Source organism: Ictidomys tridecemlineatus, chromosome 9 (assembly GCF_052094955.1).
Source record: "Ictidomys tridecemlineatus isolate mIctTri1 chromosome 9, mIctTri1.hap1, whole genome shotgun sequence".
NCBI lineage: Eukaryota > Metazoa > Chordata > Mammalia > Rodentia > Sciuridae > Ictidomys > Ictidomys tridecemlineatus.
In genome coordinates, this window is record NC_135485.1 from 42862502 (window position 1) to 42934590 (window position 72089).

The window sequence follows — 72089 nt, forward strand, 5'->3', positions numbered from 1 at the left end:
TTGCATTTTAAAATTTCACTGTAAGCATCCTCTAGTTTTAAAGAGTAATATTCCTGAAGACATTCAAGGCAGATTGCATCAGAAAATGTTTCTTCTCACCCAAAGTTGTATGGAGAACAAATAAGGCACACACAGATTTCAAAATAAATGAGGAAGATGCCTTGTCTCAAGAGTACGCCATATGGATTGACCCACTGTATAACACAAACACTGATCCTCCATCCAGTGATAAAGCAGCTGGGCTTTTTCTTTTTTTTAATTAATGGTACAAGGCTGAATAGAGAGCAAGGTGGTAGAAAAATATATTAGAGACTACATTGTGGGTAAAAGGGTAGAAAAAAGAGAAGAAAATATTAAATGTTTAATATAAAAAGTAAAAAAATGTGAAAAATTAAGGAAATATTACTGCTCTTGTGTCAAATCATTGATATAAGACTTCTTACCTTATTTATTTAACCACAGATTTTTAAAATTGTGTTTTCTTAGGATACATTTTTGAGATAGGAGGTATTTTTCCTCAACAATTAGAACTAATTTTGTAAAAGTTGAAGAGCATTAAAATCAAATTATCTATCAAAATTTTAATTATTATAAACATAATCATACTAATACTTAATACTTGCTTGTTATAATTGTGAGGCTTGAATTAAAACTATTATAGTGCCCAAATTTAAAAAAAAAAAAAACTTGAGGAATGCTGTTGAAATCATTTGTGATTTCTCTTTTTCTTCATTTTAATTTGTATATCTAAAAAGACTTAAAAAATTGTTAGGGATCATACTTTGAATGCGTCATGATATTAAGCAGCGAATGCTAGAAACAATGGTATCAGAACATTACACATATAAACTGAAAAATTATTTTCTTTTTTTGCTTTCTCTCTTTTCTCAGTATGATTTCTTTCTTCCTTCCATCCTTCCTTCCTTCTCTTTCCAATTCTTAAAACTTAGAATATGAACAATGGCTTAATTAATAGAAAATTGTGCTGTTCAATGTAAGTTGCATTGATAATAATTCCAAAGGATATAAAGAATCAACAATAGCAGTTCTTTCAGCTATGAAGTTTTAATTGTTATCCTGTAAAATAATATATAACTAAATACATAGATATATTATTCATATTCATAAAGTGTAGTTTTAAAAAATAAATAATGATTCATAAAAATGTTCTTTTAAAAGAAGAAAATATATAATTTTGTATCTATATAGATATATGTAGATGAGACTTGGGAAAAACTGCAAACTGAGTAAGGTTTTCTTGGAGAAGCCATGCTCTTTTATTATATCTGCTTCATTTTCAGTTCTAGTATTGTCACCAACTAAGACCTGGCTTCTTTTGTCTTACAGGGATTTATTTTGCTATAGAATGTTCTGAACCTCAGCTTGAAATTCAGCTATCACATTTTAACAATTCTTAAGATCATAATGTGATAATAGTTGATATATTATTGGCATAAGGATAAAAAGTGAAATAATTGAAATGCTAATTTCACCTGTTAATGTAGCCCCCTCTCCCTTTGGTAAAATAATGTCTTCAGGATCCATGTTTTCTCCTCCTGAGGTCTCCAGAAGGCTCTCTATCATGCCATTGCCTGCTTTTCCATATTGACCATCAAGATACTCTTCTTTATGCTCAACTGAATACATCATTTTATTTATTTTTTTTTAGTTTGTTCTTCTGAAGAGAGACCATTAAATGGCAGTTCCTTAAAGACTGCTAAAGAAAGTATTTTTCTTTTTTGAAAATTGATAAAAATTAGGCAAATTCCCTTAGATGAAAGAATTTGAATCATAGGCTCGAGAATGAATATCATCAAATGGAGGGGTCCCAAGCATTAAAAGGTAAACTTGATTTTAGCACACAGATGTCTTTTCTTATACAAAACCAGACAATTGCAGGTTTCAGCAGCTTATTATATAGTCATCGCTGCCTCTTCAATAACTCATTTTGATATTTTGTAATTTGCCAAAATGTGCCTTTGTGATCCCACAGGCTCTTAACTACTTTGTAATGAGTGTGTGTGAACAGATGGAAAATGTTTTCAATTTCAGAGAAAACCACTAATGGATGTCACCAGCTATTAGAAAGCTCAGGTGGCTCCATTTTCCAAGGAAAGGTATTGTCATAAAACTCTTCATTTTTTAATGAAATGTTTGCTCATTTATACCTAGATGGTAATTTAAGACTTCACAAGTTTAAACAGATTAGAACTAGAGTTGGAAATTATTCAGTGTTAAATAGCCTGGAAATCCAATCTCAAGAATCTCACCTGAAAACAGTAATGCCAATCCAGGTCATTTTATTAGAACAACACAAACTACTATAAAAACAATTTCTCTAAGGAAGTATATAAAGGATTTAACTGAAAAGTTAAATGTGTGTTTGAGCTTTTGTGACGATCCCTTTTTTAAAGTAAAAAGGAATATGTCTTTTGTTCTCAAGTGGCACCCCAAGCAAATACATCTTCTCAGAGAAAAACACATCAAAAGAATGATTACAACAGAGGTTGTTCGCAAAGCACAGTCTGTCCCATATTCAAAAAATATTTACGAATTCTTCAAAATGTAGAGATCCATTAGTCTGTTAACCATTTTTAGGTCTAATACCAGCTTCTTCTTTACAATGCTCTTAGTCTAATATACAGTGAAAGAAACCAATGTGTCTGGTTTAATTAGTTGATCTTAGACAATTGTTACCTTTTTTTTAACCTAATAAAAACTTGGTTCAATAAATGCAATACCATCTGTGAAAAGATTGACCTAGCATATGTTTATTTAGGGATCCATCAACAGGAATTATTTATATGTGTTGAGAAAGAACATTTATTTTCCAAATCAAATTCTTATTGATTTTAGAATGACTGCATGATTCCATGTCTTCCTTAAATGTATATACATATTTAATATATTTTTTTGAATAAACTCTTTCCTCTTATCATACAAAATATGTGGCTAACCACCATCTAAAATGTTGACACTATATACATCACTTTTAATGTCATGAACTTCATGTAACTGTAATTACATCAAAACCAAAATTACTGAAAAATACAAGTCTATTTTACTTAAGTGTTTTAAAGCAGAAATGAATCTTAAAATCAATGTGTTTCAGGGAAATTTCAAAGCACACTGGAGATTCATTATATATTATTTCTCATTGGAAGAAACCACCAGGCAGTGGTACTTCTGGTGTCACACTATAGTCCTAGAAATGTGGCAAGGTTGTGGTAGCAGTGTGTTTGAAAAGAATCCCTGCTTTGAAAAATAAGACTATTCTTAGGGCATTGGTTTTGTTCTCAATTATGTTTATGTCGTTTATTGAGTATAATTCCCTAAACAAGACAAATGACATTCACCTCATTTAGTTTCCTAATTTTTCTTTCTAACAGACACCAGATAGCTCTTATTCAAGTTTGCATTCCTAATCCAGGTATTATGGAGCTAATATTTTTTTAATCGTCTCCCTCTACCTTTTATAAATTGGTTTTAGTTGTCTTTATTTTGTACTATAAATTTCACATCACATTTCAATAATTTGTTTCTATGGATATTATTTTAAGTATAAATGAATTTATCGTTTGTGATAACGTGACTTTATTCTTCTCATAGTATTTTAAATCCAGCTTTAAATAGTATATAAAATAGAAAATATAGCTATAGAGACTACCCAAAATAAAATCTAGAAAAAATGTGGGCCACTTTTAGGTTGCCCAATGTATATTCAACTGGTGTCCTTGAAAGTTGGGGGACAGAGGAACAAAACTATTTGAAATAATAATCCCTGAAATATTTCCAAATGAAATTTTTTAAAAAAAATTCATAGATTTAAGAATATCAAAAAACTACAAGCAAAGAAACATGAAGAATACTACCATAAGTCACATCCTAATCATATTGTTCTAACACGTCATGTAAAGAGAAGCCAGCACAAGAATGACAGCAGATCTCTTATCCAAAACAATGTGAGAAGTCATTGGGGCAGAATTCCGTATCCTTTTTTAATTATTACCCTTGGTTGGGGGGGGGGAATGATAGGCTTTGTTGAGGACCACAAGCTATTGTAATGTGATTTTTGACCTTTTCCTTTTGTCAAAAAGAATGTTCACTTCCTTAAAGGTGATATTGCTTTCAATGAGGAGGCATGCAGTAGCACCTTAATTATAAATAAGGGGGTGCTGTTACTTGGATCCTGTACACAGAAAAAAACTATGTTGGAAAGATGTCATCACTAACAGAGTTATTATATAGAAATATTAAAGGAAGAAAAGAAATAAGATAATATCAGATCAAAATGTGGCTCTACACAAAGGAATGAGACATGGAAGAAATGGCAATTAAAAGAAAAAATTCCTTATTGTTCACATTTCTTTGAAAGATAGTTAACTTTTTAAGAAAAATAAATAACAATACTTGTGAAATTTATGGCATTGCAATAGAAGGAGGTGGAAAATAAACATTAAAGGCACACAAAATAATGCCCATAAAAATGACATAATGGTTTAATAGTGGACCCCAGTGGGTGAAGGAATGCACTGTGTTGAAATGAGGAAGCCCTCCTTGGGGAACTGCAGAAGTTACCACCAGAAAATTCTGAGCTCAGAGCATCCAGGCAAAAGAAATAGCTAGCACAAAGGCCCATAACTTAAAGAGTCTAATAGAAAGAGTCACATCATAGTGTAGTGGAGTAATAACATTGGAGTTAAAAATATAAGAAGAAGTCTACAGAACTTGTAGCCAGAAGAAGGTATTTGGGTTTTATTTTAACTGCAGTGGTCAGTAATTACAGGATTCTAGTCAGAGTAATTGTGTGGTCTAGTTTATATAATTAAAATTGACTAGCACTTCCATGCATCAGATTCTGAAAACACCGAAATGTGCCAAGATTTCTTCACCTTATTGTCGAAGTCCTCTTAAGGCCCCTGCACCTAAGAAGAGAGAAAGACAGGATTATGTACTGAATTCCCTCATGTTTCCAGGCAGTGCTCCTAGGAGAGAGTGCTAACGAGGTCTGAACTCTCCCTTGGGAGAACATGATGATTTCTCAGAAAACATAGTAATTGAACAAAAACCAGAATACTGATTCAGTATCAACTATAGAGAAAGAATAGAGGTTGTGGGGACTTTCAAACAAGCATGATAATGTACATGAAGTCTCTGGGGTGAGAAGGACCTTTATGTTGGAGACAGAAAAAGAAAAAAAAAAGGAGGAGGTGCAAGATAGGTAAGGATTATAACCTGAGAATAAAATATTTACATATTTCATATCTATGTAAGATATGATGCTCTTGACAGAAAGGTGTTGTAATAGCATGGTTTAAGTCTTCATTAGAACATCTACAAAGTTCATTCTCTTATTTTCCTGTTGATTATCACACATGTTAATCACCTGGTTGAGTGTGATTGTTGAATATGACTGTCACCTTTCATCATTTTGACTCTAGTATTTGGTTATATATAAATTCAAATAGCCCATAGGACACTATGCCACAGTCTTATGATCAAAGTTGACCACTTTGATTCTGTTTAAACAGCTTGTCAGTTGAACACAGTTAGTTATGTAGCATGAACACACATTTTTAGCTATCCATGCATAGCACAAGCATGCTTTAGTAGTTATCTAATAGACACAGCAAAGATAATCTAATATGCTTATTTGTATTTTTGTTCAGGTCTTTATACCTCCTTAGTTAAAATCAGCATAATATCATGTCACACATTTTTCTTCCATGTGCCTTATTCATTATTTTCTATCTGCATGTACTTCTCTGCTCTTATAACTTTTGTCCCAAAAACTTAGCCTCTGAAGTTTATTTAAGAAGATTTCACAATGTAAAGTTTTATTCATCAGAGAAATCTGGTATTGCTTAAAGTTCACTTGGAAATAATTTATTAAATTGTGATATATGTATGATTACATGGCAAGACACAATTTCAAAATAATAATACATTCCTATTTTCTCCCTGTGATTTTTATATGGCCTGATTACCTGTATTAAAGAAAAGTTAATACAGATAAGAGAATTCTGTGGTTAAACACTGCCTTTTGTTTTTCAAAAGTCTTAATAATTGGAGGAAAATAGAAAGAATTCACATCATGGAATAAATATATGTATGTTGGTAGTATAAAAGCCATTGGTGACCTGTCATCAGTCAATATCAACAACGGGAAAAAAAAGGCATTAGAGTAGAAACAGGCAGAGCTCAGATGTGGGAGAGTCCTTTTGAAAAATGCTTTAAGCCCCAGATAGAGTGTATCTCCATTGGAGTGTGTAATGCAAGAGAAAAAAAAAAGTGTGTGTTTCAGATTCTTCATAGACTTTGGGAAGTTAGCAAGATTTCATATGTGAATTGTGCATAAACAAGCTTCCTTGTCTCTTCCTTGCGTCAGTTTATCATGAGTATAGCTGAATGATCATGAAAACTAAAGAGTGGGCATTAAAACTAGATTTCATCTGACAATGTCAGATATCCTCATGTACTACTATGGTATGGACACAGTAAAATGAATGCACACAAGAAGTGCTGCTAAGATTAAGGCAACTATTCAAACATTAACATGAGGTATTGCAGAGGCATTGAAATGGACCCACAAGAGGATCAAAGAGAATGATGAACATGTGGATGTCAACAGGGATTAAGGTATTAAATGTGACCTAATTATTACATATCATTTAAGGGCAATAACAAATATTACAATTGATTACAATTAAGTTTTGCCCTCTCTTCTGATTGGATGCTTGAAATGGAAATAGTATTGGATTAAACAAGTAAATAAAACCACATTTCTTCATATCTTATGTTTGTGGAGTGAGAATTGTATTTGCTTCTATTATGCTCAAATTTCCCTTTGAGGCACATCTTGCACTGCTTTGGAATAATTGCCCTTAGGTGTGTCTGTGTTTGCTTTTCCTCATATTCTTTTAAAAAGGCAACAAAACTCAAAACATTTTTCCTAGCTTGGTTTTTCTTGATATGTTTCAGCTATCAGATGTATTATTTAAGTTTTAACATAGAACAATAAACATCTTATTTCTTGATAAAAGACACATTTTTCTAAAATTTTAATGATAGTTTGGATCTTTTTCACTTTCTACCTTCATCTCAAGGAACAGGATCATATTGAGGGATCCTGACGTGACTCCCCATGCCTTCAGACTATATGCCAAATGTTATTTATATATGCTTATACCTATTTCTTTACTTAAATGAGAAGTTCTAAGTAGACATTCTGTCTAAATAGAGTATTCACGAAAACACTAAATTGAAAACTTAATAGGAAAAATGCTGGGTGGTAACATGCTTTTATAATTTATGTTTAGATTTTTATCATTTTATATCAAGTTATTTAAATTTGCTTAGGTTACTATATCTGATCCATGTCTGAACTTTCAGGATCAAAGACACCTCTCTCTGACTATATTCTAATCTTCCAGTCTATTTGTTAAACAACTTTTCTTATGGTGATTCTTTTTTTTACTTTTTTTGGTACCAGAGATTGAACTCAGGGGCACTAGACCACTGAGCCATATCCCCAGCCCTATTTTGTATTTCTTATTTAGATAAGGGGTCTTACTGAGTTGCTTAGTGCCTCACCCTTGCTGAGGCTGGCTTTAAACCCACAATTCTCCTGTCTCAGCCTCCCAGGCCGCTTGGGATTATAGGTGTGAGTACTGTACCTGGCTCTTATGGTAATTGTTTGATTTCAAGACCTCTAATCTGCTGCTCTTATTATTAGTTAGCTAGTGTTTATTTTTCTTCAGCCTACAATTCATAATCCATCATATACTGTGGTGAGCCGCCTCTGCCGTTTATGCAGATTATGGTCGCCATTACAAGATGGCGCTGGCTCCGCTGTGGTATGTGACAAACAACTCCTTATTTGGGAGAGTTGGCGCATGGCTTTTCAGCACCCTATGAGAAAGTTCCACGTGGCAGCTTCGCATTGGGGCTTGAGAAGGCTGGGAGGGGCATCCGAGGGATGAGTAGAAGAAATATCAAGGGCCTGAATAAACCGCTGAAAGAAGATTCCCGAGTTGTGTCTTCCTTGCGGGCAAGGGGTCGCGACAATATACCTATTTCTCTGCAAATCCTATGAAATCAATTACTTTTCTTTCACATTTAAAATACTTACCTCCCAAATATTAAAGTGTCTCAAACCCCCAATATTCATTCGCTTTTCTTGAGTTTTATTATAGAATTCACTGCTCTATAGACCTGAGTTATTTGATACTCCACATTTTCAACACTTCCTCGTAACTACCTACTCCTCTTTGGTGCTCTTTTGTTGAGATCATTTACTCATGGTACAAAGTATGCTTTTTCCTCTCTGATAACCTAGTTTTCTTTTAATCTGAGCTGAATATTCACCTCTAAAGTCATTGGAAAAGTAGAAGCCACTGGAAGTGACTTTCCGTAGCATCCATGTTAGTCTGCATTCTATCACTGACAAAATACCTGAGTTTAACATTTTAAAAAGAAAAGAGCTTTCATTTGGCTCCCATTCTCCAAGGTTTCATCTCATGGCCATGTGGCTCCATTGTTTCTGGGGCTTTGGTGAGAGACAGAACCTCATGGCATATAGTGTGTAGTTAAACAGAGATGTTCACCTCAAGTTCATGTCTAGGCACTGCACATTCCTCCAGGTACGATTACATTTGTCTGCTTTTCTGATAGATTTCTTAAAACGATTTGTTTGCATAAGGAGCTTCCAGTTCCTCATATCCAGATCTCACCTTTTTGCCTTGAAGTCTGCCTCCATCCTTCATCATCCCACTGAATCTTCTCTTGTCAGAAGAAGATTCTTTTGGTTGGCTTTTTTCACTGCTGTGACTAAAAGATCTGACGAGAATAATTTTAGAGGAGGAAAAGTTTATTTTGGAACTCATAGTCTCAGAGGTCTCAGTCCACAGTCAGCAGGCTACATTCCTCAGGGCTAGAGGTGAGGCAGAGCATCATGGCAGAAGAAAGCAATAGAGGGAAGTTGCCCACATGACGAGCAGAGAGAGACACTTTGCTTGCCAGATAAAAAATATATATCCCAAAGCCACGCCCCGAAAAACCACCTCTTCCAGTCATACCCTACTACCTACAGTCACGACTCAGTTAATCTCATCAGAGGATTAATTCACTGATTGGGTTAAGTCTCTCATAACTCAATCATTTCTTCTCTAAATGTTTGTGTTGTCTCTCACATGAGCATTTTGGGGACACTTAATATCTAAATCATAACTGTTATCAATGGTATTTTTGCTACAGGACTCAATGAATGCCATTTTTCTTCCTAAAATATTTTTTTTTTACTTCTACAAAAAATAAATTGTCTTCAGTGTTTTCTTTTATTACTTATCTAAACTTCTTTACAGATAAACCTCCTGAGCTAAATCATATATATATTTTTTTTTTGGTTGGGGGATGGCGTAGCAGCAATTGAACCAAGGTGTGCTTAACCATTGAACTACATCACCATCCCTTTCTTTTTCTATTTTTTTATTTTTTTTTATTTTGAGACAGAGTCTTTCAGAGTTGCTTAGGGCCTTGTTAAATTGCTGAGGTTGGCTTTGAACTTGCAATCACTCTACCTCAGCCTCCTGAGTCACAGGGATTACAGGCATTCACCACCAAATTTGGCTGGTAAAGTAAATCTTTGTTGACATACTCAGGTTTCCATCTTGTGCCACTCACTTATTTGTCTCTCTTTGTTTCTTCCTAGTAATTTCATTTATTTCAGTGTGATCTTTATGCTGATGACTCAGAATTTCTACCAATTTTCTCTGCACAAGTTTTCTCTTTGGATTACCCATTTGTTTCTAATTGCATATCTCACAGATAATGAACTACTTCTTTAAAAAATCTCAAATTGTTATTATTTTACTTCCATTCATTTTTTATTTTCCTCAATTCAATAAAGGTCACCACTATCCATTTGAAGCCAATAATTCAGGAGCAATCTCTTATTATTAGCCATAGTAAGTAATCTCTATTAGCGACTGTATTAATAATCCCCAGCTTGCGCTAACGATGTCTCCCCTCCCATCCTTTCACTAGTAAATGCCATTGATCATATATCTCAAATATATTGAGTGCATCTTTGAATTGTATGTTGATGATATCTCAGAAATATCTGTCAATTTCTAAATCCTTTTGCGATACAAGTGCTTTACCTTGGATTGCTGTCAAGGATTATCCAAATAATTATAGTTATCTCTTGACAATTTGCTGCAATTTTTTCTCTATCTGGCAGGAAAGACCTTTTAAAATGTCAGTTAGACCACATAGTTTTTCTAATTAAAAGTTTGAGTGGGGTTCACAAGCTCTTAGACTAAACTGTAATACTCTACTCTGGAATGGTTGGGAACAATCCACTCCTGTTTTTTCACTTCAGTAGAAAAGCATATGTTGGATCTCTGTCCCCACTAAACATGTCTCCTTTTCACTACTGTTGTCCCTTATATATACTGTTTAAAATGCTTCTTCCTGACTTTCTAAAGTAGCCTTCTCATCATGATGTTTAATCTCATTTATTTACTAGTTCTTATTCACCATAAAAGTATTTCTCTTTTCATTTGATCTTTTGTCTTCCTCCTCTTTCTTGAATGTATATTCCATAACGTCATGGGATTCTTTCTCTTGGTTTATCATTTTTTTATCCATCACGCTGTATTGTGTCTGGCATAGTATAAGGTGCCTTGTGAATATGCTTGTTGGTAAAATGACTTCTTATCAAAAGCATTTTAGATAAGCAGCTAATAGATATAGAGCTTGACAAGGCATTTTCAAGTTAGTTATCTCTGGTCATCACCCTACCCAAAGAGAGAATGGCTAGATTCCTAAGGATCGTTCAGTATTCCTGTTTGTTGTGAGCTTTTCTAATTTGCCAATGTTTTCCAAATAATGTCACTGGAATTGTGGTGTAATCACAATTTAGGATGCATTGGCAATTAAGATATACTTTCTTCCACTTTGCAGGGAGGATGAAATTAGTAAGAGAATATCTAAAATAGGTGCATGATTTTCACTAGTACCTGATTTCGAATATCATCATGGCCCATGCTCTGGGTCTCTGTTGTGGCACAACATATTATTGTCAAGTTTAGTGCTTATAGCAATACCTATTTTTAAAACTACTTTCATATTTTTCTGTGTCTGGAATTTAGGCAGAGCACACAATGAAAGACACAACAGTTTATAGGGCCTCAGCCAGAAGAGCCAGAATATCTCAACTAATTGGAGGACTAGAAGATTTGAGAAATCTCCAGAATCTCTTTTTTCTGTAGTTTCAGGGTTTCTCCTTAGTCTTTTTAAAATGATATCCTAACATAGTAACCTTGGGACTATGAGGCTTTTTTTTTTTTCCATGTTTTATTTTATTATTTTTGTTGCTGTTTTTCTAATTAGTTAAAGGTGACCACAGGGCTTTTTACTTTGCAGCTCAGAATTCCAAGAGCAGTTGTTCTGAGAGCAAGATGAGAACATCATCCTTGCAAGGCCTGGCTCTGCAAGCAAGTACAGCCCCACTTCCACTCTGCTCTTTGTTGAAGCCCTTGCAGACTCTGTCAAGGTTCAAGAGGACCTGGGGAGGAGTACCAACCAATTTGCATTCACCTGCACTCAACAACAAAACATGAGGCTCTTTAATAATGAGTGGATGGATATTATTTGCAAATAAACAAGAGCAGGGTGAATCTTTCTTCTAATAATAGTATTAAAAACCTATATGATTTACAGTTTTATTTCTTTACAGAGATGAAGTATATAGTATATTTGCCTCATATTCTTTACTCAGTGTTTATTCATCTCAGCATTCAGAATTTCAAAACGTTGGCAGTTACTTATATGCCTTGTTTTTTTTCTTTTTAATCATCCAGTTTTAAAAAATGATGAGGCTGATGCAAAGAATACCTCTATGCTTTTTGTATGTTTTCCTTCACTTCGTCTTCATAGCAAATCTATTTTCTTCTCCATATATAATTGAGAAAAATGTTTAGTAGAGTTAATGAAATCGTACATTAGATTAAGAAAATGCCCTGAGTGAAGCCGGAACACCATCCCTCATGTTTGCACTGACATCCTTAGATTCAGTCCTGATCCTGATCTGGGGGTAAAGAAGCTGTGGACCCATAGACAGAAGTTAAATCAGCTGATCTATAAATTTCCTTTTGGTTATAAAAGCCCATGAGGGCTCATATCGTCGAAAGAGAAAAAAATAGCTTTTGAAGATTAGGAGAATAATTTGATGTTAGTGAATTCAAACTTTTAAACACATGGCAACTAGAAAGCAGGATTTATATTGGCAGTTCCTTAGTGTCCCTGGAAATGACTATTCAGGATTCTTGAATCCACTCTCTGACTCTTGATTCACACTCTGAGGTGTACTTCCTCTACTCAGAATTAGTTGTGGCTGAATAGTTTCCCCAGCCTACATCTTTGCAGTTGAATCTTGAGGGTGCAAGAGAATCTTCATTTCATACTCTGCTTCTTTGGGTTCATGATGGCAGATTGCTGAGTGGAAATTTTTAGAACTTTGTGGGTACTCTATGAATCATGTTCATGCCCACCCCTTTAGAAAAGAAAGCTAACAATATACTTTTTTGAAATAAAATGTTTTCTAGTTTATATTTCTGTGGAACAAGCCTTTATGTTTCTTAGAAAATAGTCCCCTCTTTTTGGAGAGTTCATCTGTGACTCAGACTCTCTAAAATCATTAAAGGATCTTTTGTTTGATTGAACAGTACTTTTGGAGACTACTTTTGAACTACCTAAGATTTTAACACAAAATTTTGTGGTGATATCCTAAGTTTCATGTTTCGACCATGCAACTGTATTTCTTACCAATTATTTCATAGTGATTTGAAAACTTAGCCACTTAAAGCAGTAATCAGTTGTTATGTCACAACATTGATAAGAGGTGGAAATACAGACGTGGCTTAGCTGGGTGGCTATGCTCAGGACCTCTCATGTGATTAGTCAAACTATAGGGTGGTGGTTCTATGAGGAAACTGAAAGATCCACATCCAAGCTCAGAACCATGGACTCCGGCAGAGAGCTTGGCTCCTTGCTGTAGAGTCTACTCTATACAGCTGGCTTCCCTCAAATGAATAAAAAGAACATTTTGTGCTGGCGTGGAGGCCTGTAGTCCCAGCTGCTCAGGAGGCTGAGACAGGAGAATCGAATATTCAAAACCAGCCTCTGCAACAGCAAGGGGGTAGGCAACTCAGTAAGACTCTGTCTCTAAATAAAATACAAAATAGGGCTGGGGATGTAGCTCAGTGGTCAAGTGCCCCTGAGTTTAATCCCTGGAACCAAAAAAACAAAAACAAAAAAACATCCTTTGTGTCTTTTATTTTTATTGGTTGCTCAAAACATTACAATGCTCTTGACATATCATATTTCATACATTTGATTCAAGTGGGTTATGAATTCCCATTTTTACCACGTCTACAGATTGCAGGATCACATTGGTTACACATCCACGTTTATACATATTGCCATACTAGTGTCTGTTGTAATGCAGCAGAATACAACAGTCTTTTGTGTCTTAATCTCAAGAGTTGAAATTATCACTTCTGTTGGTTAGAAGGGAGTTGTAAGACTAGCTGACACTCCATGTAACAACATGGACATCAGGAGTTGGGGAACACTGCAAGTTATCTGTGAGACAAGCTACCACAGTGATTTTCATTCTTGTAAAATTCTTGCAAAATATCTCGGTATGATTTTTGTTTGATTGTTTCCCTTCTCTCTTGCTACAACTCCAATGACAGTTATTTTATATCTTTTCATTATGTCCATCCACCCCTTTTTTCTTTATTTTTGTCTTCTTTTTCACCTTTTGCTTCAATCTGTATTAATTTTACTGCCCTATATTCAAGTTTTATAGTTTCTTTTCCTGCTTTGTCTAATGAGATGTTAAGCCCATCTATTAAAGTGTATCTTTATTGAATTTTTACTTTTAGTATTTACCTTTTGTCTTTTTCTTTACTCCTGTTCTTCATGAAAATCGTCCTTTTTTATTTCTTTGATGAACGTGTTATGCTGAGAATTTTAAGTTTAATGACTATAATTGTCCCTCTGTCCACCTATCTTGATTTTTTAAATATTTTGAGCACATTTCATTGTATAATAGGTAACTTTTACTTTACATGCTGGACATTTTATGTAAAAATAATACAGAATCTGGATTTTGGTATCTTCCTCCAGAAAGAATTTAATTTCCTTCCAGTAGTAGATAAGAGTGTGGATATCTGACCTTGATCCAGGCAGTGCTGGTCAATTTCTAATTTGCCTTTTCTCCCAGGACATAGCACTTTTAAGCTTCAACTGAGAAGCTGGAGTGTTTACTTGGCCCCTTCATATTTGGAAGACCCTAAACTCCAACTTTCACCACTGATAAGATAAGTTGCAAAAGTTTCTATTTGCCTACTAGAAGCTGATGCAGATTTGCTTTCTACAAATATTGCCCTAAGTGTGTTCAGTTTTTGGAGTCAATAAATAAAAAAGAGTTTGGATTCAAAATTTTGAATTTGCTTCTCTGATACTCATTCTATTACTCTGTTCACAGAGTCATTACTTGTTGGTAAGACTTCATTGCCAGTTTCTGTTTCCCCACAAGCTCTAAATCACTGCTGTGCTTCTTCTTTTTGTTCCTGCATAGTAAGTCATCAGATGCCATGACAGGAAACATATACAAATTTAGCCATCAGCATATTTCACTTTCTTCAGAATTTTTTACCTAATACAAGCTGCTGTGTTTAATTTCTGATGCCTTAAATATTTATTTTGTATTTTAAAAATATTTCATAGCTTTGATTATTGGGAGATTCCACCTGATAATAATTATTTTATTTTGGCCATAAGCATAAATCACTTTGCTCAATTCATTGCATTTTTGTGTATTTAATACTGAACCACGTAGTTTTCAATTTTTTCTAAACCCACAATGAGTTCTTTGAGATGTTAAGAGTGCAGAAGCCGTATATGGTCATAGTTCTACAGAATACTGGTAAACAAAGAATACAATCTGGATAAAGAAAGATAGAAGAAATCTCTTTGAAATAGTAGAAAATTAGCTTTGGCTCCTTCCACACTATTTGACCTCAAGCCAAAACTTTACAATAAAGCTTAAAAAGAAAAGATCCAATTTTGTTGCTTTTTAAAAGAAGATTCTGCTTGGAACTACCAAAACACAGAGCAAAAATACATTTCTTTGGGATTAATGGATAATTTCTATTGAATGCAAAAAGTTAAAATTACATTATCTATGGTTGCAAACACTTTAGCCAAGAGGGCATGTGATTTATTTATGGATTCTTGTTTTGAACTGTGCCCAATGCTCAAAAGTCTCTTTGGGCAAAAAAACTTTCAGTGATTATCTAGAAGTAATTTTATTTTTGGCTCTGACTTTCTATAAGTAGAAGAAAACTAATAAGAAAGTCATATCATTGCATATTTCTTATATAACTAAGAACTAATGTGATAATATAATGAGGCTTAAAGAAGTGAAGATAGAATAAGTTAGAAAATGGAAAATACATTTAAGAAAACAACATTTATAGTTATTGCACTCAAGGTCTGTTTTTTCTTTGAAATGATTATTGTACCAATTCATTTTTGAAACTGATTATTAAATTTGGAATTCATTGTCACACTTTACTGAAGATTTAGTTCTTTTCCACCACACCTTGCAAGAGCTGATACATTACGATGTCCTGCAAAAACCAGGCATGATCTGAGCTTTATTATATAGCTGATCCAACGAGCAACCAATTATTCTCATCTTCTCCATCTACCTATTGCTCACTTTCCCTCAGGTGCTGGACTTATCTTGTCCCTTCTAATCATTAAGTTATTATATCTAATTGGTCATCATATGTGTACTATACAATTGTAATGTTCTTCTCAAAGATTTGTGAATCTTTCTCATTTAACCTAAATCTTCTTCAACTTTTATATTTTCAGAGTTGTCTTCCCTTATCATCAACCTAACAAAACACTATTTCTATTCCCCCATCATTTTTTAAAAAAGATTTATTTAGTTGTAGATGGACACAATACCTTTACTTTTATTTGTTTTATTTTTATGTGGTGCCGGGGATCAAACCCAGTGCCTCACACATGGTAGGCAAGTGCTCTACCACTGAGCCACAATCCCAGCTACCTCCCCCATAATTTTTTATTCTCTTTCCCAGTTTGTTTTTTTAGTCTCCTCTAATAGTATATTGATTGTTTTACTTTAACATCTGATTCTCTGACTTGAATGTAAGATCTTCGAACAGTTTAGTGAAATTAGTGCCTAAAATATATTATGGAGTTGATATTTATTGAGGAATAAAGGAGTCTAGGTCTCCCCCAAATACACATATTTCAAATTCAGTAAAAAAACAAACAAAAAATCTGACTCATTGGCTTACATAGGAAAAGACACAAACACAATAAAAGTATCATTGAGTATATGAATATAGATATTTATAAATATATTTATAATTATATATATATATATATAATATATTTATTTGGTTCTGTTTATTTTTTTTCTCATAGTTTGCTTGAGAAGCAAACTGATATGTTGATGCCATCTGTAGAGATGGGTAAATCTCTGGAAGAGATTTGTTTTTACCTGATAACAAGAGAGACTTGTCTTTAACTGATATTCAATATATGTGGTTCGTAGTGATTCAAAATGCTAATCGTCAAATATGGGTTTCCTAGAAGGAAAGAGACATAAATTCAAACCTTGGATTTACCTCTTATTACTTTTGTGCTATTGGACAAATTTTCTCCACACCACACCTCATTTTCTTTTCTATTTCATCAAAATGCTGATAATTGTACAAACTTCATGTGGTGCAATAAACCATGACCATGACCTGAAACAGCATAACTAAGCAATAAAGTCCAAATATGTTTCTACTTTCAGTTCTTGACTCAGGAGATGCAGCCTATGAATGATTACTTCAGTCTCTTAGAATTACTTTCTTCATCCTCCAAAGAAAAACATATAAAATTTCCATTTTTTAAAAATATAGTAATACAGAATAGTTAGTGATTACTCTCACCATGTAGAATCTGGAAAATACTGAAAAACAGTCATTAGAAGTTTATTCTATCTCCGCTTGCCAAAGTAAGTAAACAAGCTCAAGACTTCTAGTAACCTCAGGGCTAGCATTTTTCATTTTATTCTCAGAGACTGGGCTCATGAACAAGACAAGACCTGATTCTGCTGGTATTAATGAACACTGTCAAACATACAACTCCCTGATTACTGTCTTTCTCTTGTCATGTGCATAGGCCACAGGAATGGGGACAGACTTGTTTTTAATTGGTCTTGTGCTGCCATCGGGCATGTGGCGTCAACAAAGTAGGTAACTCTGAATTTTCAACATATTATCTAGGTTCTTAGGTCAGACTACATTTATAATTGTAACAGAAAGTTTTTCAAATTCAGTAAAAACAAACAAACAAACAAAAAACCTGACTCTAGCTTAAATAAAGAAGGAATCTCATTGGCTTACTTATTTAAAAAGTTCCCAAAGCAGACAGTATTGCACTTAATAACTCACACTCTCCCCTGGGACATTCTGTTTCACCACTATGCTTTTACCAGTCTCAGTTTCCATAGATTTCCAGATTCTTCTATTAGGATAGAAAAATAACTACAGCAGATTCAGACCACATATTTTTATACTTTACAATATAAGAGAAATAGATTTTGTCTTCTGCTATCTCTTCAAATCTTAAGAGTTTACTCTTTTCCTTTGACTTGCATTAGTTTTCACTGGTCAGGAAGTTTTTCTTCAGGCATCCCTCCCACTCAAGCCATGTAGTTGTGAATGAGTGCAGGTTGTGCATTTCTATAGAGGATCCAAAAAAAGATCAATGTAAGAAAGAGAATTTGAATGCAAGAAGCAACTAAGACATATTTTCCATATCCTTTTAAATTACACACTCCTATTTAGAAAATTTGATTAATATCATGAGGAATAGACTTATAGCAACTAAAAGTTAGATTAGTTTACTTTCTGCTGCAAGAAAGAACATACTCCAGAAAAACTGGAGACAGATAACTAAAAAAAGAAAAGACTTGTGTCTGTGCCTTGAGACACTTGAAGGAGCGAGAACCAGCTCTGGATTATCACAGTAGTATTATTCAAAAGGCAAGACTCAACAGTTTCTTCAGTTGTCTTAAGTATTAATTAATAAACAGAGTTTTAACATATGCAACATACTTAGAAGCTACACTTTTAAACTCAGATTTTATTTTATTTCATTCCAAAATAAATGACTACATTATTATTAGTAGTAGTATTACTATTTTTATTATAAGGAACAAGGGGAAAATCACGTCAAAGTTAAGAAACAATGATGCTTAACAACTGATCAATGAGTACTTTTTTTCTCTAAAAATATCCATGAAAACCCTCAAAAAATTTCTTGAACATTTGTAGTAAAAAGTGGTTTGTTATTTGTGTTCTGTTTTATTTTGTTATTAATTTGAATTGTTTCCCCATAAATATTTAGATCTCAAATCAACTTTAAGGAACTTTTTCTTTTCTCTCTTAATTATTTTACAGATGAACAACCAGAAAATGCACATTGATGAAGAAACTTGTTCATATTCACACGCTACCTCATGCCATCACTAGGAGTAGAACACAAATGCTCTGCTCTTTCTGCTGTATTGCATTACCATCAAATATGTAAGTGGCAGCCATTAGCAAAGGCCCATGCAGAGAGGTGCAGGTTACATTGTTACTAGTTGTGAGAACCTACCCAAAGTGGGTCCCTTCCTTTAAAGATTTCATTTAATAATGCAGTGAAACAAATGCTCCTTCTCTTACATAATCCATCGGTTTTTTTCTTGTTTTTATTATTGGTGTATTGTTCATCCAGATAGTGCAGTTATTCATAAATCATCTTAAGTACTGTTAGAAAATGCATTCTTTTATGATTTTAGTAGGAAAATATTTTCTTTCGATTTTTGCCTTCTGACAATTCTAAAGCTCCTTATTTAATGTGGACTGGCAAATGGGGGTTCATTCAATTTGTAGTTAAGAAAATTCTGTAGTGTTTGAATTTTAAGGAATAAGTTTTGGTAAATGAAAAGAATTAAGAAGTCAATTTTATTGCACAGGTTTAGAATACATGCATGAGTGAGTTCATATGTATAAAACATATGAATTGTATATCTAAATTAAACTATATAATAGGATTGCATTTATTTTAAAACCATATCTTGGTATGAAATATTATCAGTATTGAATTATACAAAGTTTTGCATTTTTAGTAAATCATATTAGTTGTCATAGTGACAATTCAGAAATGAATGAAGATTTAATTTTAAGCATTAGAGTCTCTTGCTGGGAATTTTCTTGATCTTGAGCATTATCATTGATTTTCCTTTCAAAAGTTGGCATTTTTTTGTTTTGTTTGACTTCAAGTGATTGGTGGACATTTCCATCTCTCTAATAGGGAACATGAAATGTTTAGGACTTCAAAGTTTTGTTTTTTAAGACTTAAAAAAAAGTTCTCTCATTCCATAAGATTGGTTTGCTTTTTAGAAATAATTTTGTACTTTGAGTCAGAGTGTCATTGGTATGAAGAAAATTTTTTTAAAAAAGCCTCTTTCTCCATGGGAGTGAGATTTGCCTTTATTATTAAAAAAATAATAAAATAGTTTAAATTGGGAAATAAACATATTAATTTGATCTAGTCACACATATTGGTGGCTGGTATTTAGGACCCTTGCCCTTTCACCCAGTCATCCTGGAATACTCCTGATATTTTGTTAAAGAATTTTAAGAATTCTTTCAACAGTATCTCCTTTGACAATCTTGACTGTTCTATTTTATTTAATTTATTTTTTAAATGTTTTGGTACCAGGGATTAAACCCTGGGGTACATAACCATTTAGCTACATTCCCAGACCTTTTATTTAACTTCTTTTGAAACAGAATCTCACTATCTTGCTTAGGTCCATGATAAATTGGTAAGGCTGGCCTTGAAGTTGAGATCCTCCTCCCCGCAGCCTCTTGAATCACTGGATATTATAGGCATGGACCACCACACCTGGCTCATAATAATGAATGGTCTCTTAAAAGAAGTCTTTCTTTAAGGAAATGAATGTTCTCCTGAAATAGAGCAGAAGTAGAACATAATTGAGACCTTAATCATATTAAAGGAAAAATTTGCCATTAACCTCCATGAGTTTACATTTATATTTTGGCCCTTAAATCAGGCAACTATGGAGTTGGATATTTAATTAGAGTACAGAAAATTGTAAAGGAAAGAATAAAATCCCTGTTATCAAGGAAGAAATTTTGAAGAATTATCATCTTATATTTGATGATCTGGAAAATAAATTGTCACATGGGAAAGAAATGAAAACAAAAGCTATTTGCTTAGCCAGCCAGCAATCATTTTGCACTGTGTATAGTCCCTCTCAAAGAATCTACTTTCTTCATTCAAAGACAATTTTGTGTTGTGTCACGCAACATAACCAGTCAGGGTCTTCCAAGTGAATTTAAGCTAAATAAAGACACGGACACAGAAAGTATCTTTCCTTTGGGTTCAGTGACTGCTCCTCAGCCTCAGCTACCCAAAAGGGAGCAAGCAGGCAAAAAGAGAGTGAGAAGCATATAAGGGACCTTTTTTATTGGGGAGAAGCTATTCAAATGAGGCAAGGTGTCAGGTTTACAAAGGAATGGATGAGTGTAACACAACCCCCTTTGGGTGCTGCCTACTCCTAGGACCACACCTTTTTATCTAGGAAGGGAAGAGCCCAAGTCATGAGTCATGGCACTACCACCAGACCACAGTAATCTTTCAGATCTCAGTGATGCATGAAGACTTATCAGTGTGTGCATTTGGAGTGGCTCTGCATTTTGAGCATTTTGAGCATCAAGTCTCTGTGAAACACTATTCTAGACACTAGAGATCTGTAATATTAATAATATAAGTAAAACAACTTCTCAACTTTAGGGATCTTAGGAGAAACGAACAAATGAGGAAATCGATGACATTTTGAATAAAATCAAAAAGGGAGTTGGAAACACTCCTTCCACATATTTGCATCACATTTACTAGGTGCTACCTTAATGCTTGGAAATGCAAAGAAGATAGAAGAGGGGAAAGAAACTTGCATTCTGCACTCTCAAGTTTTGGTAAATAGTACACTGAAATTAAAGGGCAATGGAGAGATCAAGAGGAGAAAAGGCTCAGAATTATGTTAGAAGAACAGGGCATCAGAACAGAGAACACTATACACAATGAGATTTAGAAACATATATACCCTCTTCATGAGAGAGCGAGCAAGCAGTGGGAGATGTGTAATAACTTCAGAGAGAGAGAGAGAGCAAAGCATTTTTAGAAGATACAAATAGAGTGAAAGAACTGATGATAACCTGGGACAAAGTTCAGCTGGTCTTTGAGGTGGCATCAATTCTGTTTTAATTTCCTTTTTGTCAGTCTTCCCCAGTGGAATGAGATAGAAAAGGACCCAAGCAATTGCACTTCTTCTGGAGGAACTTCATTTAGTCAGTTAAGAGAACTGCAGAGACAGCCCCTCCAAATGCTTTCGGAGACAAAATGGTCACAGGGTAGGAGTCAGAGACCTTTAGGCAGCTTCTATAGAATTCTTAGCATGCAAAACACCATACTTTGGGGTATCAGTTCCAAAGTTCCCATAAGATATAAGAAAGTGTTCCACTCTTGGGATTTTACAGAAGGAAACAAACAAATTGGCAAGGTCAGAAAAAAAGCAAACCAAAGCAAGTTTTATATAGGAGTAGGGAAATAGAGTAGGAATTTATTTAACCTTTCCTAGGGTTAGGGTAATTGGGCAGAAGACAGGAGAGTAAGCCAGCTAGGATTTACCCTCAGAGCTGGGGTTCTATTGAATATCTGGACAGCTGGGAGCACATTCTCACCTCTCATTGCTGAATTTAGATGCATTTTGACTATGTCAAGGAAATTGGTGAATAAAAGTGCTATGGGTATTCTTATAGGGAAAACGTCCAACAGGAATATAATATGAGCCACAAATAAAATTTAAAAATTTCCAGTTGCCTGATCAAAAGTGAAATGTATTTTAATAATATGTGTTATTTAACTCAGTAGATCTAAGAAAGTATCATGTCAACATTTAATTACAGCAAAAATTACTAGTGAAATTTACATAGTATTTTTTTCATACTAAGTCTTCAAAATCCTCCTTAAATACAACTCATTTTGGAACAGTGCTATTTCAATTATGCCATAGCTCATCATGATTGCCACATTACATTGAACATTGACAGATATTTTCTTTTTCATTTCTTCTGCCCATCCTCTCAGATTTCTATCTTAGAGAACAATTATGTATAGGGATTTTAATATAGAGTTTGAATTGTCTAGCTTATTTTTATTACTATGACTGGCATTTTTAGTGGCTTTTATGTTTGCTGTATTAAATAGTTAATATCGTCCATTAAGTTACAAGGTAATAGACATATTGATGTGGAAAAAAATTATCGAGTCATATCTGATTTCACATAAGGGAAACTTCTGAGTATCTGAGCATCCTTTATCCTTACTGAATTCTTATAGAATTATGAATTTATTTAATCCTTGACTCCCCTAAATTTTTTCCTTTCTCTCTCCTTCTCTCTATCTCCCCTACCTCCCTCTTTCTTCTTTCCTTTCATTGTTCTCTTCTGCCTTCTCTCTCTCCCTTTCTTCACCTCCCCCACCCCAGATATTCTTTCTTTCTCTTTAACCCATTCTTCCTCTTTTTGTTCCTGTAACAATGACAGTATGAAGAACAGGTTCAAGTGTTCCAAGATTTTCTGAAATTATAAAATATAATGTAACAAACCAGGAACTGCATCTCTAGGTTTCTCATTGAATTACAGAGTCACTATAACCGCCAACTTGCTGACTATATATATTTTTAAATCCAAACAGAAAAAGTTGAGTATTCACCAGTGACCTGCTTGTCAAAAACGCTGAATAATTTTTCTAGTTACTGACAGTTTATATGGCTTTTCTCATTTGCCCTTAAGGTTCTCTCTCAGATGTTTTCTGTCTATTCCTTTCTAGAGCATTTGCTCAATTTATGCTGGAATTTACAACTAAGAAAATGGTAAGATTTATTTAGTCAATCCAGAACCAAGAGCCTATAATCTGGAAAGGAAGATTGTAGGTGTTACAGTACTTTCAAACAAAATAGAAATATAATCTCCATTTACCTTCTATTAAAGGATTATTGGTAATTAGAACTCACTATACATATGAAACTACTAAGAACAAAAGGGCCTCCAAATCTAACACATTGTCATAACTAAAGGATTCCAATTAAAAAATTATCATTTGACCAGTAAAATCAAAACGAATTAATTGTGTGATTCTTTGTAGCAATAATTGCAGTTAACTTCTATTTTTAACTCTAAGTGAAGATTTAGTTGAGAGAAATATCAGGACGTTTTCATGCCATCAGGCTATGTGCCTGTCTTTGTTTCAGGTCAATCAATATTAAAGCATTGATCTTAACTAAGTTGAACTAAATTACAACTTTCTCCTCATTAACACAATTGGAAGACGATGTTATGTGTGCTTAACAAACAAACTAAAAATACAGTCATTAAATACAACAGAATGTATCTTAAATTTTTAACTTCTGTTTTTAATGATTTACTACGTGAATATTCAAACCCTTCAAATGCTTTTAATATTTTCTGAATATATTCCCTTCTTTTTGCATTATGTTTGTATACTTTGCTTGAAATACTAACTTGAGAAACAAAGACTTATCAAACTATCTAGATTCCCTCATTTTCTGGCATAAAATATGCATTTTAAAAGTTTTTTTTTTGTTCTAAATACATTTTACATATTTCGTTTTGTTCATTATTTGAAATTTAATGATAAACCAATTAAATTTACAAAAAAATATTTTTTATATTTGAATTTAAAGTTGCTTAAACATATTTGTGAGTATCATTTTTTCCCTGGAAACTACAGAATCTTATATCTACATTCTATAATATTAAGTTGTATCTCTCTTTTGGATCATCAGTTAATTTTCCTTTAATGTACATACTTCTTTTGATTTCCCTTGGCATCATTGTCAATGGTTTTTACCACATTGGTATTTGTTGCTATTTGATTGGTTTAGACTTTAAAATTCCATTAGACATTTGTTAGCAAGAAGTTACTTAGTTTATCTGTAGTGTGAAAATTCGAGTGGGGGTGTTCTTCCAAATGACAATTTGAACTCAGTTGACCCCTGGGTCACTGCCATCAATAAGATTAAAAATAAGGGACCACATTGCACTATCTCACAGCTGCACAGGAGGGTAGAAGTTTAGCTTTCCACTAGACCCCACTGATAACCTGGAGGTAGGAGTTGAGTATAGACTAACTCAACAACTCACCATCTTCTCCTCTCTGTTAATGTGGGTGGGAGTTGAAGTTGTCAGTTGGAGTCTACTGACAACAGGTAGGAAGTTGAGTCCAGGTGAACCTCATCTCACGCCACCTCACCTATTGTTGTGGCTTCTGGGTAAGGATGGAGCTCAATTTGTACCAGGAAAGATAAGTGGGGTATTGACTAGCTCAATTCCTAACACCTGTCAGTCAAGCCTCCTTGCTGCCAAGCAGTCAGAAGCTCAGCTCCTGCTGGATCACCTCCCCAAGACACTATCCATGTAGATAATTAAAGCACTGCTTGCTTTTGTTTGGCAGAACATAGAAAATCCATTCTGATTGAGTACAATGACATTACCTCAGTGGCAGAATTAGAAAACTACCTCTTTATGCCAAGTAAGGGATGAGAGAGCAACTACTATGGTAGGCCATTTTGAAAATTGCCTCTGTGCCGGATTTTCCTTCTTATTCTCTGCTGCTGTGATATAATGAAACATATTGCCCATGCTTATGTTATGTTACATGGCAAAATGGATTTTGCAGTTATAATTAAGGATGCTAATTGGTTGACATTAAGTTAATCAAAAGAGAAATTATCTTAGTAGACCTAATTTAATTACTTGAGCCCTTTAAAAGCAGAGAGCTCTTAACTGGCAGGTAGCTGAATGGAAGGACAATGATCATGAACAAGCACTCCCTAGTAGCTGAATGAACCCCAAATCAGTAGCCAACAAGAAAATGGGAACGTCATGCCCACACACCTACAGAAATGAATTCTGCCAACAGAAAGTGAACTGTTTTACAAAATCCACCTGAGAACATGCTCCAGCCAAAACTTTGATTTCCACCCCTGAGCTTCATGTGAGTCACTAGACTTCTGTGCTCTTGAATGGAGTTAATAAAAGCATATTGTTTAACCTACTAAATTTGGGTCAGGTTGTTAAGTAGAAATAAGAAATGGAAGTGGGTGCTGTCATAACAAATATATAAAAATACAGAATATCCCTCCACACTCAAGAACACTGGCAACACCCCTCAAGGAGAATCCAACTGCTGCTTGCTTTCACTGAATGACACATACAAGGCCGGCTCCCCTCTAGCTCTCCTCTGCATGAATGCTACCTCCTAAATCTGAGAGGTTGGATTGAGATGGAAGATCCTTTCTCTGTTAAATCTCACTGAAACAAATAAGAGGGTGAATTTCAGTTTGTGTATGATTTTCTATTCTCTTCTATTTTCTGGTTGTTGTTTTTGTTTGTTTGTTTGTTTGTTTTTTGTTTTGTTTTGTTTTTACCACAAGGAATAGTCTTACATTGATGTGTGTTTCTGTGCTTTTAGATGGCTCCGGATTACAGGCTCCTCCAGCATCTCTTTCAGAATGTAGAAAGGAATGAAAGAAAATCAGGAAAAACTCACCCTCCTGATATTAATCAAGTCTTGAGGTCTCTGAGTAGTCTATCTTGTTTCCATCCTGTTTTGATTAGATTTGTGTGGCAACTTAATTGGGCCACTGAGTGTCCAGGTATTTGATTAAATACTATTTGACTATGTCTTTGAAGGTGCTTCTGCATGAAATTAACATTTGAATCAGTAAACTGAGTAAAGCAGGTTGCCCTTCCCCAGTTTGGGACATTTTGTGCTTTGTTTTGCTTGTTGGGCACAGCAGGCCTTATCCAGAGACAGGACCATAGTGGTCAGGAAGTATATAGCATGCTGTTTTTCACCACACATTCAGGAAAGTATTTCTTTTGAAAAAAATCAAGCTAACATAGATAATAAAGGCAACTTTCAAAGGGACAAGAATTCCTAAGAGATGGTAATAAATGAGAGAATGGGTAATGAACCAATGTCAATAATAAAAAGTTGAATAAGGGCACCTGATTATATGAATAGAAGGCTCAGTGATTTTTCTAAGACAAGTTTATTAAGGTACATGATTATGTCCCTTGAGTAGCATTCCTGGGTCACTACCCAAGACATCTAGAGAATAGCACCTTGCAACATGTAAATTTCAGAATGCTGACCTTGATTTAATAACCTAAGGATGACGCAGGTAATTACATCATTACTAGAAGTTAAAGTGGAGCAGACCACGATTTCTAATTTATCCCAATACTGAATGTTATCTTGAATATAAAATCACAGGGTCTTCTTTTTTATTCTAATTGAGTACTGTGATAATAGAACATAAGTGAACAAAATTGTAAATGATCTGAAAAATGGATCATCTAGGTATAAAAAACATGAATTTAAATAATTTGTTATTTTATTCCTTGAATCTCTGTATTTTTGTATGATTTGCTATTCTGCTTGCTATGATTAGGATATGAAGGATCCCCCCAAACTACAGTGTTAATGCAGCAGGTGAAATTACTACATCACAAGAGCTGTCATCTAAGCAATCGATTAATCCGTTTTTGGTGGATGAACAATTTGAAAGGACTAATGAAACCAGAGTTTGAGTAGAAACTTGTTTCTCCACTGTAGTTGGCAGGTGAGGTCTGCATAAGTTGAGGTCTCTGCAGCCTAAAAGGCCATTTTAGTGCCAGCAGCTAATCACAGAAGGGGATGCCTGCTGGGGTCAGCTCCAAGGGTCGAAGCCAACAAAGCCAGATTCTTCTCCACTACTATTGAGTGATTTGCAGTTCTTAATTGCAGACTATGCCCTCCAGGGCTGCCGAAGATCCCAGCAACTCACTGCCAACTTCTTTCTGGGTTCTTGTCCCATAAATTCAATGAATAAAGTCCACAGACAATAATATAAGGCAAGAGCAAAAGGAGTACGGTTTATTTAAGGGAGAAGGAAAGAGACAGAACTCCCACAGGATGAAAAGGCAGTAGGTAGCAGGTTGACACTTAAACAGAGTAGTCTAGGCATTTCTATAGCTACTGGGTAGGGGCATTAGCCAATATCTATGCTAATCAGGTCTTAGAAAAGTACCCATGCTATTGGTCAAAATCTATGCTAATGAGAGCTTGGGAAAGTACCAACACTATTGGTTCACACTGTGACCTTCTAATCAGCTGTGCCTTTTTAGTCCTTGAATTTGAACTCTCCTGTATGTTGGAAACTGTGTATGAACTATGAATTTACTTGAGCCATCATAAGGCAGGGAGGCTACTTTTCAGGGTACTCCTAGGTGTAATTCTCTGGTTCAAGAAAGCGCAGACTATGCTTGCACCCTGCCTTAGCTCACAGCCCTAGGTTCAAAGAAGGTGCCCAGAAATGGGCGTAACCTGCCAAACACCCCAAAACTTGTTTTTCCCACTTATCGTATTTTCCTGAAGAAGCTCCTCATTGAATCCCTTTGGTGTGCTTCTCTATACTCACAGGCTTGTCTCTTTGTTAGGCTCAGACCCATCAGATCTCTTTCACCTGTAAAGCCCCTGCTTCAAATAATTTCCTGTATCTTTTGTGCTTATTTCTTAATATTATTTCCAGTGGGTCCACACCTCTGACGGTTACCTACACTCTCCCTAAGCAGGTCATGAGCAAGTCCTGTAACCTTCATATGGGTCTACCTTCACTTCCTTATTTCCGCTGCTTTGGGACAAAGGCTTGAATTCATTACTGGGTGGTAACTGTAGGCAGGTAGGGTGTGACTAGATGAAGTAGGTCACTGGGTGAGTTTATTGGGGGGATTGTATGTTGTCCCCCCGGCCTCTCCCTCTCTATTTGCTTCTTGGGCACCATGAGTGAGAAGCACTATTGTACGAGGCCCTATGGTAATGATGGTTTGCCTCACCTTTGTCTGAGAACCATGGGATTGGAAACCATGGACTGAGACACTGAAACCATGAGCCAAAATAAACTTCCTCCTGTAAGTTGTTCTTATCAGGTATTTTGGTCACAGTAATGAAAATCTGACTAACACATTGTTACTGTGTGAGTTTTGCAGATATCATTCTTACAAGGACTCTATAATGAAGCTGAGAAGAAAATGCAAAAGGAAACTCCAGTAGAGTTGCCTGCCTTCAAATCTTTGATAGTGAGGGTAGTGAGCAATAGTACCAATAACCCAGAGGTCAGGAATAAGAGAGAGAGCTTTCATTTAAAGGGTTCTTAAAGAAGTTTCATTGCAAAGTTGATTTCATGGAAATGCAAGGAATGCCTATAGGAATAGTTAGAATTTCAGGGCTGCTTATCAAAAGTTTTTAAACCTATTATAGTATAAAAATGAAATAGAGACTTTAGTGGAAAAAGCAATAATTTCCTGACTGTTAAAGGCAAACACTTAACAGATATATAAAACTAGAAGTAAACTTTGTTTACAAATGCAGCAATATTGTTCTCAAATTCAGTATCAGAATCAATCAAGACTGAAAAGCTCAAGTGTCATTTACGAGCTATTCCCTCATGGTTCTTTCTTACCCAAATCACATTTGGAGCCTGAGCTGTGTTCTGTGATAGAAAGTAACATTTGCTGAATGTACTGAGTGGCATTTGCAATATGCCCTTATTGAAATCCCCAATCATATTTATAAAGAAAGGTTCAATCAGAAAACATTTTCAGCCTGTGCACTGATACATGCCATATAATCTTCATTACTTTTCTTATTTTCCAATATATGAGATTTTTGCAACCTGACTATGGTAAAAAGGAAAGGAAAATAATAATTTTTATATAGTAAGAACACAAGATTCCAGGTGGTTTTTACATTACAGGAAATGTATTATTAGGTCCGCTTGCTGTAGCATTCCTTGAACTCAAGCTGACTTTCAGGCATCAGATGAAAAAGCATATGTAAGAAGAGAGCCTATATTTGTATTTCCAATGAAGCTCATTTCCTATCTAGATATATTATAAATGTAAAAATAAACCTAAAAATGAGATTGAAAAAAAAGATATTTCCTGAGTTCCTACAAAATTTATTATGAGTCTATCATTTCCTTTCCATCATTAGATGTTTATGCATTGCCATCAGAACTATTTATATACACAGTGAAGTGTTTCAAAGTGCAGGAAGATACAGTGATAAGGAAATGGAAGTATGCTTTGAATACAGTGATGTACAACTAAATGTTTTTCAAAATAGTCTCAGTTTTTGTTGTTGTTGTGTTGTTAAAATGCCTTAAAATTTGCAACAAGCTACAAAATAAAAGAAAAACAATAGTGCAATTATGTCTAAACTGTTAAAATCAGGATTTGGGTTATAAATGCTACACTTTTAGTTTATAAAGAAAGCTTTTGTATTAATTGGGAAAATGATGTCTTATAAAATCCATATTGTCAGGATAATTGGCTAACCAGTTAACATAATGGAAAATAAAATTAAGCTGGAAAAAATTCCAGCTAAATCAAAATTTTAAATGAAACAGAGGTGAATACTAAACAAATCATGGGTGAATATTCAGATTGTGAAAGAATGGCAAAGATTCTGAAATTTATACAGTCTTATATTGACATAAAAGTATCATAAATAAATTGAGGAAGATAATACCACAGTTAAGTATGAATAAAATATACAAAATGCAAATTATTTATTATGAAAGGAACATTAAAAATCATTAGTAAAAGAGGAATATTATAAATATAACGAAAGCAAAAAAAGTGAATTCTGTAAAAGGATCAAATTCACTTATAAGGTAATTTAAAATGCATTTTCTATGTATATATGTCTATATACATTTTTGTATATAGCAACAGATAAATATCTACATAATATACAACAATAATTAAAATTGCTGTTGGCATGGAAATAAAAGGACTTTTTTATATGCTGCTGATAGAATAGGAACTGAATTGCTCCATCATTTTTCAGTAGTATTTATTACTAGCCAAACATTTCTAGTTGCTCCTTGCTACATGCTCAACCTTTGGATTAACCTTCCAGTCACATGAGTGGGATCACTTAGGTATCTATGATCTTTTGCATTGTTGTGCTCTTCCTTCTCTGCAGATTGGTAAATAAACATGATGCACACATGTGACTATCTCTGTGCCAAGAGTAAGGAAAATTTTAAAATAAGAATTTAGAATTTAGTGTGAGACTTCAAAACAAGTTATAAAATATTAAGCATATCATTCCATATTTACTAACCTTATAAGAATAAATGATTTATTATTTTGAAACATTTGAGACACACATTAAAATGAATTAACCATGCAGATAACTTATTGCATTAATATTTTGAAAATATACCTTGTAACAAACATGAGGGAGGTCCTTTCTCTTTTTCACTATGTAACTAATATGCAATAATTATTAATTATTATGTAATACTTGGTATTGCAATAGTTGGTAAACATACACATAGTTAAATACACAATAAAATTAATACCCAAAAATCTAGAACCCCACTTAACTTGAACTTTACCAATAGCCTATATAATCTTCTGTGCTTCTTAATATTATCATCTGAAGCCTCTATTAAAGTTTATAATTGCAAAATTTGTGTTTATGATTCCTTGCTTTTTATTTGAATGTCATATTGAAATATAATATTCATCCAGAAAAATAATAATCTTAAATTGTTCATTTATTCTTATTGTCTGATAGCATTTCATGAGACATATATCTAGCAATTTATTTCTCACACTGAAGATATTAAATACAGTTACTGTTTACATTATTATGTATATATATTTTTGGTTAATACATATATGTACTTTTATTTGGTATGTACACAGCATAGAATTATTGGGTTTAAAAATATAACTTGGTTTGGCTTTTACAGATAATATCAAATTGTCATCCAAAGTGGCTACACCTATTTATACTTCCATCATCATTGTGAAAGTTCAAGAGAATTCAAATTTGTTAATATCTGATATTTCCATCACTGCTATAGGTTAGATTAATAAAAATTACTCATATTTCCCTCATTTTAATAAATATAATTCCTCATATTTAGATTTTACTCTAGGCAGAAGAATAGCTTTGCTCAAAGAAATGTGAACTTCAGATTGTACATAAAGTCATGAGAAGAATTTCCTGGTTGGGTTTGCTCTATTGTGGTTTAGTGCTTTCCTAAGAAGAACATGGCCAGGTTCAGCTTGCGATCTCAGGAGAATTAGAAACATGTGGATCACACAGAGCTCTCTATTTAAGAGAGCCTATTTAAACTAGCTAATCTGAAGCCTGGTGACTTAAATAAGTGCCCATGGTTGCACAATACTGACAGTATGAGGTTGCTCTTACATAGCATTATTATGAGTATAGTTAAATGATATGTTAACCAATCTTTTTGCTGAGAACTGGTATTATGTGTTGTGTGTGTGTGTGTGTGTGTGTGTGTGTGTGTGTGTTTCATTTGCATTCCTCAATGCCTAATGAAGTTGAATACATTCTCTTGTGTTCATCAGGCATTTGGATATCCTGTTTTATTATTTTATTTCATTTTTGGCACCAGGGATTAAACCCAGGGGCACTAAACTACTGAGCCACATCCCCAGCCCTTTTTTATGTTTTATTTAATTTATCACTGAGTTGCTTAGGGCATTGCTAAGTTGCTAAGGCTGGTTTTGAACTCACCCTCTTCCTACCTCAGCCTCCTGAGCTGTGGGGATTAGAACTTGCCATCACACCCGGCTGACATCCTGTTTTATGAGATGTCAATAAGTCATATGTGTTTTTGTAGGAATTTTTTATATGTACATATACTATATATTTGTGATAATATATATGCATGAACATGTGCAATATAGACAGATTATATGTATACACTTATATGTATATATATTAATATTCTGGAAATGAATCATTAATTTGTATTTCAGGTATCCTACTATGTAGATTACTTAATAATGTCTTTTTACTTTAATAGGTGCAATATTTTTTTGCATATTTATTGGCTAAAGCATGATAATAGAATATACGTATAGAATATGTAATGGTTAAATCAAGTTAGTTAGCATTTTTATCTCCTGAAGCATTTTTCATTTCTACTTGTTAGGAACCTCTGTCCTCTTCTAGTTATATTGAAATATATAATAAATTGTGGTAGATTATAGTTTCTCTTCTGTGCAAAATAACACTAGAACTAAATTCTTCCATCTATCTGTATTATGGTATACATTATCCACCCTCCTCCCAATATTCTTAGCCTCTTGTGAATACCATTCTACTCTGTACTTCTATGAGTTAATATTTTTTAGCTTCCACAAATAAGTGAGAACATGATTAATAATATTTTGATAGTTAGTACTCATAATATGGTTTATGTAATTGCTTTTTTCTCATTTATCATTAGTGATTTTGTATTTTATTTTTGAAACATTTTATACCCTCTGGGTATAAAAATAGCATGTGTTTAAATTTTTAATTGTTTAAATTAAATTTAAATTAACTCATGTAGAATATTTTTTTATGTATGCTATGAGTTAGGGTGACCAGTCTCATCTTTTCCATATGGATCTCTATACTGAATAGTCCATGTTTTTTCCCATATTAAAATCTATACTTTAATCACTGTGCTCTGCTGTCAATTTTAAGCAAAATTAATTTACACAGTTGCAGATCTGCTATGACTGTATAATGTCAATGCAGCTCCTACAACTGAGTGCTGTGTTTGTGGAATAATTTTAAATATTGATTGTGTTATTTAGTACCCATAAAACAGCATGTACTACTTCTGTACTAGGTTTAGTAAGTTATTTTTCTAGAATGTTGAATACTTTGTTGTCAAGTTTATAGTATAATATTTATGTTTTTATAGCATCATAAAATGATGATTTCTAGAAGTCTTTATTTCTAATATTATTTATTCATACGTTTACTTATTCCTTGAACTATGTTTCCACTTTTATTAGCCTTGTCATTAAAACAATATTTCAGTCCACATTTAATATTTCATTGTTTTTCCTTTTTCTTATTTATTGCTTGATTACCTAGTTTATTATTCTTATTCATACAGCTTCTGATTTTAACATTAGCTTAATTTTTTCAAAAATTTCAGTGACTTTATAGTTGAATTTAATGTCATTATTTTCTCTCCAAGTATTATTTAGCTGGAGTTTACAGTCTTGAGATATATAACAGACTTTCTAAATAATATATAATTTATAGTGATTACTATTTTATCATCAGATATTTATAAAGGTGAGTTGAAGAACTTTTAAAAATGTACATGCCATTTACATATTTAAAAGTAATTATTAAGTACTAAATATATTGGTTTATTATCAATTATATATAACTAAATCATTATTTTAAAAGGTCTTTTATAAATAATATGGAATGCAATTACTTGTGAAATTGCTATCAGAAGTGATTTAGTTTTTTCCATTTAATGTCCCTTGCATCTTATCCATCTTATCTTCTTTCATCCTTTCATCCTCTTTTCCATTTACCTACATAAATATTAAAAATCATTCTTTCTTCTGTGAAATCTCTTTCACCAACTGTCATTGATCCTAATGCATAACCTTTAAATTCAATAGTTTCTATTTTATTTCCAGAATTTCCATCTGGCTGTATTTCTATTTTATTCTTTATTACATGACCTTTGTCGTTTTTGTATGGCTTCAGTTCCTGACTCTTAACCCTTTAAGCATATCTAATAATGGATGTTATGTACTTTTTGGATTACTTCCCCCCCCTAAGTACTTAAATTTTGAATTTTAGATTGACTTTCCAGGAATATTTATCAGTAGAAATTCTGTGGGACCTTGAAAAAGCTACTTGCTCTGTCAAGATATTATTTTCATGGGGCCAATTTAATAGTGTTGGAACATAAGCTGACATTCTGCAAAAACACATTTCAACAAGTCGAGGTGAATGCTACAGAATCCATGTGAAGCTGGGGCAAGGTTGGCATTGCACAATTCTAGGTCACTATCTTTGTAGTGGTGATAAAGTAAATGGAAGGAAAGAAGATGAAACAGGGTAATTTATAAAAGTAATTTGTTAGAGCAGAGGAAAGTGGACCAACAGATATATGTTCTAGAAACATCTGCTAGAGAGACATGAGCTTACTGCCCATTAAATTCCTACAGAGTTTTATGAAGACCATGGGTGGTGTAAGCTAACTAATCAGTTTTCTGTAACACATTGCTAACTTCTCAATGGTAACAAGTCTTACTATCAAATAATTTTATTTCAATTGGCTTATTCAAGTCAAGCAATTATTATTATTATTTTTTTTTACTTATTTCTTCCTTTGTGTAAGTTTTTCGTTATTATTTTGTTTTTCTAATCTTCACCAACTCTTCTCTTTATAAATGACTATTCCTCTCATATATTTTCCTCTTTATTTTTTTTAATATTCATCATATACTTAATGTACTTTCAAGGAGTCATCCATCTTGACTCCAGAAATAGCCTATATTGCACTCTACCTCCCATATCCTATCTATAGCCTCACAAAACGTATTTAAAAATTCTTTCTGGCTCCTGTGACACTATCTGTCATGAGATTATTTCTTATGAATGACTATCCCAATTAAGACACAATTGAAATAATCTTCTGAAGTCTATAAAAATTTCATTTTAGAATTAAACTCATTTCCTTATGTTATGGACTTTACCTGTGGGAAGGATTTCTTACTTAGTTCAGGTGAAGGGATAGAATGTTCTGTCAAGGCAATTGGCATAAATTGTCATTTGTGAAGTTCATCGTTTGTAAATATGTCTTCATGTTAGAAATCTTAGGAGCAAGAAAATAGATTCATGAAAATAAATTCAAAAAATAAAAATTATATTTGCATGTTTCACCTTTGTATTTTTAACATATTTTTATATTTTCTGGGGGGAAGAATTCCCAAATTAAATTATTTAAATATAAATGTTTATTGCTGTTTGGATATTAAACTTTCATTTTTTTATGAGGCCTAATAAAAATTCTCTACATCCTCATTTTCACGTAGCCCTATGTCTTTTTTCCAGTACCAAACAGACATGAGACCACCTTAAATTTACTAAAGCTTCACCAGTAGATGAAGATGGTGAGAGAGCTGTAAAACTCAGTGGAAGACAGTGCAGCATTCTAATCAACAACTCCTCCCAGCTTCCACCAACCTCAGCACATGGTTCTGGTCTGTGAGAGCCTCTGAAATGCCTTTTGTCTACTTTTTAAACAACACATGGTGAGAAAGGAAGTTTGAAACCCTGCTCATCTGCAGCCGTGCGTACATTGTTTCTTAACAATGAGTACTCTGTAATTATTTGATACACAGAAAGTAATAGGAATAAAAATCAATACTGCCATTTGTCTGCAAACTATGTGGAATGTCTAACAAGTCATGCAATTTACAAAGTGAAAAAAACAGACATTTTGATAACAGTCATAATTACCTCCCAATCCTCACCACTATCAAAATTGTTAGTTGCTAGCCATCATTTTAAGGATGGAACTCGCACATTCATAAAAACCTCTCTTAATAAGGAATGGCTGGGCTAGTGACAAGTGATCATTATGTTAAAAAAAAATCTTTCAGAAGTTTATAAAAAAAATGTCTTGACATGATGAAGTACTCTAATCGATTCCAGCATCTCTTTTGTTGTCAAAAAAAAAAAAAAATCTATTAACCTGTGAGGAACTGTGGCCTTAAAGGTCAAAGAGTCAGCTTGCTGTTTGAAGAAGACACATATTTTTGGTTTGGCAGTTTTGTACAAATTAAAGGAATAAAAGAAAAGGGGGTGGGGAAGGCTTATTTCTCTTTCACTAATAGCATGTTTTCACTTGTATTGTATCTGATTATTCATTCTGAGGTAAAAAGGTTTGTAGATAGCTCCAAGTGCTTCATGTGAACCTTTCCCATAATCCGTGGTACTTTCTAGAATTTTACCCTCTCAATGTAGCACAGGCTGTCACTCACTTCTGGACAATATCTCAAATGTTTATCTGAGGAGAGTTGGTGTAAGATTTCCTACAGACTTCTTGAATCAATCTTACTTTATCAAAATGGGGGAAGGAATCAAGGTTCAAATCAGAACTCATAGCAGTATAGAATTTGGGTGCTGTTTTAAAGTAATGTAAGTATCATAATTACTAAATAAACTCAATATTATGGACAACATTTGATGAAAGTCATCTTTTAAAATTACTAAACAAATCAAATAATAAAAGTCAAAGCCCTTTTTGAGTTAAAAGTGTTAGTTACCATACATGTTTGCACAGAATATGAATATACACATTTGTAATTGGACAAAAATTAATGTCTAGAATGACTGATGCACATTACTTGAAAATGGTGGTTCTGATCATTCTTTCATGAGTAAGGGAGAGTATATGTCCTAGTGCTATGGGAAATCCTAACAGTCTAAACATGGCCATGTTAGTACCTTCCTCATCTTGGTATTCTTCCCTCCATAGGACACTGGAAGTATCCTCCGAGAGTCATACAAAAAAAAGTGTTTGAGGAAATGCAGATGTGAATAAAATCAAGTCCTAGGGAATGTTTTCTTAGGCCTTCACTTTCTTTCTACCTTTTCTGGTCTACCTCCTGATCCTATGATCCTTCCTCTTTTATATTAAACAAAACAAAACAAAAACATCGTCTTCGTGTTCTCTTGTTCATTATTTATTAAAACTTACTTCCAGAAAGTATTTGTTAACTCTCAGAGAAGATCTTTAGATTGACACCATGTACGTAGAGTAATGGTCCAACCAGAACTGATGGCACTAGGTGCTAGAACAAGGTTGTGGTACCTTCCAGGATCAGATACTGAGCCTTGGTAAATAAGTGTCAGGGTAGATGGGCTGGCTTCCCTGAATTCTGGAAACCACATAAGAGCTAAGCTGTGTCTTCCTAAGGTCAGTATTTTAGTCATCTTTTTTTTTTTTATTTTTCATCACTGCAGTCAAAAGACCTGACAAGAAAAAGAAGAGGAGGAAAAGTTTATTTTGCTTATGGATTCAATGGTCTCAGCTCATAGATGGCCAGCTCCATAACTCTAGGCCCTAGGTGAGGCAGGAAATTATGGAAGAAGACTGTGGTGAAGGAAAGCAACTCAGAGCAAGATGTAAAGGAAACAGAGACACACTCAACAGGGATAAAACATGTACCTCAAAGCCATGCTCCCAGAGACCTACCTCCTACAGTCATACCCTACTTGCCTGCAGTTACCACCTAGTTAGTCCTTATCATTGGATTAAGTCATTAATTAGGATCCACCTCTCATTAACCTAATCATTTCACCTCTGAGTGTTCTTACATAGCCTCACTTGTGAGCTTTTGGGGCCCTTCATCTATCTGAATTATAATAATCAACAGTAAAATAATTCATAAAGATGCATTTCATTTTCTGCTTTGTCTGCAAACACTTTGGATATGACTTATTATCGAGGTTGAGCGAAACTAACATTTCTGCCTCTTGAAGTATACTTGTGTTAGGGAATGTACGTTAAAGAACCATCAAGCATAGATCAATACATTTCAAATTGCTTCATATTAATGATTGTTGAAATGCTGTTGTTATCACAATCTCAGTAAAAGTTTTTTTATGTCAAAATATTTTGTTCTTATAAATTAGTTCAATATGTATCCATTCAATATTGTAAGAAATTATTTAAATGTATTTTGCTACTCTTATAATAAAACATACATTTTTTCACTTCTGAAAATAAATGCAAAAATTCTGAATAAGATATTAGCAATACAAATTAACTATATATCAATAATAATATACAATAACCTAACAATTCTCAATTAAAAAATGAAATGGTTGTTTCAGTAGGTGTGTATCTGTCTATGTAATCAATTATATCATCATACAAAGGAGAAAAAAAGTATAAACATACAAAAATGTAGAAGAGACATTTTATAATATTTTGCTATTATCATAAATAAAACATTAGACATAAATAATTGAAGGGAACCATACAAAGATTGCAATTCATTTAAAATAATTTAATAAAAATATACCAATGTAGAAATTTAAAAAATATTTTAATGAAAATCATGAACTAGCCAGGGATGCCAGCTATCACTTGTGATTGTATAATATTGTCTTAGAAGTTCTAACAGATGTACTCTAAAAGACTCTAAATAAATGGCATAAACATTGGAAAATATGTAGAAAGTTTAACTCCTTTAATGTGATTAAATTCCTTTCTGTGTGAATTCCTAGAAAACCAGTTCCTAAAAACATTCAAAAAAAAATCTTTAAGTTTATAATTTAGTTGCATACCATATGAATATAAAGTCAATTGTTTTTATGCTTATAGTACGTTCCCAGTAATATAAAATTGGGAAATGATGTCATTATTCACAATGTTACACAAACATGAAAATTTTAGAAAAGTATTTTAAGGTAAAGATATAGAAATTATGTTAAAAATCTCAGTGAAATATACAGAAGGACTTAAAGAAACAGCAAGACACATTCCTTATAAATGGAGCAAGTGTCTTACCAATATGAATTGTCCATTACATTTAGATAATTAAAATAATATCTCTACATCCATATATTATCTTCAACATTTAGGCAAAGTAATGACTTTAAATATTTAAGATATTTTAAGAAGAGTTGCAGTATTTTGTTATACTATTGTCACTGTCATGAGGACAAGTGAATAGAATAGTGCCACACAATAGAGTGTATACTGTATGGAAAGTGATATTTCAATTCAGTAGAAAACAGAGGCATTTTGTATTAGATAGCTGAGTTCAAGTATAGATGAAAAGATTTTTCAGATGATAAAATATATACACATAAAATAACATAAATCATTGAAAACTCTAAATCAATACCCACACAGTCTATGGCATTGAGAACATTATTAACCAAAATTATAATCCTAGAAACAAACAAACAAAAAAATCATACCTATTTGAAGATGTAATGTGTACATCTTTGTATGTATTTCAATTTAGAAACCATTCAGATGATGTATTAGTTCATTTTCTATTTCTAAAACAAAACACCTGAAGTATGATAATATATAAGAAAAATAAAGTTATTTAGCTCACAGTTTTGGAGGCTGAAAATACACAACCTAGTGACCCCATTGTTGTGGATTCTTATGAGGGCTATAAGACTACATCTCTACTTGGTATATGGCACAATGGTAGGCAGGTAAGCAAGAGGAAGACAGCAGCCACATAGGAAAGCAGTAAGCTTCAGGCATCATAATAATCTACTCTCACAGGAACTCACCAGTGTTCTGAAAGAACTACACTAATATCTTCCAAAGGCATAACCCCCATCACCCAAACACCTTGTATTAGTTCCCACCTCTTAAAGGTTCTACCACCTCAGATTGCCACAGTGTGAACCAAGCCTCGAACACATGAACCTTTGGGAGACACAATCAACCTGTCCCAACCGCAGCAGATGGTAAGTGTCCAGATCCTAAAATATAATCTTAGCATCTAAGATCATTCCTAGCCAGAAATGATCAAGGAAAAGATAGGTAACCAGTACACAAATAGAAGCTTTTGATGGAGAAATTATGATAACATTATATTCAAATGGTTAGCAAATATGTTAAAAACATTTTAATCTATGAATAGTAAGAGCAATGTCAATTCAGGTAACAAGAGACAGCTTTATATCCATTAGACCAGAAAATATTAAAGAGACAAACAACTTTTGCCAGCTGACAGAGTAAGAAAATGATGTTTTCATATGTAGAGTGCTCTAGAGTGTGAAATTATAAATATTTTGAAAATCAAGCTGGAAAAATATATTAAAATTTCAAATTATTTTTACCTATCATTCTAACAAACTTCAAGCATGAGAACATAATGACAACCATGTAAGAAAGTTTACTGCAGCATTTTTATAGGAATAATATAAGAGCTTATTATTCTTTGTGATGGCTTATAAAATCACACCACATACACACTATGAGGTAATATGCAGAAAATAGAAAGAATTATATAAGACCTAACAATTGATTTTCAAGATTTTACAAAAGGTAGTTTGGGGAGAGAAAAATAACATACATGAAAATGTGTTGATCTTGTATTTTTTGGCACAATGATAATCACAATCTCTTATTAATCAGCAGATTTACATAGAATAATAGGAAAAAATAGAAACAATGTACGATACAATATTACGAGGGACAGGAGAGGGTAAGATAGTCATTTGAAGAACAACTTCATTAAGCTGGCTCTACAGCTATAAAATTTCATGTATGCATAAGTGACTTTATATTTACAAAATAATTGAAAAATTTAAGAAAATAAGGACAAAATTTTAAGAAGATACACGAGACAAAGTATAGCAAATAGTTCAAAAACCAAATTCTAGTATCATTGCCTTTTTAGCTTATTTTAAATGAGATAAGAAGGTTTCACTTCATGCTGCTAACCAAATTGCTTTACTGCTGCACTTTGCATATAATGTGTATGTCATGTGAATTTCCTGAAAGATAATCAGTAAGCAAAATAATAGTGAAATGGCTGAGTGACTGTCATTTGTAGTTTGGATAGATGATGTCACATTCAGTTTTGCTTCAATAGCTGTTATCTTCCTGTCTACTTCAGAAGTTTCACTGTATCTGTGACAGACTGACAAATTGAGCCCAGATTTCTATTTTAGTTATGATTTTCATTCTTTCAATGTAAATTAATGATAAATATATTGGTATCAGAGAACTTGGAAGAATATTACATACTTTTTGGTGTTTATTTTATGCATGACAATAAAGGTTTCACCTTAGGACAGAGCTATGAGGGGTGCTCTTTTAGTTTTTCTGTGCCTTAGGATGTATCCTTTCATCAAGAGCTTGATTGACACAGAGAGACAATGAGAATCATGACTCAGATAAAAGCAAATGAATCCACCTGAAAGAACAATAAAAGTACTAGAATGTTGTAGCAGTAATAAAGATTACAAAAACTAAGAACGTCCTCTGAAGTTGTCAGCCTTCATTCTCTTGTAATTTAGACCTAGCAGGAAAAAAATGATGTCAATGTGAACAGAAATATACCACATTAGAAGCAAAATTGAGGTTACATTGGGTCTTTGGCATAATAAGCCTTTGCATTATTAAGATGTTCATACTTGTTAGGAGAATTTCTGAAGAGTGTCTTTTTTAACATTTAAGAAATTTATATTTTCAAAGTTTAGGACAGAAAGTACATGACTATTAAAAACATAAGTGGGATAAAAATAATCTTAAATTGAAGCCTGCAAAGTAGAATTTACAAGAAAAATATTCAAATGCTTTAAAATGATCATTAGTTATTCAACTACATGATGCTATGAAAAATTATTCATTAACAATGAAGACATAGTAATTCTCCATGCATTATGGAATGATGACAGATTCTCTATGCCAGGAAACTTGTTTTGTCTTGCTTTTGATAGAAATGCAGCAAGTAGTGATTATTTCAGCCACTTCTTCAGCTGAGCTTCCTTTTCTGCTAACAGCTGATACTGATCATGAAATATAAAAGAGAAATAAATATTTGCCCCTTTAAATCAAAGATTTAATTTTTTAAAAAGCCAGGTTAGCCTATTTTGACTGATAAATGCTTCAGTACACAACTGAGGTCACTAGAAAGTTTATAATCCAATGTTACTACTTTGTATCCCAGAAAAAACTTCATTAAATTATGAGTTCTAATATGTAAACATTATACTTAAGAGAAGCAAAAGAAAATAGTTCAAAAGCTATTTCCAGAATGGGATGTGGAAATAGAGAAGGAAGAAATTGGTAGAAGGAGGCATTTCAAAAGTATCAAATGGCCACATGTCAAATGCTGAGAAGTTAATTAAAATAATGACTAAATGTGAGTATTGGCTTAAGTTTCATGGTAGTCATTTCTATGCCTGAAAAGAACAGATTTCGTAAAGAAATGTGGATAAGTTAATGATGAAGAAGGACAGGTAGACAATCAGGTCTTTGAAATGTCTTTTCGTAAAGAGAAGTGATAGATTTATGTCCAAAGGATACAAGAGGTTCTGGCAGGGATAGTTTTAATTTTTTGAAAGGCTAATATTTTTTTATGCACTAAAATAATCTGAGGAATATTTTTTAAATGACCAGAATTTACCACTGGCTAATTCAACTAGAAGCTTTGGCTGTAGAGTCAAAGCACCGGTATTTTTAAAACACATATGATCATAATGTAATAAAAATGACAGTGACAAAAATAAGTTGAAATCTGAATGGGAATAACCTGGTGGGCTACAGTTATCTCTGAGACACAGAAAAGATGAGGAAAAAAAATCCTAAGAATTCCAAAGAATATGAGACAAAGCTGAGGTAGAGATGAACTTTAAGAACTCATTATTTCCCCCACATTATAGCATCAGGTAAAGAGGAAAAGTTTTATAATTCATATACTTTTGTTTATTGAAGACAGAAAGGTGACAACATTTGCATCAGATAGAAGCTTCTATTTTTATCAGTGAAACAAAGGAAAAGTAATATTCTGAGTATAAAGATATATACGGAGGTCAGAAGGTTAGAGAGTTAACTTACTAGAGAAATATTACAATCCATCTGGGAAATATTGAGGCTCCTTATGAGGCTGAAAAACCACAACATATTGAAAATATTTCAGATATGTTAATTTTACCTGATTGTAGCTGTGGCCAAAGCTTCTGATTGGTTTCACTGTGGATTTGTCAAGTAGTAGCAATAGAAAGACAGTGATGCAGAGCAAACTAGGTATTTTCAAGATAGTGCTTGAAAGAACAATCTTATGGCTTGGAATTAATGCTGGATATGGAGCAAATAAAAGTGAGGTGGCGCTGACTTCACGTCCTATGCTGGTGGTCTGATCATGCCTAACAATATGGAAATGATCATGCTTAACAATAAGAAAATGGACAGAATAGAGACTGTGGCCCCCAAATACCATGTTTAACAATTTTGAAGATAAAATGTTTCTGAGTCACTAGGAACATATAAACTAGGTGGAAGAGGAATGTTGAAAAATAAGTCAATGACAGACAAATTTGCTAATTTTTTTGGAAAGAGGTCATTATAAACATCAATTTATGTTAGAATAATGATGTGGGTTAGGGTGAAAAATAAGATTTATATAAAAGTGTTCATTGATTAATTGACTAATGGCTGGGAAATTTGGAACCTGCTACAATGAGGAGGAGAAGAAGTGGCAAAGTAGACATGATTAAGTCACAGGAGCAGAATATATCAAATTGAGAAAGCAAATAGCTAGAATAAACATTGGAGAATTTTGAGGATTCTATCTCTACCCTCTGATCCTGATGTACATGAACATGGTGGGGGCGCTTTGGTGGAATATCATAGGTAATCTAGTTACAGCTAACAATATGGGTGTTAAAACACAGATATCAAGCACTAGTGAGCACCAAAATCAGTTAAGAGGAATTGAGATAATGTTGGGAGGAGAAAAATTCCTGAGAAATCTTCTTTTTAAAGGTCTTTAATGTTAGGATTTCTACTGATTTGTTAGGGGTGATTTGAGTGTATCCTGCTTTTGATGAGAAAGGTGGGTTCTATCAGACACCTCGAAGCATCATTTCCAGTGCTTTGAGCCTTTGACTGCTTTTACTTCTTATGAACTAAGAGCTTCAAAATTGCCTAAAGCAATTGTATAATACAGTGATGATATGGAAAATAATATAACTCTAACTCAAAATAGAAAAGATTTAGGAGTGCCTAACAGGATATAGACCACTTTTCTAAGAGATAGAGCTCTGTCTACATGGCAACAGTATCCCATTAGCTGTTTTAAGCTGTTACAGTTACTCTTCTGTCATTTTTCCAGAGTTTAACACTGAAATAATGGAAATTAATCTCACTGGGAGATAGACTTCTCTCAAGAGTCAGATAAAACTTCTTAATGCTCTTCAGTAGTTAGGAAACACACAGGGACAGAATATTTCTGTATTGAGTTAACTTATAGTAAAATACTTGAGTAACTCTACTTACCTTTCATGACAAATATTTATTTGCCTTTTTCTTTCCATAATGCTGAGACCTAAAATACAACATGGGGAAGTGAGTCCGACCATTGAATTGGTATTTTGAGAGCTGTTTCCTTGAGATCTAGTGATATTTTCTAATAAAGGATTCACCACAGATTCAAACTGCTAAGTGTGAATTTTGTAATATCAATATGCATTTGCATCAGTTATGAAGTAAAAAGCACACCATTAATGTGAAACAGGGACAATTTAAAGTAATTTCTCATTAACAAAAAAGTGTAGCTACTAAAAGGGATAAAATAGGACTCTAGAAATACTGAAATAGCAAATCTGAGACCTTTCTACCACAGAGGGCTACATAATAGTGAATGAGGAAGAGATTAAAAATTTAGGAGAATACTCTCAAGTCTACCCATCCTGAGTATGAGATTCTGACCTTGATGGGGAAGTGTGTGACTACTGCAGAAATACAAATCCTGCTACCAGAGTCAGTAGACCTTAACAGAGGAGTAGCTGAGGGATATAGGTGAATTATCAAGAGGCTGGGAGGTTCATAAGAGGACATAAGCAGGTCAAAGTAGTTTGACAGTCCACTGAGTGGCCAAGAAATTTAGGTGAGCTCAAGATGGTCTCTAAGAGTCACTGAGATAACCCACCATGGAAGTGAACACAGCCAAGTCAGGAACAAGAGCACTTTGCATTTGCTATAGCCTTGCAGGGACCCTCTACTATCGTCTATGAAAAGGCTGAACGTTGTTCTAGCTACTAAGGGAGATGTGTTTACAGAGTTCTGCTCCAGAATCACGAAGCATCTCATAAAAGCACAGGCTTGGAATTGGAAGACAATACACTGATAACTGTCACAAGGTTCAACAAAGAAACATCAGAAAATATTTTCTAATTTTGGGGTCTCAATAGCAGATCATTTTTAACTGCCATCTCCCCTCAATTTATCTATATAGTTTTAGGTTTCAACATATTCAGTCCCCAAAGATGAATTTCTGAATAATTAAGCAACAATGTTTTGTATTAGAATGCCAACTTAGACATGACTGAAGAATCAGTGATAAGATCTACTATATTGAGATTTTTTTTTTGTAAGTCACAAAAATAGCTTTTAGAACTGAGGAATTTTGTTTTGTAAGCCTTTTAAAACACAACATGCTGGTTTTTCAGGTAAATGTAATGCAGGTTTGAGTGAAAGAAACTCTGGTGTCCAAATATTTGTTGTATCTCTTAGCCATCATCACATATCATTCACTTATTTATTAAGAGTCTTACTCTTTGGAAATGCAAATTTTCCTAAGAGGATTATCCTATTTAACTGTTGTAGTCAGCTCCTTGCAGAATCAAATATCATGCAGTATTTCAAAAGGCATGAATATGCACTGAAGCCAAAAGCTTTACCTCTTGCTCTGAAATTTTAGTGTTAGCAGTAGCCAAATGCTGCCCTTAAGTCTTGGTCTAAGATATATTAATTTTTCTAAATGTCTCATATTTTGATACCCTGATATGGGCCTGAAGGTTATCTTGCTCAACTGCCTATATTTACACTTGAGAGTGGGGCAAGGTATGCAAGTCATGATGAAGATTACTTATTGCAGGGAAACAATTAGACCCAAATTATTATCTGACTGTGCAGTGTAATTCAGCTTCCTCATAAATGGTTAGATAAAACCAGTTATAAATGAAGACAGTGGACAAGAGAAAAGGAAAGGCTTATGTAGATGTAGAGATTCATGAAAGCTCAAGTAAGATAATTATGATGGATATCTAGAAATTTAACTGGGACATGCCCTGATTGTAACTCTGTGATTGTCTCTACATCAATCCCAAGAACAACTACTTCTTCTTCTTCTTCTTCCTTCCTCCTTCCTCCTTCCTCCTTCCTCCTCCTCCTCCTCCTCCTCCTCCTCCTCCTCCTCCTCCTTCTTCTTCTTCTTCGTTTATTTATTTCTGCCATCAAAGAACAGAATTACGACAGTGTAATTTAACAATCTTAATTGGTTTCATTTTTAATTTTAAAATCAGGTAACACTTCATTCCATAAAACAGAATCAGTTTTCCTATGAACCAAGTATTCATCAAAAATAATTTGATGAGTTAACATCAGATTATTTATTTTGCTTACACAAAATAAGGACAAGGGAACTTCACTATTTCGCCAGTTGAGAATGGCTGTTCTTTCTCCAATCCAGATTTCCCTTGGAGGATCAGATATGTCAGCTTGGTTTGATTGACTCCATGTTGTTTTTTATATTTTTTTTCCCCTGGAATATTGTCTCTGTTGAAAAACTGGTTTCACAAAGAAGGTGGCAGCAGGAAAATTTCAGAATCCAAAGCTTAAAAATAAGTCTTGGGCAGTGTGGGGTTATTTTCTGTCTCTGGGGGTGATCATCTGGTGTTTGAGGTCTGGGGACAGAGGCAAAGTCCCCAGCCGACCATCCAGGAGATGTCACTTTCAGTAGCGTCTGGTGTCCTGACCTGTGCTCGCCCAGGATGAAGGTGGGTAAGGAACAGCAGGTCACAGAGGCCCCCTGACCCTCTGGGAGCCAGAGCTCTCCCTGGGCAGACCCCGGGGCTGAGGGTCAGCGTCCAGGGGAGAATCATGTCAATGAGTGTCCCCGCCTGTGGTTCCTGAGGTCCTGGGGCAGGGATGCAGGAGGCAGCCAGTGTCACAAGATGTCCCCGTCCCCAGCCAGCCAGGTCAGGCGCCTGGCTAAGTGAGGAAAAAGGTGGTATCCCTCCTCAGGGCCTGGCCCCTGCACCTTGTCTCACTTCTTCCCGGCACCACCTGGAAGTGAAGGAAGTGACTTCCAGGGGAAGGCCCCAAAGTGAGGCCACTGTCACATTCAAGTTCAGGGTGTAACAGCTCAGTCTGCCCCCCAACAGGCCCCATACTCGGCTCCCCTTCATGGGCCACGTCCCTTCTGAGAGTCATGCCCTGCCCTTTATAGTCACAAGGACCCAGAAGTTCCAGGGACACATCCATGTTTAGGCCCTTGGATACGGAAGTGCTTCAAGCACCCATGTTTAGGCCCCTGGATCTGGAAGTTCCTCAGATATCCAAGTTTAGGCCTTCAGATCCAGAAGTTCCTCAGGCGCAGGTCCATGCTTAGGCCTTAGCATCCGGAAGTGCCTCAGATGCACATCCATGTTTAGGCTCCAGGATCTGGAAGTTCCTCACGTGTCCATGTTTAGGTCCCCAGATCCGGAAGTTCCTTGGGTGCACGTCTATCTTTGGGCTCTCGGATCCGGAAGTTCCTCCATCCTCTATGTTTAGGCCATAGCATCCGGAAGTTCCTCAGGCTCACGTCCTTGTTTAGGCCCCTGGATCCGGAAGTGCTCCAGGCGTCCATGTTTAGGCCGTAGCATCTGGATGTTCCTCAGGCACTCGTCCATGTTTAAGCCCCAGGGTCCGGTAGTTCCTTAGACATCCATGTTTAGGCTCTGGGATCCAGAGATGCCTCAGGCATCCATGTTTAGGCCTCAGGATCTGGAATGCCTCAGCATCCATGTTTAAGCCCCTGGATCCGGAACTTCTTCAGGTGCTTGTCCATGTTTAGGCTCTAGGATCTGGAAGTTCCTTTGGTGTACATCCATGTTGAGACTCTAAGATCCAGAAGTTCCTCAGGCATCCATGTTTAGGCCCTAGGATCTGAAAGTTCCTCAGGTGCACATCCATGTTTAAGACCCTGGGTCCGGAAGGTCCTCAGGCATCCATGTTTAGGCTCTAGGATCCGGAAGTTTCTCAGTCCTCCATGTTTAGGCCGTAGCTTCCAGAAGTTCCTCAGGCGCAAGTCCATGTTTAGTCTCCCAGATCCTCAGTAACTTCTTAAGAAGAAAATTTTGCCAAATCATCACTTAGGTAATTTTTGTGACTGATGTTGATTTTATTGGCCTCTCTACATAACAGCCTACAATTGGCCGGATGCTTTTGTATTTCTCACTGAATTGACTCTTGAGGCTAATCAAATCATTTGGTCCTTTTTCTGTGCTTCAAGTATAAACTGGAATTCTGTCTTTGAAAGATAAATAGCACTGTTATTCAGCATCTATAAACCGTGCTTAACAAATGGCAGTGCAGAATGCACAAGAAAATTTAGTTTCCTTTTTCCAATTTGCCTTTACTCAGTAAAACTTATGTAGAATAGCGAAATATTTCCAAACTGTTACTAGATTGTGGGGAAGAGTGAGGTCACTATTTGCAATGTGGTCATAGGGCATGTTTCATAGGGAATCTTACATTGGGCATAATTTAGTATGAGCACGATTTTTGAAAAATAGCAGGCCAACCCACTGGGTATTCAGCCTTGAGCATAATACAAGATGATACAGATACATTTCAGGATATTTTTCCGTTTCACAATGACCTCTTATTCCTGAGAATTGCCTTCTTGTAACCCCCAGGGATTAAGTGCTATTGTTGTACTATGTGACACTGTCACTTTGGCCACAATTAATCACACAAGAGATTGGCTGCTGCCTCATGCTGGGTCAGTCCTACTGTTCCTCCTGAGAATTCTGGATTGGGATTCACAGACACTGTGCAAGTCTTTCTCTTTCTGTAGCTGGAATTGTAAATTGTGAACTCAGGAACTGCAGGGAGCCTATCCACAGCCATGATTGTGGAGACAGTGGTGGTCTACAGCATCTGAACACTGAGGCAGATGCTTGAGAAAAGCAGAGGAAACTGAGAAAGATAATGCACTTTGACTTTTTAATCTCTGTTCCAATCTTTTGGAATAAAAAATAACATTTTTCTCATTCTTTCATTAATCCCTCTATTTTTTTGCCTAACCTAGCTCTGGGATATTTTTAAAACTCATACTGAGATTTTCTTTTAATGTGTACCATAATTCTTTTATCAGACTATCAAAACTCTTTAGCAAATATACAAGAGCTCTGCATAGAATGAGTGCTTCAACTAAGTCATATAGGAAGAGCAATGGGATGTACAACTGTGACTTATTTTGAAAATATTTACAATACAGAGCATACGCAGCTTTTCTTAACTCTTGTGACCTGAATTATGTATTCATTCACAATGAAAATTTTTGAGTATTTCTAACAAGGGTTTCAGAAAAGTACCTGGGCAGATGATTTCTGGGTATGTTCATTAAAACCACAACACCAAAAGCATAATGAAAATGACAGACTCATATCTTCTAACGTTCAGCTGTTTCATAATATTCCTTGGGAGATTTTGTGAAATTGGATATTACAGCAAATGTTAGGGAAATAAGAATAATAAGTTTAAAATATCTTCATCTAGGTTTTTATAAGCAAGTTATCAAGCAAGAAGGATTCTGTGCTAATAGAATATATAAAAACAGTGGCAATAAAAGTAAAATACAAATAAAATAATCATCATTGGTATGGTTGTTGTGATAGTGAACTTAATCGTTATAGTTGTAGGAGCAAGACAGCAATGTGGCTGACATCTGACAGGTACCTGCACTGTGCCAAGGATGCTGCTACAAGTTTTATGATCCTTCTCATTAATCTTCACAGCAACTGTGACAACTGTCATCACCATTTCATGGTGATAAAATAAAAACTTAGTGGCATTAATGGTGATTTACAAAGATGTCTGAGATTCAATCAAATAATCTTACATTTTGCAAAAAAATAGATTTGAATATCTGAGCCTCATACTTTAAAATCTGAAAGATATTCATTATAATTTTTTGGAATATTTCTCTCCTGCCCACTTTCATCCTTTTTGAAGAAGTTCTTCTCCATATCCTTAAGAGTTGCATGAAAAAAAGCCATTATTATGGTTTCCAAACAATAGATTAAACTCTGAATATTTTTTTTTTGTTGTTCTGGTGTCAGCACACTGAGCATCATTGTCAGAGGAAGAGAAGTACCTGCATCTTTTGCTGTTCTTTCTTCAATATTTCAAAAAAGGTCTTTCTTTCTGATGTTAATTTTCTCCATAAGGTATGGCATCCTTTGATATTTGAAAATGAATGACAGCTTCCTCCAAGTTTAGTGAGACTAGGTTGTTAAGATTATGAATGCGTATTCCCAGACACTTGAACATTGTTCACAAATTGGATTTTTGAAGTGTTAGCTATGTTCTCTTTGAGGGATTAATCTCTCCTCCTTCGATAGAGATGGAGAGGAGGAGCAGCAACCCAAACGGAATATTCGACAGACTTTATCATGCTCAGTTTTCAGCTCAAGACCCCGAGTTATCTCTTGAGCAATTTTTCATCTTTATCTCATATTTCTGCTTTACCAGCCAGAACACATTCCAGTGCTTCACCAGAATTTGGGTATGAATCTTCAATGCACTTTTATCCCTATTTTCATGTGGGTCTGCCTTATTTCAAGGATTTCAAGGGAAGAGTCCCAGTAAAATATTTGACTACATTCATCTTCATCTTGTCAATACAGGGGAATGACTGGAACAAAAAAAAAATGTGTGAATTTGATAGTTTCTTAATCAAAGATAGAGCTACCCCTTCACTCTTTAAGAAAAAAGTCACCTTTTCCAGAGAAGGCACCATTACCATGGAATTTCTCATTTTAGGGACAAGTCAAAAAGCATGTTTGTTCTTTTTTAACTCCTAGTACTTAGCTGGAACTTCTAGAACCATGTTTTGAAAACCTAGTGCATGTTAAGCCTTTTGTGATCTGAAAGGAATTCCCATGGAGCGTAGAAACTTGGCAGTGATACTAGATCTTGTGAATTATTGGCAGAGTACCCCTTGATCTCTTCTACCAACCTCTGAAAGTCCTGTTCAGATGGAACATTCATGACAACTACCTTTCATTTTTTAATAGCATTCACAAATTACCTACTTATTCAATAGTGTTTGTTGCTGTGTTCAGAAGATTAACTAAATTTAAGTCTCAGAAATAGGGAGTCAAAGAATTGCAGACTCCAAGGACATAAAAACCATGAAGAGTACAAATTTCAGAAGACTACTTATTCAATTACTAAAGAATATGCTCTTTTCAATCTTTTCAGAAAACAGTGTAAAGGTCCAATTTGTAACAAAAAAGGTTTTGAAATGAAGACAATTCAGAAGAGAGTAGACTAATAATTACTGCCCAAAGTCTTTTTTTTTGTTTTTGACATCTGTCACTTGAGAAGCCTGCCCCTACAGTATTCATAATTCATTTGTTTACTGAAAAGGTGGCTAATAAATTTAAGCCTTAAAAATGATCCCTAAGTTGATACTTTGGCTCTTTGGAGCTATTTAGTTAAGAAATTTTCCTTGATTGACCGCAGGGTGGTTGGGGGTACTCCAAGGGGTTATGGAGATAAAAAGTTCAATTGATAAAGACACTCAGGGGTGTAGGAGGCTCTGTCCATTTCTCACCCTTTGGTATGAATGTGAGTGCCCCTGTGATTGTCCCTCCTGTCATCAAGAGAAAGTGCTGCTAAGAAAACTTTTTAAAAATATCAATCCTTTGATGCTTGATTTTCTTAAAAACTTGGAGGTATTAAAACATTCCTAATCCTTATATTTTGCATATTTCAAAGAGACCCATTTTTAAGAAGACTGTAATAGTGAATGGGAGTATGTATCTGATGAGAAGACCAATGGGGGTCTGACTTAGACCCCCCCTTAATACAGATCCCTTAATACAGATTTACATTCCTACAAGAAAATGCTTTCCTACCATACATTCTGCACATTACCATCCAGTTGCTGTTAATGCTCCACAGTAAAATAATTATATATATATAATATCAAAAATATATATATATATATATATATATATCAAAAAATATATATATATATATCAAAAAAGGAATAAATAACTTATGGGAAAAATCACTTCAAATTCAAAGCTCTTATGAAAAATATTTTTGTGTTCTTATTTGATTAAATAAGTCTACAATGTCAAATGTTCTAAAGAGAAGAGAGGCAAGGGGGCTGACTCAGTGGTAAAGCACTTGCCTGGCAGATGTGAGATGCTGGGTTCAATACTCAGCACCATATATAAATAAACAAAATAAAGGTATTATGTCCATCTTCAAATAAAAAAGTTAAAAAAAGAAAAAAGAAAAGAGAAGCAAGGAGAGAATCTCTGAGACAGCAAGAATATATGCACACAACAAAGAGAGAACTGCAGCAAATTCATTCATGATTCGGAGGAAGTGTTTCTAATAATGCAAAGCAAAATGTCATTATTATAAAATTAACATAACTTGTTAACAGAAACAAATAAAACAATATTCTTTGATCATACTTTGAAAGAATGAATTAAATATATATTTTTGGGAAAAGCAGCTTTTTTCCCAACTATTTTGTTAAATGGAATCACATCTAACAGATTTTAAATATGTGATATTTAAAATTAATCATGCTATGGTAAATTTTGTGGTCTGACAAATTAAAATTTTGATGTATACATTTTAATTTCCAATAAAACCCAATATATACATTCTTTGGGCTATCTATAACTTTGGGTTTAGAAGATTCATCATTGAACAGATATCATCTGCATTTCAGAAAACTAATGACTATAGAAAAAATGTCACCTGTGATCACCAATGAGAATATTTGCTTTATTTTTAGTCATATGTGTAAATATGCTTGCAAATCTATGCATAAATATGCAGTGAAACTTACAACTATAATTTTATATCCTTATTTTTTATGTACTTTATTTCACTTAGCATTACATGGATATGCATTGTTTCAGGTCATTAAAATTATTTTAAAATGTAATGTTAAATGTATTTTATTTTGTAGATGCAAAAGAATTACTTATTACTTATTGTAATATTGTTCATTTGGGTTGTTTTAATCATTTTATTTGTAAATATCTTGCGGTAAACTTTGCCATAAGTATGTACTTTATTAGAAATTACTCCTTTAACATAGGTTAAAGAGTTTTTGAAATAGAATTGAATGACAAGATGTATTTATGCTCAAGATTTTAATAACCTATTAAACATTTTCTAGAAAATGTGTGAAAATTAAAATCCTCATCAGAAGCATAGCTTAATTTTCAGTATGATCTTTAATTCGCCGAATGTTCATTTTCTATTAAGAAGCTTTGTTTTTATAAAGTTCCAAAAATCTTCTGAGAATCAACATGGCATAAATTATATTAGAAATATGCAACATTAATTCAGCCCAATGTTCTTACTTATTCATTCATCTGTGTAACATCTTCAGTTTCCCACCCTCAGATTGTTTGATGTTGCTTATTTTTAGCTTTTAGAATCATAATTCTCCCCATATACCCAATACAAATATGCAAACACACACACATACACACACACAAAAAAAAAGTCTTGACTTTGTTAACAGCTGGTGGTTTTGTCACATTAAGTTACAGGTATCTAGTTACAAAGACCTTATATTTATTGACTGTTTTTGCCTAAACATGATTCTTTGGTTTTCTCTCATTTATATTCAGTCTCCTGAGTATATACCACATACCAAAAACTGATGTCAACTCATTCAAGTCTCTCTCTCTTTTTTAACTTAGTTGAATTCATTTTTTTTTTTTGCGGGGAAAAATATGTAGATATTCATAGTGGGTATGGAAACAGGACAATGCTGGATCTAATTGCTTCTTTTCACAATTATAAAATACTACCCTCTGGAAGTATTCAACTACAAAGAAGTTGCTAAGTGAAAATTGGTTTAAACATTGATTCTGTATTCTATAAAAAGAGAGATCTTAGTTAGGGGAAATGTTACTTTAATTTGGCCGATATCCTTACCACACATGTATATTCATATGAACATAAGGATATATTAAATTTCTGTTTTCCTATAGTAAATGTTTTCTTGATTTTTAAGTGATAAATGCACTTAGTACTGAAAAATCTTCCAAAAAAAGCTTTACAAATAATCATTCATTATTCCTTATCCTTGGAGATAAGTACAGTTGATAAAACCATTTTATAGATTATGAAACTGAGTTGCACAGAGATAACGTAACTTGTCTAAAGTTAATGTAGTTGGTAATGAATGGAACAGGATTGTAAAACACAAGGCTTTGGTGCTGGCTACAGGGTTTGCTCTTTTTATTTTATTTTATTTATTTTTTTCTATACTTTAAAAAAAATTTTTTTATTTTTTTTTTTATTGGTTGTTCACAACACTACAAAGCTCTTGACAGGGTTTGCTCTTAAGAAGCAGTGCCATCCTCCCTCTTGATAAGAATGGAGGCTACCCAAATCCATACATGTAAGAAGACCAGACTTCCAATAACAGGCTCACAAATGGGTCTGTGAATGGAAGGGGTGTGTGTGTGTGTGTGTGTGTGTGTGTGTGTGTGTGTGTGTGTGTGTGTGGTGTGAATGAGAGAGAGGGAGAGAGGAGAAGGAGGGGGAGAGAGAGATTCTAGCTTTGACTAAATTTAAAATCAGTATGTTCCCCACCCCCCACGCAATTTTTAAGTGTTTGAGCCTAGGTTACTTTGGGGTGTCCATTCAATGTGTGCCTACACTTGTAGTTTTGTATAATTATTTATCTAAAATGTAAAAGATGAATGGATTACATTTGTTAATTTGAGAAATATTGAGGTCGAGGAGCTATCAATACAAAATTCTGTTTTTTTTAAAAAAAGAGAAAGAAGATATATAAAATCATTTTTCATAAAATAAGATGAGCTCTATTTCAGAATTGTCCTAATCTGGAAGTTTATGAAAACATAATGTATCTGTGCATTATCAAATGCACTGATATGCACACATTCATATCCACAAACTCACATTATACTGAAAAAGAAGTCGAGAGGGACCTAATTCCTGTGAACTGCAATGTTATTCTATTTCGGACAGATCCCATTTCTGAATGCTTGATGTTGAATTTCTGAAACTGGATCCAACCTGCTGTTAAATTAAGCTATAAATGATGAATTTCAATTTTCACCCAGCACTGCCCTTCCTTCAGAAGCAGGCTTTGTTAAGATCCAAAAATCTTGTTCTCCCAAAAAAGCACAATGCAGTTTCAGTGTTGATTTTTAACGACCTAAGGAAGTTAAGTGTTCCTAAAGATGGAAATAGTGTAAGCATGTTGACAAGGACATCAGCTATTGTTGGGGTCATGAGCAACCCCAAGGAACTCATGAATTTCTTTCCCATGTTCTAAGACTGATGATGAGATGAAATAATAAGATGGGGAAGGGAGGTGGTTTTGAAGCAAGAATTAAAGATAGGCAGTCATTGTAGATAGGTAGTCAGTGGGGTCAAGAAAATGGAGGTAGTTTGGGTCCGGGAAGTTGGAAAACAGTGGAAGATTTGAAAGTTAATGCCTCCAGAACTCTCTGACTAACAAGATTACCTGCCTATACTGCCCCTTCCAGAGGTTGTTAATGAAGCACCCCCCCTAAATAGACAGGGATCTACCAACTAATGACCCCCTGGGCTGCTACTCCCTACCAAAGACCTATTTCTCACCTTTTGGCCATCCCACCAGCTCTCCTAGGCCTAAGGAGAAAAATAAGGGGGACAAAAGCAGGAGAACAAAGAATGTCTAAAATGTGTAAAAGGGGCAGGATGACCTCACTTCTTGGGATATCAGGACACCAGCCATGGCCCCCTTCTCCCTCCCAGGAGAAGTCTGTGTAACCATTTTTTAAATAAAACCTGCTTTCTAGCTTGCCTCAGCCTCTTCTTTAATGTGCAAACTTCAACATTTGAGGCAGCAGAACTCGTCACTGATTACTGGCCATTATCAGTTTCAGCTTCTCTCTTTAAAGAATTTTAACTTACAAATATTTCATTCATGTTGATATAAAATAATTAGACTAATTATGATTGATGTTAATAACACAATTTAATGCTTTATGTTTTAGTGCACTTTGCGGGACATGACACTCTTTTTTAATAATCTCATGATAATGGCATAGAGGATATTTTTCACAAAGATCGTGATGTGCTACATACAATTAAGGGCTTTGTAAAAAAAATGTGTATTTGTGAAAATGATAGATGAAGCATGATTTCAAATCACTTGTGTGGCATATGGTAGTGCTTTTTCAAACTGAAATGTGCATTAAATTTATGTGGAGAATTTGCCAAAACAGACTCATGAGGTCCAGCCTTATAGAAAGTGATTCAGTAGATCTGAGATGGGGGTCAAGGTAAGCAGTTTCAACAGACTCCAGGTGATGTGCATGCAGGTGCTCATTGGACCCCATTTTGAGCAGCTGGTTCAAATAGACCTGGGACTTGATTTTGGTTTAACTAATTGTAATTGCCTTATTTTTTTTTTTTGTCATTAAAGCTTTTTAAGCCACATTCTCTACAACTTTACAAGAAGGAAAATCATATCTCCTTTTGTTGTGAGAAATAAATGAAAAATATGTTAAAACCACCTCATCTGTCATAAGGTCTCATAATACTAATTTTCTTCAGCTCTCTGTGGAGCCATCCCGTGGAGCTTTATCGATTCCTTGAGTTCCTTTCTCCTCAAGATTGCCCCTCTATTCCCATTCTGATGGAACTGAGAAACCTTTAATGCTTCATTCTGACATCTTCCTGAGAAGGTATTGAACTGAAAATTCAGCAGTGAGAGAATTATTTATTATTAGAAGTAAGTATTAAGTTCTTTCTGTGATATCGGCTCCCTCCTAAGCTTGCAATACATTCATCATTTTAATGTTTCTTTCAGAATTTTATCATAAAAACGACTCATTAATTTGGACTATTCTGAAAAACTGAATTTGAGAAAAGTCAAGGCTAAAGCTAAGTTTTTTTTTTTTACTATTTGTGGAAACAAACTTCTTTTAGTGAATATATGGACATATTAGTATGAAGTTATTTTAAGGAGTTTATGTAATTTAATGGAAAGAGTAAACTAACAAGATATTACCTGTATTAGTCAGGGTTCTCTAGAGGAATAGAACCAACAGGAGAAGGACTGGAAACTCCCTGGAGAATCACTGGCAGAATCCACTTTGGAAGAGCAAAGGAGCTGGAGTCTGAAGTCATCAGGCAATCACAGCAGCTATCAAGAACCCATTCAAGAAAAATCAAGATCAAGCTTACATTTGCTGCAGCTTCCTTGTTCTTCCAGCTTTTATTCCATCCAAGCCCCTAACCTATTGGATGGTGCTGGTCACTTAGGAAAGGTCTCCATTTTAGTTTGCTACCCCACATGCCAATCATTCCTAGACATACCTCACCGACACACCCAGAAGCCTCTTAATTTTAAGCATCTCTTAATTCAATCGAATTGACAATTCAGATTAACCATTATGTCACCTTCATGTAGAGCTTTTAGAATTCCACAAATCATGTTTTATGCTGTTTTGCTGTATTGTAGCTGTGAGTTCAGATTTTCAAATAATCACTAAATGAAATTTTACTAAGATGTTTCCACGTTTTTAATTCCCAAAAGCCATGACAATAATTTCACATAACTTTTTAAATAATTACCTGATCTTAATTACATTATTTTAATTATTGTCATAACATTTTAAAAACAATTTGATTAATATATCTACAGAGAAATTATAGCAATGCAGGACCATATATACAAATTAATAGATATTAATTCTCCAAAAAGAAAGGCTGGGGATTAGTTCTTACTCATCATTTGTTTTGCTTTACTTTGATAAAAAACAAAAGGTATTTAAAAATAATATTTTTTTTAAATGACAATTGCTATGATTTCCATAGTAATAAAAGAAAATATAGTGCAATAAAAAAATTTATTCCATATAATTTAAACCCAAATAATACTTTTCAACATTTTCTCTGGTAAAGTACATGTGAACACATCACTCAATTAGCATTTAATATCTATTGCATATTAGTGACATTTTACAGAGTCCTTTTAATAAATGTGTTGGGGTGTTAGAATGTGGGAAGTACTTGAATAATTTAAAAAACAACACTATTGCTGTCGAAAGTGCTCCTGAATTAACCCTTCTTTTTCTGCTTTGCCTTTGTCATAGTTTGGAACCTTGGTTTACCCATGTCTGTAATTTACAATTAGTACTTTTATTTCCAATCTCTATCACTGCTTCATAGCTGGCCTGCATGATGCTGAAACTAATTACCCAGTGTTTTAATTTCCCTGACTTGCCCCCAGGAGGCTCTACCAAACTTGTTCCCATATTAGTTTAATTGAGTGTAGCCCAATGTTTTCAGGACAAAGAGTATCTTTTTTACTATGCTATTGCCCAAGAAGACTGAGTACTTAATATCCTGAATTTAAGAGTAAATATTTCCTAATGGTAGTAGAACAAAGAGAAATTCTACAGAACTAATGACTTTGAAACTTTTCCACTAAACATCTCTTATTTAAATAAAAACAGTGCCTAGGAATCCTTCCAAATCATCTCAGTTAGATACATTATTATATTTAGAAGGCTATTGATTCTTGTTCTATAAAAATAAAATATAAACTCAAACCCAAAACAAACAATTCATGTCATATTTATCCCAGATACCACCAGTGGTTTTGGACCAGGAAGATCTAAATTTCACTGTTGTGAAATTCAGATTTCAGAGCCTGGAAATGCTATTTTTTTCCCCATTTATTGCCAGATTACTTGATATTTTACAGCTACTGTTCCTTTCTAGAACTGTATTTAATATTTTCATATTTGAAATTTGTCCCTATAACATACTACCCAAAATATTCCAATTAAAAAATTTGGAGTTTTATTATGAACTTCATTGAATATCTAGAATTTGAGGATGAAGTCATATGGTTTTAACAAGTTAGAATTAATTTTTCTCTCCTTGCGGTGAAGACAACCATAGATACATTTTTTAAAAAAGATACATATTAAGAACCAATTCCAAACTCATGTATTTCTAAGAATAAACATTATGAAATTAAATAATAAAAATGTTTGCATATGCCAAGTCCTAGAAACATGGGATCAACCGATATTATCTTGCATTGTTAGGTAGTATCTCCTAAAAAGGCAGAAATTGCAAATATGTTTTTATAGGAATAGAAAGGATATGGTGTTTAATAGCATTACAGTGGTTTTGCTTTGAAATTTGTCCACTTAGCTAAGCTGAACTCCTTTCCAGAATTCCACTTCAAGTTACAGTGGGACAGAAGAGAGACTGTGGTTTGGAGGGCAATGTGCAGAGTCAGCCATGCTCCAACTCAAACACTGTGTTATCAGAGACTGCTGCAGGAGGCAATGGCCAGGTCTGCAATTGCTCTATCAGTCCCTGGGCATTCTCTTACATTTTATGACTAATGAGACAGGTGTGTGTGTGTGTGTGTGTGTGTGTGTAGCTCTGTGATAGACAGCCTCAGCTTCTGTAGGAGTACCTAGGTCAGAGGAGTCAGAGTTTCAACTGGTCCTTTTGGGTTCTGGCACACCTTGTGAATTCCACTATGTTTTGCTCTTCAGTAGCCTATAAATCTATTGTTATTTCTAAATTGCCTGACTAAGGACTTCAGGTTCTAACGTCCCTCTCAGAGTCAGTAGCTTCACAGAGACTGCTTAACTAACTCCTAGAATTGGATGTGGTCAAATTTCACAACAGGTGCATCAATATATGTAGATAGACTTGTTTCTATATGTGGACAAAGGAGTGGCTCTAGAGAGCGTTTTGCCATCTTGACTTGTCTAGCAATAGGGAGGGGCTTTCTTGCATATGAGATCTGAGGTACAAAATGTGATCCATGAAGAATATGATACACACCAAAACAGTTGCATGGTTTTCAAAATGTATAGCAGTTGAAGCCTGAAAATGTGTGAGGATGAATCTTAAAGAAGGGGCCCCAAGATTGAAGGAAAATAAAGCTGGATTTCAGATTCAGTATTTTAACTTGAAAAGATAATAATGGCTCTAATAATTTGCTTGGTTGGTTGAGTGAAGTAAAGAACCAGAGATGGCCTATACTAAATTAATTCAAACTACCCAAACTCTTTTGTTATACTCTAGATCAATTGTACAACAGTGTTTGGAGGTTACGATGTTAGAAAGGATAGCCGATATACCCCCATGGGAATCCAGAGGACACACCCTGAATAAAAACCTAAGAAATACATTTGTGAGAGATAACCCCCTCATAAGTTCTCTGTGTTCATGCTGCTCTCTATGTCAGAAATTATGAGAAATGATACCAATAAACTGGGATACCTAAATGCAATGGGTATAATAAGACCTTAGGATGTGGGAAGCAAGTAGAAGTCCTTAATCACTGAAGTAAAGATAATCAGAGTTATTGTAATAGGCAGAGGTGCCAAACCAGTAGTTGGGAGAGTCTGACCTGTGGAGATGTTTGGTGTTGGCTGTTATCATGGTGCCCCTCAGAGTGAACTAGACAGAAACTAAAATATTGGTGAGGAAGCTCTAGGTCTAGTGAACAGAATTCTGTCTTCATTAAGCACCAAAGAGTCATGGCCCCTCATTCATTCAACTTTCCCATCTGAACCGGTTCCAACTGTGACCCTCATATCCTGACAAAAATTTATGCCATTAATTTTTCTTTGCCTTCCCCAATGGAAACTACAGACAATTTTCAGGAAAACTATGAATTAAGAAATAGGAATAGGATATTTTAGCCATACTCTAAATCTGAACTAAAACTAAGTTCTCTAGACCCAAAGCATCACTGGAGCTAACTGCAGGGTAAGTACTAATTATTGGATGACTGAGAAAGTTTTGGTTTACTTTAATTCTACAGTGAATCCAGTAGCTCCATAACTATAGTCTCTGTTTTTTTTTTTCAGTTCCAGAAAATATAATTAAAATAGGCAGAATCAGCATCTGGTAGAATGTTTACACTGGATTTCTGACCTGTGAAGTAAGAGCTATTATTGTAAGACCAAGTATAAGCCACTAGAACCACCCCTCCATATATATATATATATATATATATATATATACACATATATATGTATATATATATATATACAATGAATTAAAACAAAATCAATGTTTCATTTCTTTTTTAAAATTTTTTTTAATACTTATTTCCAATATTTCATTTCTGAAGGGTTCTAAATGAACACTGAAAATATCAAGGACTTAGGAAATGCAGGAGTGGTAATAAGTCCTGCTAAAGAGAAGCAGAACAGGACATTAACTAAAGATGATCAAGACAGATTACATTAGGTGACAACTAACACAAATAAAAAATAAGTCCAATGGAAAACTGAGATCAACTTCAACAAAATATAAAACAGGAGACTCTAAATGCTGAAGTATTATAAAGGAAGGACACTGAGGGTGTTAAGTGAGCTGTTGGTCCAAGTGAATAGGCCATTGGTTCTATTTGTCCAGATGAATAATAAACTTCTTACCTCTCATAGATTTATGATGTAGGATAGTTGCACATGTTGAGTAATGCAACCACCAAAGTTAGTTCTTTGCCCTCCCAGAAGGACAAGCTCCTTCAACATTTGTATTTCAAAAGGACAGATCCCAGGTTCCTGAGTAGACCCTGCTGAAAGGTAGAACATCTCAAAGGGTCGGAAAAGGATTTTTAATAGTGAGTTTTCTTAAGTAAAAAAGGAGTTCAGCTGTCTAACATTAGGGTTTGGTTTTAAAAAATAATTATTTCTTTTTCCAATAATGAATTTTTTCTTGGCTGACATTTTAAGTACCATGCTAGAGTTTGGTGAAGCTGTTATTGCAGGAGTTGGAACGTAGTTGTTATGGGCTGAGAGTTTTTGTAATTCTCACTATCATTAACCCTTTAACTCACCAATTTGGCCTGGGTAAATTAATCTTGAGAATGCTAGGGGAAAATTATACAGTTAATCAGGTACTGATTCCCAATAGTTGCTATACCAGATGAAATTTGGGGACAAGAGTGAATAAATACATTTTTTTTGATACCTAATATGCAGTTATTGATTTGTTGAAGGTTTGGCTTTTTTTTTTTTTTGCCTTCTGTCTCTCTACATAGTGTATTCTTTTGCTATTGATAATGTAAGAAATAACCATGGACACAATGACTTAAAAGAACAATATTATTTTCTGGAAATCAGAAGTGCAAAAGATTTTGAGTACATAAGACTTTTGGGAAGTTCCTTTGGAGGAGTGTGTGTGTTTTACAGGTGAAATGTATGAATGATGGGAAACTATGTGTTGTATAGTGGTACAGAGTCCCTAAGATGAAAACAAGACCCCTGCCTCCTTTTGTTTATGTCCTTATCTAACAACTTCTACTTGAGTGTGGGCTTGATTTATTGATTTTCTTAAGGAGTAGAATATAGCATAAGTGATATTATTTTATACTGAAATTAAGTTATGAAAAAGGTTGCACATTTTAAATTTTAATCTTGGAAGTTTAAAATCTTCTGCCACCAATCTGATTACTCATGGTAGGGAAAAAAATCAGAGTTTTCCTGAATATCTCTGGGGCATTCAGGCAGCCCATGGAGAACCCTATCCAGAAAGATACTGACTTCTTTGATTGACATCCTATGCAGAGCCGAGCTCTGTCCACAGTCATGTTAGTGAGCATGAAAGTTCCCTAAACTAAGCATTCATATAGGACCACAGTCTAAGATACAGGCTAATTCAACTCAATACAGTGCTTTGAGCCTAAAACATTCTGCTAAACTATTTCCAGTTTCCTAACCCAGGAAAACTTTTGAGTTATAATGTTTATTATTTTAAACTGCTGTACTTGGGGTAATTTGCCATACAGTGATAAATAGTAGTTTCTTTAACAAATCAACTCTTTCATCCATAGTATCTTGAGACCATGGATTAGCAATGGAACATAACCCACCTCAAATATGGCAAGAAAACTAAAAATGGGGAAAAATGGATTATTACATCCAGGGTCAGGTCTAAAGTTTAGAAACTTAGTTGATCTTTTTGCAATGTTAAGCCAAAATATATATATTTTTTTCTGAATAAACCTAGTATTCAGATACAACTGCTTTATAGTCTTCATCCACATTTTATTATCTGAAATGAAAAAAAATTTGGTCTAGGAGAAATATTATCAGCATAATTACTAAATATGACAATTTTATGTCCTTTTACCTATATAAGTATTTTTAAGAAGCTAGGTTTTTATTTTTGCTTTTGTTTGCTATTGCTTTGGGGGATGGAAAATGAACCTAGGTATAAATAATTTTAAGAAATATCATGTTTTTTTATTATTGGTATTTGTTTTGGGTACTAGAAATTGAACCCAGGGGTGATTTACCATTGAGCTACATCCTCAGTCCTTTTTATTTTATTATCATTATTACAATTATGTATTTTTAAAAAATTTAAAACAGAGTCTCATAAACTACTGAGAGTTCTGCTAAGTTGCTAAGGCTGGCCTCAAACTTGATTTCTTTTTCCTTCAGCCTCCTATATAAATCACTAAGATTACAGATGTATGTCCCATAGCTAGCATTAATTTTATTTTAATAGTTTTGCTTTTCTTTACATCCTTTGGCTTCTAACCCTTGATACCTCCATTTAATTATCATAACGATTCTTCCTAGTAAATTATGGGAAATAGGTTTCACACACATTTGGATTTGGTTCTATATGCATTGGTCATAAAGTAATTAATTTATTCATGTTCATGACACAGGAAGTAATTTAACTTTAAAATACTATATAAAATAAAGTACATATATGTACAAATATAAGTACTATACTTAGATAGATCCAGAAAGACAATCAATTGTGACACCAGTCTAAAGACAAACTTTCAGTTTGAAGCATAAATATATTTAGAAAAAAGTCTCACTTAAAATATTGTTGAATGTCTGTTATATGCCAGATACTCTGGGTGGTTGTTATCCAAGAGAGAAAAAAAAAAGCAGTGCCCAATTACTCATGGACTGTACATTCTAACAGAAAAAGAGAACAATAAATAATAGTCTTAGTGATCCAACCAACTTTGTGAACACATAGACTGTGTCATAAGCTATGAGGATAATGGAATCAGAAAATTAGAATTGTATGGGGTGAACAAGTGAAATAAAAAAGAGAAAATAAAGTGAGTGGGGAAGTAGAAATTGAATGGAAATTTGTAAGATTTGTTATATATAGACATTAGAAGAAAGAACATTGCATTAGAGGGAGGGAGTGTCAGTGCAAATATCTAAAGTCTTTGCAGGCCCACAATGGTATTGAGACTGCAGTGGGGGAGGGGGGTACACCTGGAGAACATGGTCCCAAACCTGCAGGTCTCTTTTTGTAGGCCTATTTGAGGACTTGGCTTTATTCTCCATAAAAACTGCAAAGATATTGAACATAGAGGTTATATTATCTGACTTATATTTTTAAGAGATTATACCTTTCCGCTGTTTTGAGAATAGACTAACAAGGGAGTGATTAAATTTGAAGCAGGACATTTTTTTCAGAATTATTTTATCTTCCATTGTTTAATCAAATAGTATCAACTCTGAAGTAGAAGTAAAGACAGTGATAAATGAGTGGAATCTGTATGCACTTGAGAAAAAGTCATATCCTGGAGGAGAAGTTGGGTATAAGAGAAAGAGGAAAAGACTTTATGATGTCGAGACTTAGGGAAAGAGAAATGGATGGATGAAATTACCATCAATGGACATGGAATAAGCATGGTAGATTTAGGAGGCAAATGAAGAGTTCAGTTCTAGAACTGAGATTGCAGCATCGTTTAGAGACACAAATGAAGTTGCCATGTCTAGTTGGATGTACGTGTTGGGATTTCAGCAGACAATATAGAATGGACCCATATATCAGCAGTCTTGCTATTTGAATGATATTTAAAACTCTAGTAGTATCACTAAGAAAATGAGTTTAAATACAAAAAGTCAGGATAATCAAGCAGTAAGCCTTGGAGTTTCCAACACTGAGCTAGAGGGAAAAAGGAGACATCAAAACAGAAAACTGAAAGTAGTAAGCAGAAAATAGACTGTCAAGAGACACTGAATTGTGATCAATGAAGCAGACACAGGGTACCCAAAGGACCATAATGTCCTAATATTTTTTTTAAATAAATGCTCTCTATCTTTTCATACATACATTTTGATTTTAAAAAAGCTGGATTTATTTTGAAAATTGGTAGGCAATTCTGAAAACATTTCTCCCACTATTTAGAAGTAATCTCATCACTTTGAAGTATAAAAGGGTATAATGCAATGATTATTAGGTGCTATTTTCACTTGAGCTGAGACAGTTTGATCCTAACTTTCTCACCCCAGAGAACACAGACTTTGGCTCCATTCTCTGAGCTGATTACTGAGGCCCAGTGAATGGCTCTAATGAATTATAGTGGCAACTCCCCAGTGATTATTGATTTCATCCAGCTCACTGAACAGAAATAAGTACTTTCTAATTTGTTGTGACATTGGATAGATGTGTTTATTTATTAGAGGATGTTGTAATGGCAGCATGCCACCTTGTCAGAAGAAAGAACAACTTTCCTTTTCTGGGACAGAAAGAATATCAAGCAAAGATTGGAAAATTAGACTTGGCTACAGGAATCCAACAAATGAACAAGTATGTAGTTTGAAAATATGACAGAAGCAAGAAAAATAAACTTGAATTAGAGTCAAATACATCTGTTTGAGTTTATTCTCAACTTTGCCACACATAAACTTCAGGTTTTGGCAAGTTAGCGAACATCTCATTCTCAAGATTTTCATCTCAGGGATGTGAAGAATACTTCACACTTTTCAGACACATTCACATTTGTTTTCATTGTATGCTCAAAATAATCCTTGAGGTTTCTATCATTATCCACAATGTGGTTAAATGGAAGCCAGAGAGAAAAATAAGGGATAAAAACTGAATCTCACCCAAACAGAAGGGAATCTAATAAAGTAAAGGAAGGGGATTAAGAGGGAGAGAAGAAGGAAATAGAAGACACAGACAAATTTATGTAAACTTTGTCATCAGATCATTAACAAAGGTGGCAAAAACATACATTGGAGAAACCATTTTAACAAATGGTACTGGGGAAATTGGATATCCACAAGTAGAAGAACAAAACTAGATCCGTTTCTCTCACCCTGCACAAAAATTGATTAAAAGTGGATGAAAGAGTAAGGAATTAGACCAAGTTGACCAAAGTTTGCTATGACCATTAATATACCACAATGAATCTCACTTTACATATAATTATAATGCATTACATTAAAAAATAGGAGAGAAGAAGAAGATCATGGGGAGGGCAGATAAAAGGAAAAGGGGAGACCCCGGGAAATAAGATTGATCAAAGTAGGTTATATGCATGTATGAATGTGTCACATAAATCTCATGATAATGTATAATTATAACACATCAATGAAAACCATAGAAAAGAAAAATTAAAACAAATAAAATAGTTTTAAAATATTGCAATGTTTAAATCAATCTAAAAGGAATGATATATTAAGCAATATCTCAAATAAAAAACAAAGATTTAACATGATTTTGTTAATGTTTAATTATGTTACATACTTTAAGAATTTGCTTTTGAAAAATAAATGGTACCAGGGATTTAACCCTTTAACCCCTGAGCCTCATTCCCAGCCTTTTATTATTTTTTATTTTGAGAAAGGTCTCACTAAGTTGCTTACAGCCTTGTTAAATTGCCGAGGCTGGCTTCAAAACGGTGATCCTCCTGCCTCAGCCTCCTGAGGCACTGGGTATTCCAGGAGTGTAAGAATTTACTCCTGGCAAGAATTTACTCTTATATTTAATTCATATTTAACTTAATTATTTTTAAGTATTTGTTATCACATTCACCATCATATATTGATTTTGAGAATTTATGGATCTTAACATTTGAAAAACATACTATATTGTGATATTTAAATAGGGCACACTTGATATTTACTATAATAAAAACATCTAAGTGTATTTTAATCATGCCTCACAAAAGATTAAAAATGTACATATACACATGTATTCTCTCTGAATGAAAATTGGTGTGGTTAATAATTATATATTGTCAAGGATCAACAATCTTTTGTTAAAAGAATTATGATCATTACATTCAGATCATATCATTTAGGTATGATCTACTCTCAAATTGTTAGTGTAGAAAAATGTTGGAAAGAAAATGGAAATAAATGCACTAAGTGTCTATTTATCAATCCAGGGAGACTAAGAAAAAGCCTAGATCATACATCCTACTATGCAGGTATTTGGCGCAAAGTGGGTAATCATTTAGATAATGGGTGAGCAGTCATGGAGTAACAAGGATATATGTGAAGGTGATATTGAAGGATCAATTCAACTTTGACTTCCCTTCAAATTTCCCAGATTATCAAATAAACCAAGAACAGATTCTTGCCTCATTTCTCCTCTTGCATACATTACATATGTGTGTGTGCCAGTCTTTACGTAAAAGAGTAGATAAAATTCATTTATACACCATCAGGGATATTTAAAGAGTATACATACATTTATACACAAACGTACACATAGAAAGATGTAGGGATATATATATATATATATATATATATATATATATATATATATGTAAAAATTATGGGAAACTATGCACAGCATAAAATAACATAAAAGATTATCATTTTGACCAATTTTTAGTGTCCAAATCAGTAGTGTCAAGTACATTTACATTATTGTACAACTAATCTCTGGAACTGTTTTCATCTTGGAAAACTGAAATTATCTACCCATTAAACTCATCATTCTTTTCTTTCTTCTATACTTGGTAATGATTCTACTTTCTATGTCTGAATGTGGCCACTCTAGGTATTCTATATATGTAAGCTATAGTATTTGACTTTTTGTGACTGAGTTAATATATGTAGCATAATGTTATCGAGATTCACCCATGTTGTATCATGTATTAAAATTTACTCCCTTTTATAGGCTGAATAATATTTCTTTATAAACCACGTTTTATTTATCCATTAATTTTTCTTTGAAAAATAAGTGATGCCATTATCAACATGGATAGACAAATATCTCTGTGAGCCCGTATTTTCAATTAATTTAGATATACACCAAGAAGTAGAATTGCTAGATTATCAAAAATTTTGTTTTAAAAATTTTGAGATACCACTGTACTATTATCTGTAGCAACTGCACGATTTAATACTCTTACCCACGGTGTACAATATTTCCAATTTGCCATCTAGTCACAATTATAACAGTCAATGTTTAAATGTGATGTGTCTCTAAAAGCTTATATATGTGAAAATGCAAGAGATTTAGAGTTAAAATTGATTGGGTTGTGAGAACCTTAACCCAATCAGTATATTAATCCCCTTGAATGGATTAACTGGGTGGTAACTGTAACCAGGTAGGGTATGGCTAGAGAAGGCAGGTCACTGGGGGCATGCCTTTGGGGTATATATTTTACCCTTAATGAAAAATGTGTTGTCTGATTCCTGGTGCCATGTCTTGAGCTGGTTCCTTCACCACATCTTTTTTGCCTTAATGTTCTGACTCACTTTGGTTACAGAGCAATGGAAATCGCCTGTGTACTGAGACCTCTGAAACCATAGAACTAAATAAGCATTTACTTCTCTAAAACTGTCCTTGTCAGGTCTTTTGGTTATAGTGACAAAAGCTAACTAAAACACCCACTGATACTTGTTATTTACTGTTTTCATTTTATTTTTATTTTATTTTAGTGTTTTTATGTGTTCATTATAGTTATATCTTGTGGGGCTCATTTTGGGATAATCATACATGCATGAATATAATTTGCTCTATTTCAGTCCTCAGTGCTTCCCCTTTTCCTCCCCTTCTTCCTCTCCCTGTTCCCCTTTCACTACTCCATGTGTTTTCCTTGTATTTATTTATTGATTTTAATTGGTGCTTTATTGATAGACTTAAAAATAAAATTTATGATGATATATTCATATATATATGCATATATATGTATGATAATTTTGTCAATTTCATTCTGCACTTCCTCTGTTTTCCCATCCGTCCTCCCTCCCCATCAATCTAACTTCCTCTACTCTGTTGATGGCCCCTCTATTTTTGTGGAAGCTAGCTTTTTCTTTCCACTTTGCTCTAGTTTTCTCATATAAGAAAAAAATATTTGTTGATTTTCTGAGTCTGGTTTATTTCACAAGCTGCAATTCTGGTAAATATGAGGTGATGTCTCATTGTGGTTTTGATTTGCATTTTCTAATGATTAGTTATGTAAAACTTTTTTGCTGTATATTTGTGTATCTTCTTTTGAGAAATATCTACTCAACTCCTGATAATTTTTTAACTGGATTAGGATTTTTTTAGTGACTCGGAGTGTTATTAAAAATATGTTCTGGCTATTAACCCACTACATAATTTGAAAATATTTTTTACATTCTGCAATAGTCCTTTTCCCCTTTTGATTATGTCCTTTTTATACACATAATTTTTTAAATTTTAATGGAGTCTAATTTATCTGTTTTTAGTTATATTTCCTATACATTTAGTGTCATATGTAAGAAATCATTGCCAAATCCATTGTTATGAAGTTTTTGTTCTATACTTTCTTCTAATAATTTTATTGTTAAAGATCTTTGATTCCTTTTAAGTTAATATTTGTAGTAAAGTAGGTGGCCAACTAATTCTTTTTTCATTTAGATATCTACTTTTATCCATTGTCATTTTTTTTAAAGACTATCATTTATTTATGGGATGGTCTTGGCACCCTTTCCAAAATGATTTGATCATACCTGTGAGAGAGTATTTATGTAATCTCTAATCTTTTTCATTGGTATATGTATATCTTCATACCAGCAATATGTTATTTTTATTAATGTAGTTTGTAATAAACTTTGATTAGGAAATGTGAGATTTCTAATTCTGGTCTTTTTCAAGAATGTTTTGGCTATTCCCTCAAGGTTCCATAAATAATAAATGTATTTTTTATGGCAAAAATTCGGTTTTGATAGGGATTGCATTAAATCTTTGGATTGCTTTTCATAATATAGATAGTTTAATAATATTCCCTTCCAATATATATACACAGGATATCTTTCTATTTCTTTGCATTTTTTCAAATTTCTCTCAGCAACATTAATAGTTTTTAGAATACAGGTCTTTCACTTCCTTGGTTAAGTTTATTCCTTATTACTTTATTCTTTTTAAATATAAGATGTGCTAGGTTCTATAGTTTCAAGTTCATGCTGTAATCACCCATGTGGATAAAAGAGTAGATCTATGCCAGAACAAGCAACCTTTTATTCACATGCACACCTGGAAATCACATTGGTAAATCTGTCTTGAATTCGTAAGAGTGCTCATTTTTCAGCCTCCTTTAAGTGTTTCTTTCTGAAATGTCATCATCAGGAACTTTTAGTCATAGAAGGAATTTGGAACTACAATTTTCTTTGGAAGCAATATATGTGAGAATTGCAATATTTCTTCTAGCTTTGATGAATATGGGGATTCATATAATTTTGAAAACTCTGAACATTGCTAATTGTGTAGGAAGTTAAATGAGTCTGAATGCTGGATTCAGACAAATCTGGGTTCAACACCATTGAACTATACTCACTTTGATTATTTATTTATTTGTTTGTTTATTTACAAAGTCAGTAAGATAATACTTAGCTCATCCAATTGTTTTAAATATTGAATGGCAAAATTTATATAAAGGGTTTGTGGTAGGCAAAATTTCTAGAAATTCCCAAAATATCTTTATCCCCATTGCTTTTGAAGATGATGATTGTGTTCTGTTATATGGCATAGTAGACACCAAGTGGGCCTTATGTAATCACATAAACTCCTAAACAGGGAATGTTTTTCTGGATTATGGCAGAACATTATGGCAGAAGAGGAAAATGGGCCAGAAGCAAGTGAGAGATTGAAACAAGAAGTGCTCATTATCCAGTGGCTTTTTTAGACTTGGGGAACACATAGGAAGAAACATGGAAGTTGTCTAGGAGCACAAATTGATCCTTGGCAGACAGCCAGCAAGGAAGCAGAACTTCAGACCTATCACTGCAAAAAAAATCTCAATTCTGCCGAAATCTGAATAAACTTGGAAGCAGAGTCTCCCTTGATTCTAGAGCTCAAGCTGCAAGACAAATGCCACTTTGATTTTGTCCTTGTGATATATTCTAAGAAAAATTAAATTAATCAGATAAACTGAATTTTTGATGTAAAGAACTGTGAGTTATTAAATCTATGTTGTTTTAAGCCACAAGTATGCAGTAATTTGTTACACAGCTAAAGGAAACTAACATAGGACCCTAAATAGTATTTGGCACAAGGAATGTGATTGATAAATGTAAACTATTTTTACATCCCTGCTTCTCATACAGGGTGATTTTACTTGTCTAAAGAACAGAATTATTACCATGTAAGCTGTAACTAAATCCCACCTTCCTCAAGAAGCATTCTCTAATTACTACGAGATAGAGAAAAAAAGTTTTCCTCCCTTTGAAATATCATAATTTTTTTACATATCTTTTTACCACTTTGTGATTTGATGTCTTCATAATTGTGTGTAGATATCTTATTTCTAGAACCAGACTACACATACTTTAAGGACATGGTAATTACTTCATATGTCTCTTCTTATAATCTTATCACATCACATATCAACTTGTGAATGGTGCATCTCTTAAGTATCTTATTAAGTAAATATCCATTTCCTAATTCACTATTTAATACAATCTGTGATGAAGTCAATTAATCACAAAGTGTCTTACCACTCAAAATATAAATAAATATCTGTGAAATAATTAACTCATAATAACTACAGAATAAATATATGCTAATATATATTGAGAAAAACTGAGCAATAAGCTAATTATTCTATTTTGAATATACCATTTCATTTGTAGCTTCCTGTTTGTCTGATTTATTTCCTGTGCTGCAAATGAACTGAATTTTAGTAGCTCCATGGTAACAGGTGACCAATAAATGTTAAATAAGAGAAAAAAAAATTAGAAAAGAAATTGAGTCTTTAACATTAAAGCTTTGATATGAGGAATTTTTTACATTTGAAGAGCTTCAAAAGTCATCAGGAATCATTATAGTTCCTACAAGGGCAAATAATTTTTAAAAAATTCTTGAATATAATTTAAAACATTCTTATGTGAATATCTGAGAAAGAGTTTAGAGTATAAATGTTTTCCAGTTCTTGTTTTGCCATTGTTTCTTAGTA

At 33.9% G+C, this 72089-nt stretch overlaps 1 long non-coding RNA gene across 1 annotated transcript; it reads left to right on the top strand.

The window, feature by feature from the left end:
- Positions 1-16527: 16527 nt before the first annotated feature.
- On the top strand, positions 16528-36790 carry LOC144366508 (uncharacterized). Its single transcript, XR_013425570.1, has 3 exons — positions 16528-17353; positions 18567-18692; positions 35224-36790. It is a non-coding gene; the product is annotated as an uncharacterized LOC144366508 (long non-coding RNA).
- The last annotated feature ends 35299 nt before the right edge of the window (positions 36791-72089 follow it).